The sequence below is a fragment of the Hesperophylax consimilis genome, chromosome 26, assembly GCF_061612785.1.
Source record: "Hesperophylax consimilis isolate HC1 chromosome 26, BYU_Hcon_1.0, whole genome shotgun sequence".
NCBI classification, from domain to species: domain Eukaryota; kingdom Metazoa; phylum Arthropoda; class Insecta; order Trichoptera; family Limnephilidae; genus Hesperophylax; species Hesperophylax consimilis.
Window position 1 is genome coordinate 15520100 of NC_142861.1, and position 60787 is coordinate 15580886.

The 60787-nt window shown below is 35.6% G+C and overlaps 2 protein-coding genes across 4 annotated transcripts; one reads left to right on the forward strand and one right to left on the reverse strand.

Moving 5' to 3' along the window:
* Nucleotides 1-1891: 1891 nt before the first annotated feature.
* Nucleotides 1892-21768, reverse strand: ebi (transducin beta like ebi). 3 transcript variants are annotated; one of them, XM_089647543.1, is made up of 8 exons: nt 21616-21768; nt 16482-16631; nt 15612-15928; nt 13039-13169; nt 12246-12366; nt 11822-11974; nt 11246-11437; nt 1892-9906 (listed from the first exon to the last, which is right to left on the reverse strand). In XM_089647543.1, exons 1-8 carry the CDS (start codon nt 21671-21673, stop codon nt 9406-9408), a joined length of 1623 nt encoding a protein of 540 aa, XP_089503669.1. In that variant the 5' UTR covers nt 21674-21768; the 3' UTR covers nt 1892-9405. The 3 variants fall into 3 exon arrangements, with proteins under 3 accessions (XP_089503669.1, XP_089503668.1, XP_089503667.1); XM_089647542.1 differs by having other exon boundaries at nt 15609-15928; XM_089647541.1 differs by having other exon boundaries at nt 15606-15928.
* Nucleotides 21769-30592: 8824 nt separating this feature from the next.
* botv (exostosin like glycosyltransferase 3) lies at nt 30593-59302 on the forward strand. The gene is made up of 8 exons (XM_089647200.1): nt 30593-30902; nt 34157-34282; nt 35654-35806; nt 40389-40759; nt 41373-42995; nt 47080-47353; nt 54153-54257; nt 55252-59302. Exons 1-8 carry the CDS (start codon nt 30747-30749, stop codon nt 55354-55356), a joined length of 2913 nt encoding a protein of 970 aa, XP_089503326.1. The 5' UTR covers nt 30593-30746; the 3' UTR covers nt 55357-59302.
* The last annotated feature ends 1485 nt before the right edge of the window (nt 59303-60787 follow it).

Below are 60787 nucleotides of genomic sequence, written 5' to 3' on the forward strand. Positions count from 1 at the left end.
CGTTTTAGTTAGAATATGGAGACCGTTCCCCATATTTTAGGCGGAGAAGTCAATCCCCTTGTCTTTTAGGGAACGAAGAAGGGCTGTTGTCTGTAGTTTTTCTTATGCAAGACAACAGGCAGAATTGCTGAAGGCACTGCTGATTGGGGAAGAGCGCGGTGAATTTACCTGTGTCAAAGAACCATTTGATTTATACGAGAGCGTTTGCACCTAGCTACTAGCTCGTAGCCTGATTCGTCAGAGGAAAAAGGGCAATCCTCCATCTTGACTTGATTATCCCAGCTGCGGGAGCTACCCGGTTGGGGTTGAGGGTTAAGGTTTTTGGGAGAGAAGACAACGGACTCCTCGAGGAAGGACTGAAGGGCTAAATTGACGAGGTGGTCTTTCTCCTCGGCAGTAAATTCGCGGCCCAGACGGTTAGCGATAAACATTCTTTTATATTAAAGCTTGGATACTGGGTGGCCAGCGAACGTGTTGGACTGAGGGCTAATTAGTTAATTGCCTGAAAATTCTGAGAAAGAAATTTATTCGGTGAGCTATTAATCTGGAATTCTCGATGTAACGCGGTACTGCATAAAGGCTTGACGAGCGCGTGATGGGCAGTTCTCACAAATTTCAACGCGCTATTCAATACAGTCAAATCTACCATACAATAGGGAATTTGAGTCCATTAAAACGATCGCAATCAGAGCGGTAAGAAGCGGGCGGGTGCGTGACGTCATCTATGCACTGAGCGTCCTGTGGTTAGTGGATTTCATTTGGAGATTTTTTTTATTTTTTAGTAAGGAATTCCAGTACAATTTTTTTATTAATGTTTACTGTCTAACTAAATTATGGGAATTTTTTTAATATCAAAATTTCACACTGAAATTAATTGTTAAATTTAGAATTTGTGATTCTGGCCCAAAATTTCGCCAGAAAAAGTTCGTACACTGAAGTCTACACGGTATCATCGATGTACCCACGTAGCTTTAACAATATCCGTGTGACTAGTTCATATTAATTTTACTCCGTTTTAAAGTTTTTTTTGGTTAAATCACAAAATTCAATAAGAAAACTACATTGCTTCCTGTCGTGGCATCAAATATTCAAATAATATCAAGGTGTTTTACTGTCGCACTTAGTTTAATTCAGAAAAAAATACTAAATTTATCAAAACAACATCTTGTCCGTAGTTATTAAAAATCAATCACAATGCACTGCCGCGTATTCCCTGAAGTTATTTTATCAGACGAGTCGATATTTGTGTGTTCGGTGTCTAAAGGCACATACCATCTAGCCTGCGGAGGAATAAAGGAAAGCACCTACCGTCAACTCCTTCAAGAACGTCGAGAGCAACAGAAGTGTAAGCAGTGTAAGAAGGACACACGATCGGCCGCCGCCAGCGATAACTCACCTTTAGATCCGCCCGAAAAATTAACGGCCACTAAGGATCAAGGAGCTCCATCATAATCATCATTCCCCGCTAATCTCGAAGATATTCAGGTCTTAGTCATGACCAAAACAAACAACCTGGAAAAAAAACAGAACGACATCATGGACCAAAACAACAAGATACTGGCAAGCATTCAATTTATGAACGCACAATATGAAGACTTTATGGCCAGAATCCGTTACGTCGAACACCGAAATGATGAGCTTACAGCGAAGAATTCTGCACTGGAAGCAATAATCGTTATACTGGAGAATAGTCTCGATTTCCAAGAACGGGCCTTAAAGTCAAGTAATGTAGAAATAAGAGACTTTTCACGCACTTATGTAGGTTTGTACAAACCATTATAGTATATGTTACCAGAAATGTATGATATCTAGGAATTGTATACAACTCCTAGGAAATGTATGCATTTCCGAAGCTATTTAGGAAATGTATAAAATATTGTTTTAAAAATTATTAAATACATACATATCCTGGGAAATGTATACATTTCCTAGGAATTGTATATAATTCCAATATCGTATTAGGAAATGTATAAAAAGAATGTTTTCTGTAATAAAACACGTTGTTTTATTTGTTATATTCTTATAAAGTTAATCTTTCATTTGGTAAGTAATCAGTCAGTTATTTAACCGTTTGATTGCCAATCGTCGACTTTCGTCGATTCGTGTTTTAACGAAGATTGCAGATCGTCGATTTCCGTCGATTGCGTCAGTCGTGTTCTGATTCGCGCGTACGTCGGGTGTGGTGCTGCGGCGTTGGTAAATATTATTCTAATATTATCTTAATAGTTGTAAGATCGTAGTAAACCGTAGTAAATTTCAGATTCATTTATTATTTTTTTTATTTTAGTTAAATATAACGTCGAGGGCGTCCTTTGAAATGTATGAAAGCGGGAGCGACGATTTCCACTCCTCTAATTCAAGTTCGAGTAAGAGTAGCTCTGATGAGAGTGATGTCATACCTGTGTTTCCCAACCGCAGGATGCGAATTTCCAGTAATTCTTCGGATCGTGACCAAGAAATGGAGAGTAACACCGGAAATTACTCATTTTCAAATGTACCTCCCGGAACCAATTTTTCTACCGAAAATTCTCATTTTTTCGAAACGCCTGGACTTCGGGATTCTCCTCCGCGTGATTCTAAACCAATATTTTTTAGTAAAACACCGAAAAAATCATCGAAATCCTTGAAAATTCAAAGAATTTATGGGGTTTTAAAAAAATATATAGTTTCATAAAAAATAATGTTTTTTTGGTGGCATTTTACAAGCAACTGTATGAATTTTTTGGCACTCAAACAGTTAATTATAAATGTCACAATATTAAAGTAAAAGTCTTTTGGGTTGGGTTGGGTTAGGTTAGGTTAGGTTAGTCGCCGCACTAGCGCAATCGCCTGATCAGACGATGCAATACCCTCCCCTTGCCCCGCTATCCATGCGTACCCATTGATATCTTAAATGTTTTACATTTCCGATTGATATTTAAGGAATGTATAGATTTCCTAGGAAATGTGTCTAATATAATTTATTTCACACATTTCCGGGCGATTTTAGGTACTACATACATTTCCTAGGAATTGAATACGATGACGGATTACATACATTTCCATTAACATATACATTTAACCCTCTGGAGTTCTGGAGCACAAAAATACTTGAAAAAACTCTCGACTCGAAAACTTCTCCTGTCTTAACAAACGGATTGCAATCTTTGGAGCACAGGCGTCACGTGGGAATGCTGTCCTTGTTCTACCGGTATTTCAATGGAAGATGCTCCGAGGAGCTAGTGTCATTCCTTCGGCATCAATGCATAGTCGGGAAACACGCCGAATAAAAGCAATAGGCACCCAAAGTTGAATTGGCTACAACTTTCGTTCTATGAAATTGAGAAAGAAAAGAGAAGTTCTAAGAACAGATAAGGTAAGGAATCAGCATAATAAAAACTACAGGGTACACCTAATATTACTGAAAATATAAAAATATTTTTAACACATAATAAATATTATGTATGTAGGTACCACATTCTTGAAAACGAAACAGCTTTCGACAAAACATACAAATAAAAAAATTAAAAATTTTGAAATATTTATTATTATTTTCTTTTTCACTGCAAAATCCCCCTTACATATAAGTATTATTCCAAATAATTTACTGTAGAGTCCTTTACCATAGAGCAATCGATATAGAATAACCAAGATAAGTCCACAGAGCATAAAAAAATGTCTCACGTAAGTTACTAAATAATATTTGACCACAGTATTTGCTTCGTGTCAATCTGTTTTCAATCAACATTTTGACCAACAAGAATTTTTTTAATCATGGCCACAATACCTGTCAAGTAATTTTTGCGAGGTTCATCATTTCATCAATGAAAAGAGAGATTTGCTTTTAGTTCAAATGGGCCCAAAATTAACTCAGTGGGCTTGGAATTTGAATACTCTTGGGGAACTAATCTAGTGTATTTTATATCTATGGACGACTCACAACCATACATATATATTTCAAAAATAAAATTATTTGTTTTGCAGAAATTAAAATTAATATAACATTGACGTCAAATGGCCAGTTAGCGCCATTTTGATATTTTTACATTCCAATGGTCCGATAGTGATAAATATGAATTCAAGTTTCATAGTTGCATGATCTGACGCACAAAAGAAAGACCGTTGTGCTTTACTGTTGATCGCAATTTCCTCAAAAGCTTAAACGTACCTAGAATCCGTGTTCAACGAAGACCATTCATATGTCAAAACAACCAAATGGCGCTAGTTGACAAATTTCTGCAAAACACAGCGTATTAAAAAATAAAATTCGATTGAATGTCAAATGATGTGATGTATTTTACATAATTATTAACACATAAATTATGTAATGTTCTAATTCATAACATAAACAAAAATGTATACTTGTTCAGACTTAATAATAAACGTGTTTAAAATTTTACACAAGTGATAAACTACCATTATATGGTTGTTTATCACTTGCATAAAATTGAAAACTTGTGATCTAGTAAATGATTAAAATAGATATGAAACTAAATATAAAAACACTAGACTAAAATGTGACGATAATGAACTTTTTTTTTATGTAATAATGATGTAGAATTCTTCTTCAAAATGTGATGTACAAAGAACAATTTATTCAATAAAAAATTGGTTGCTAAAATAGTTTTGAAAAGAGGGTTATGAAATATTTCAAAAATATTGTTATTTTTATGTAATACCCCTCAATGGAATGCAATACATAGCTAAATCTATTGATAAATATCATAACGTTTTAGCTTCATATCAAAAGTCGGCTATTTATCAATTATTTCTACAGGTGGGGTGACATTTTTACAATCCACTTGATTTTCCAGAATTAAAAATTAGATTTTTTTAATGTGATTACAAACTAGTCTCAATTGCCACAATTTGGAGAGTGTTGTGAAGCTGAAGGAAGTGGGGAGGAGAAGGAGAAGGGGATGAGGAAAGTTGGGAAGAATCTGACAATTCTAATCTGGTTACTAAACACAGCTATAGTCATTGGAAGCAAGGTTTCAATTCGCCTTTAGCACCAGGGTAAGAGTATAGGTTGGGAAGAACTTGTCAAATCAGATCTGGTACTACATAAAATATTTACTATTCCGCAAGATTGTTAATATGGATAATTACGAAAAAAAAAAAACAAAACTATTTTAACATAATTACTGTAAGAAAAATTAACAGAATTGGAAAAGAATGCATTAAAATAGCAATTTCGTATAATATTTGTGGCTGAATAATAAATATTTACTCAGGATTTGAACGCACAACCGCAGGGCACTGAGTCAAGGATCTTACTGCTCCGCTACGGAGGCAGTCGATATAAAGTCAATCATTCATTTTTTGATCTGGAAAATCACCAAATTTAAAGAAAAATCACTCTCCATACTACTTGTAAATAGGTAAGTATAGACAATTTTGACTATTACAATTTTTTATTGGTATGTTTATTTTGTTAACCATTTTTTCCAGCATAATATAATTTTTTGGAAATAATAATCGGTTATCGAAATGTAATTCATATTTTTATAAATTGTGATTTATTTAATATATGTACATCATACTACATACAAACTTGATTTGTTTATACATATTTGCGCTATTTCTTTTCAGATTGATTTTCTTAAAGTGTAGAATGTAACTATGTACTTTAATAATGCACTGTCCCTTATGTCATCCAAGCAGGTCAACCAAACAATATAAGCATACCCCATCAAAATCCAGTTAACTTGTGCTCATAATAATATCAGTGGCGGTTCTCTACGGAGGATAATGGGGACGATTCCCAGCACATATCCCCGAAACCTACCAAAACAAAAAAAATAATTGATGCTTTGTCTTCCACCTAAATGAAAGAATTCTTTAAGCATTAAAACAATTAACATTTGGATAAATATAGAGAAAATAGGGACACGCTTAATATGCACATTTTATTTTAAAGACACTTTGTATCGGTTAGATAATAATGAGAAGAAAGTATTTCAGTTTCCGGAAATGGAGAATAATGCATTTAAATAGCCATTTCATTAAAAAAATTGGATAATTTGTCATCTTTTCATCAAGCCATGTTTTGACATAATTATATTAAAATAGTTTTATTAGGCTGTTTTTTATGTTTTAAATTAAACCCAAATTAAGAACTTATTTTAGGATCATATATTTATCAACATTTGCAGAATATATTACAAAAAAATATTTTGAATCATTTTCAAGCGCTTTGGTAATATACCAAGGCTACAGGCGTCCGATCTGCGCTTTTCTTAGAGCTTACTGATGATTGGCGACGAGAATCAACAGTTAAACAAGTCCTTGGAAAAAATGAGTGAACAGAAATATATTTTTTACATGTTTTCAACTCATAGACAAACCACAAACCAATTCCATAGAAAAATTGAGTTGATAGAAAGAATTTTTTCATAATATACCATAAACAAGAGATTCGTTTCTTGAATACACTTTTCATTATTACAGAAAGAATTATATCATCTATGTAAATTCAATACCACACCCCTATGAGCCAAATAATTTCAAAGTACGATTTAGTGGTGCTTTCAGTTGAACATCACAAGCCGCATTGATCATTGTTTTCCCATTTTGAAATTGCCTTAGAAGACTACTTGTACTCTTGTTAAAGTCAATACAGCAAATAGACCATTTCCAGATGAGCAAGCAAGAGCGCATATATCCTTAGATACTTTTTATTCCTTCTGAACATTTTTACAAATACCTCTTCCGCGGTATACAATTTACACCGACAACATAACATGTAAAAAATAGATAATAATAATGGATTATAAAGTGTTATAGATTAACTACATTGATTGAATCGTGGATATTAGAGTAAAAAAAAAATATCATATAGTGTAAATGTTAAGATTTGTCTTTTTTTTATTTAAGTTTGTTTATCAAACGAATATGTTATTACAAATAGTGTGAATTTAAGTCTCCAGAAAATCCATATTACTTAAGGACAATAAAATGCTCATAAAGTAGTTCAGAAATTATATAGTCTTATTTTAAAAACAAATGCTATTGATTTATGCAAGAACTCAAATTAGGTACCTGATTCTGACAAATTATTTATTACTAAGTACCTACATAAAAAATATACTTTCTTGATGTGTATTGTTTAGGCCTAACTTTTGTATTGTAAGTTGATAGTCTTATATCGTCGCTGGGCTATTAAAACATCCAATGCAACAAAAATGAAATTTTTCAAGGGAGTTAAAAATTGAAAAATTCTTTTTCAGGATAGTTTTCTAATACATAACCCTTTTCCTGATATTTTAACATTGACTGATTAAAAATAGACAAAACTGTATCAAAATAAGAATGTATATCAATAATTACATTTTTGGTTTTTGGCAACCCTGTTTTACTAGACCAGCAACAATATAAAAATATATTAAAATAAGTCAAAAACATGCTTAAAGTAACATTTTACATAAAAAATCCTTCATAGAGAATAATCTCCCCATATTGCAGCCATGTTCCCTTGCAAATAATGATTAAAAACAAACCTAAAATACATATTTTTCCAAAAACCATTATTATAAATTCATTATATCATCTTTCATTCGATAAAGAAGCCTTTTCTCTACCGAGCTCTGCATGTCAATATATTAAAAGTCAAAATAAATCAGTAATAATTATCTATTATTATTTAATAATTTAAGTGATGTAGGTATAAAAAAATAAAATCTTTCTTTAAAAAAGATATCATCCATTGATTTGAAATAACTACAAAAAAATATATAATATTGTTCACTCAAGACTATTTTTTAATTTTTCTTCGACAGGGTTATGCATTATTTTTATAGAAAAATTAATGTTAAAAAATGTTAACCTTTTGGCCGCGATAACCAAAGATGCAGATTTCTTGCCATCTCAACTGTTAAGACATTCGCGGTCAAAAGGTTAATGGATTTTTGTGATGATTAATACAAACGGTTTTATCCAGAAAGAAATATACCAAAGATAACGGAAAATGCAGAAATTTAAATAAGTCATAAATTTACGACAATAATAATATACTTATATCGTAATACACTTAAGTTAAACACCAAGTCTACTGCGATCATTAGCCGCGCACACATTTCACTATTTTATCTTTCAAACGTGAGGAGATGATCCGGTTTTAGTTCAGACGTGATTGGATTTATTTTTAATGTGATAGTATGATATGACGTGACATCAAACATGACAAATCAATTGATTATTCGGTTGAAACATGACAAATCAATAGATTATCCGGTTGAGACATTACAAATCAGTTGATCATCTCGTTGAGACATGACAAATCAGCTGATTATCTCGTTGAAACATGACAAATCAATAGATTATCCGGTTGTGCCATGACAAATCATCTGATTATCTCGTTGAAACATGACAAATCAATAGATTATCCGGTTGTGCCATGACAAATCAGCTGATTATCTCGTTGAAACATGACAAATCAATAGATTATCCGGTTGTGCCATGACAAATCAGCTGATTATCTCGTTGAAACATGACAAATCAATAGATTATCCGGTTGTGCCATGACAAATCAGCTGATTATCTCGTTGAAACATGACAAATCAATAGATTATCCGGTTGTGCCATGACAAATCAGCTGATTATCTCGTTGAAACATGACAAATCAATAGATTATCCGGTTGTGCCATGACAAATCAGCTGATTATCTCGTTGAGACATGACAAATCAATTGATTATCTGGTTGATCATGACATATTAATTGCTCCAAAGATGGAAAATGATTTTCAGTTTAAACATGTTTCAAATAAAAATTGTTTGAACTCTGAAAATTTTTATGTTTCATACACAACAAATTGATTGACCATTTCTTTAAAACATATTGTTGCATACATGACAAATCAATAGATCATTAGGTTTAAACATGAGAATCAATTGATCATTCGGTTCAAACACGGCAAGTGATTATGTTTCAAATCTGACAAATCATTTGCTCATCTTGTACAAAACTTTGTAGACACTAATTTTGATTATCGTTTCAAACATAAGAAATCAATAGATCATTAGGGTAAACGGTTGCAAATCCAGTGCCATAAAATATGAAACATAATTATTAACAAAGATCTGATGGTCCAATGCATGTTGTTATGATTCAATAACAATACTTGCTAGTTTGTTTGCTACAACACAAAAATTAGCATATTAATATTGGTCAAAACAATGTGGTCATAAAAATATTACTATTTCACAGAACAGCACTGGTAAAAAACTTTTTGCTATCGCAAAGCCAGATCCATTAGGTTTCAAATGTCATTGAAGAAATCCAATATTAGTTATCAATTAATTATCGCTGCACAGCCTGTTTTAACTATCACTCGCCAATCGAAATATCTTGCTTATCTTAACACAAAGAATTTATCACGTGATCCTCTGTATGCAGCAGATGCGGCTAAAATCGCCCACGTCGCCCATTCACAACTTTCTTAGGTCGAGCACAAACACACTCCCATCGGACGCGCTTGCGCCGACCTTCGAGCCGCGAGAATTCCAGCACACCTCGAATATGCCGCCCGTGCCCTTGTAGCTGTGAACCAACTGACCGGTCTGCGTCGACCAGATGTGTACGCACTTATCGAAAGAGCCACTCGCTAAGAATTTGCCATCCGGTGAGAAAGCCACGCTGTAGACGGGTTCTGTGTGCTTTGTTAGCGTGTGTATGCACGCCCCGCGTTCCACGTCCCACAGTCTCACGGTTGAATCGAAACTGGCGCTAGCTAGGATCAAGTTCATGTTGGGGTTCTGGGTTCCCGGGCCCGTCGGAGACCATTTGATGGTGTAGATCTCTTTGGAGTGCGCTTGCAGGTCGTGGACGCATGTGTCTTGCTTCATGGACCAGATCTTTAGGGTCATGTCATCGGAGCAAGAGGCCAGGAGTTGGCCTTGTGGATCCCACTTGATGGCGTTGACTTCATTCTGAAAGATGATAGAATGTTTTATAGCATTTTGTGATCAATAATTACAGTAACATACTCTCATTGTAAGTCTCTTGAAAACTAAATAAAAAAGGACCTAATTTGGAATTCACATAATGTTATCATTAGGAAAGAGATACCGCTGTAACTGGTAAGTGTGGTAATGGAATCGTGCAGAACCACGAGACACGGACAGAAAGATGCAGAGAAAGTTTTCAATGAAATCAAGTTAATGAAATTACATAAACTCATAGGCAGTGGTGCTTACAGCTGTAAGAGACACTATGAGAATGTAATATTTTTTTTACTTATGGAGTTTTTATTCCAGTTCATTGATCCTTAATCCATAAGAGTGTTTCATTGAAATTATATTTTTGTTTGTCTCCTTTTTTTTTTTCTTTTTTACGTTGTCTTTTCAGGAGAGGAAGTTCTGGTTCAGAAGTAAAGGACATATGAATCCATCTCTGCCATTGCGGCCCAAGGCAATGGGTTAAGAGAGACCATTGGTTGAGAGAGACCATTGGTTGGGGGAGACCATTGGAGAGGTCAAATGGTCTCCTTCAATGAGTCTCTTCCGATCTGGCCACTGAACCACGCGGGGTGACCTATGGTAGAGGTGTGGGTTATACAAAAAAATGGTTCCCGGGGCATTATAGATGACCACTGATGAGACTCCTATTTAACCACTTAATGCTTTTGAACGAGCGGTGTACGCGGACGGCGCGTGTATCGTACCGCGACAACCCGAACACTGCTCGCGTCTTTTGACTTGTTTGCGTTATACAAGATAAACAAACGAACTGCGCTCGCCAGATTTTTTTTATTTTTCTATTTTAGTTAGTCTTCTTTTATTTTTTGAATATGGTTAAGTTTTTTTACATTTTTTATTGCTTCTGTTTTGTTTTTTTTTTTAACTGGTCAATTTTAAATTATGTTAACTCTTTATAAAAAATAATAAACCCTTGAGGAGTTGGAGTGTAGGTAGGTGCAAGCTTAGGTGGTGTGGAGGCCAATACTGCAGCCTTCGGCAGGAACTGCAGGCAATCGGGAGATGACATACAGTTACGGAGGTACATATTTCATACTGTTGAACAAGGTTCCTCTACTCCTCCAGGTACTGCGCTGCAAGGGGAGCTGCAATGCATTGGTCTTCCACTGCTTCTCCTGCCATATACTCTGCCAGTGACCATGAGTTTCTCCGGGTTCGAGTTCTTAGTTTGGCGAGCCGAATTATCTTAGAATATGATAACAGTTGATGACCTTTTGTAGATGCCTAGCTCTTCCAGAATAGTGTATCAGTGTGCTGAGGATAAATTATTGAAGATAGGGTGTGAACTTACAGTGTGCCCCTGGAAACTCTTGATAGGCTTGTCTACGTTCAGCTTGCAGACGTGGATGCACTGGTCAGTGGAGCAGCTGGCGAAGGAGGTGTTGGTCTGCCAGTCCACGTCCAGGGCGGGCGCCGAGTGGAAGCTGAACTGTTGCGTGCACTGGCCAGACGCTGCGTCCCAGATTATGGTAGTCTTGTCAACCTGATAATCAAATAAGCAACATTATAAGATATGGCATGAAAGCATGCTGACTGTTCTTTTGCTGTCCTCCGAGCTATGACCACACTGTAAGGACTATCAGTAAATTTGCATTACTGCGCTGTGCGCTTAATACACAAAAATTTATAAAATAACACTTGGTTTCAACTATTTATGCCGGGAGAGATTGTGTGATTTGCAGTAGTGTGGGTGAACGATTTTGTGTGCGTGCGGCTTCATACTAATAATGGATCATGGCCCTTTTCCGTTTCCCAACACCGTAGCCTTGGGCATAAAGATTTGGATGGAACAACCATGGAGGCACCAAAGACAAAGGCAACAAAGAGTTGTAGTATTGATGATGTATGTATGGATAGGATAACTCACCCCCGCACTGAGAATGAAGTTGCTCCTCTTGTTCCACTTGAGCGAGAAGATGGGCCCCTTATGCTGGCCGAGGGTTGAGGCCAAGCGACCGTCCGTTGTCCAGATTCTGGCATAACCATCGTACGAACCTGTCGCTAGCAGCTGACCATCGCACTAGAAAAATAAATTATATATATTACAGTTCAACGGGTAAACCATGCAGTTTTGATCACCATCGCTATATCCAAGGGCGGGATTTGAAATCCTCCATAAATAGTATATGCATTCTCTAAACCTCTTCCATAGTGGTAATAATTTTTGGTGCCCTGCAGATTTATCTAGAAATTTTATTTAACTGGATCTACGCAACTGTCGCATATGTGATCCTTGAAGTTTCTCTAAAAGAAAGAGTCGAGAGAATGCAACATAAAAGAGGTTGTCTTACATTCCAGTCCAGTGATGTGACGTCTTTGTTGCTGGGCACCTCGGCACCCCCTCTCTGAATGCAATGGCGGAGTACAAGCTGGTTCGGCGATGCGGAAGGATTGTCTGACATGTCCCAGATTCTAGAAACACACAATACAATATTGGGTCATTCGGAAAATAAGAAATTTTCATCAAAATATCTGTCATCAGGAATGGAGCGCGGTGCGGGAGGTGAGTGTGGCGTGGCAATCTACCAACAAACTACTAATAAATTACGCCTTTTCTGCATTCGGCAAGAGAAGTGCATCTGGGCACCTACTTTTCTATAGCTTCTTATTATTGTTGTGCCTTTCCTATGAGAGGTTGGACACCATCATGGCTATTTGTTCTATAAGCAAAGAGGTTTTACTACAACAACCCATTTCAAGATTCTTCAGCAGGGATTTCTTAATTTGACCTACAATAAACAACTCAAGATTGCTCCAGGATTAATGACTCGCTAGATATAAGATTTCGGCGGCATTTCCACAGAAAAGACGTCCAGTTAGCTGCACCAGACTAATCCACAGCCTTTCCTAGGCAGCCACAGGCAGTGCGAGGAGAGACCGTGCCTGCATTGAATTGAGGCCACTAAAGTAGACCACTGTAGTAGCGCAGACCACTGAAGTAGCGTAGGACCACTGAAGTATCACTGTAGAAGCGCAGACCACTGAAGTAGCGCAAGGCCAATAAAGTATAGCAGACGCAGCATAGGACCATTATCTCACTTTAAGTAAAGATGATTTATGAAGGAAGTAAATGTTATATTATACCTGGCGGTGCTATCTCCAGACCCGCTGGCCAGCAGATCTGTGGACGGATTCCAAGCGCAGATGAACACTTCGGATTCGTGTCCCCGCAATACTGTGGCTTTGCTGGCAGGGATTTCAATGGAGGTGTCGACCTGGTGAAAGAAGATTCATTTATAAAGCAGAAAATCTGGCATCATCAAATTGAATTGAATTTAATACTTATACTGTAAATCTTTTAAATTTGGTGATACCATTGACGTCAGAATAAATAGGTCTACCCCAAAGCCAAATCTGCGTACCTTTTCAACGGTCTGCAGGCAAACTACGTGACAACCTATTTGACACCAGCGGGGTATGCGCATTTCTTGAATAAACTACGTCATCATTCGCATTTTGGCTGGCATCTAGCGCTCATCGAAACATTTTACGGAATAATGCAGAAACTATGGTTGCCTGTGTATTCAAATTGCGTAAATATTGCATTAAATTCAACGGCTAACCGTATTTTATTTCATTTTAAGAGGAAGCTACAAGCCAAAACTGTGTATATTTTTGGTATACCTTATATTGTAGGTAATAGGCATGAAAATTGCTTAACAAACGGAGTCTAGAAACGTTCAATTTCAAGCACAAAACTGGTTTTTATTTATTTTGTAAATAATTTTATAAGAAAGCAAAAAAGTTAATCAAGTGAAACTGTCACAGATAATTTTAGCTATAATACTTTATTTTTTAAAAGTTGTTTTCTTTACACGTTCATACATTTCAATTGAAAAAATATTTATTTTTAGTAGTTAACATCTATATTTTTTATTGAGTAATTTATTTTTTAATTTGTATTCTACTCAAGCGAAATGATAGGAAAACCTTCAATTTATCTAAAGCATATTTTTTGGTATTCATAATGTAAACCAATTCGTTACAAAGATGAATCAAAATAGTGATTTAGCATTAAGCTTAATCAGAATAATTAAACAGTTTTAGCAGCACTAAATATTATCGAAATAGAGCATAGTGATGCAAAAAAAAGTGATCGTTTACTGCAGTGAATAAATTAAAAAACAATATTTGTAGAAGAGTCAAACTAAATAAATACTTTAATTAAATATTCGGTTTTTGTAAATACGAAAAAATCTTTTCACAACATCTGGGATGTGTAGTTATGACTAGAGATGGAAAAATAAAGCGAGGAATTCACGCACCATTGTAAAAAGTGCTATTATTTAGTTAAAAAATTGCTATAGGGTTATGGGCGAGAAACTCAAATTTTATGTCCAAATACACAATTTCGGCAGCGTTCTTTAACCTTTGGAACACCAGATCCTTTTTGAGGCAAATCAAAAATAGAATAAAAAATTAACCCTAAAGTGTTTCAAGTGCAAGCGATTCTGTTAAAAAAATTTATGCACTTTCTCATGGCATACGGGTTTAAATCGCTAATCAAAAAATTCTAGCTAGGACGAAATTCCATTGCCAGCAGTACGTGAACAGTCGAACGGCAGGAAAAAGTTCTCGTCACTGGTGCACGAACGGTTTTCCAGAGATTAATTCCTTGAATTCTCATCGGCAGTAAATTTCTTAGTTAATGGGAGTTTATTACTCGGTAGAAATTAGTTTCATTCGTCCAGTGAATTTCAAATGAACAAAGTTATACGACATACACATTATATTACGTATGCATTCACAAAAGGTTTTTATTTGGATAGAAAAATGAAGACGTATATGGATATGCAGAGATGTGCAAAATGGGTACCCAAAACCATTTGAAATGCAAAATGGAAATGGGTCAAAACTTTTCCATTTGAAAATGCAAAATGGTTTTTAGAAAAGCATTTCAAATGCAAAATGCAAAATACCTATTTTCAAAATGCATTGAAAATGCAAAATGGTTTCTCAGGTTAAACAATCAAAATAATTATAGAACTTTTAAACAATGTTGTCATTTAATAATGGACATTAATGTAGAACAAACATATTACATGATGGTAAATCCAAAAACACCACGACTACAGATTATGAAACCACAAAAATTTGCGCGGGACTAATGTTGCCAACGTAAAAACATAGAAACTGCTATCTAACATTTAATATTACAGCGTCATGGCCGGGGCCCCATGTTCAGTATTTGAATCAGTATTTTTTGTAATGGTATCACTCAATTGCCAGGGCTTCTACCAGGGAGCAACTTGACAAATGTAAATTATCTCTCATAGCGAGGTTGAGGACCGACTGATATTTGGGGCTTATAAAAAAAGATGAGTGGAGATGGTAGGAAGAATGTTGCAAAAAAGCATTTAAAATGGAAAATGCATTGAGAAAGGCATTTCAAATGCAAAATGGTTTTAAGAAAAGCATTTAAAATGCAAAATGGAAAATACCCATTTTGCATTTCCATTTGAAATGGATTTATTTGAAATAAAGCACATCTCTGATGATATGTAAACTTTTGCACACATTCTAATAATTGCTGTTGTATAATATATACAAAGGGGAAAAAGTCTAATATCAGAGAACTTTACTAAACAGGGCCTGGCAGCAAAGAGAGGGTTAGCTATTGATTTAATGATTGAATTGACTACGTAATGCACCACTACCTCCATGCCATCCGGAGCCGGCGTGGCCGCTTGCGCGACTCCCGCATTGGCCGTGTTGCCCCCCGCGCCCTCCTCGCCATTCTGCTCCCCTGCTCCCGGTCCGCTCGGGTTCGGCGTGGTCTGCGGGTTGTTGGAGCCCGGCGTGGCGGAACCTGAGCTTCCGGGACCCCCGGGCGTGGAACCTGAGGGCACAGAGCCCGGGTTCTCCACCTTCACGGCCTGCTTTTGCTGGTTCTGCTGATTCTGGCGGCTAGCAACTACCTCGGGCATGACGGCGTCAATCAGCGATAGCGACTCGGCGAGACGATTTTCCGTGCCTGGAGGAATAAAATGTGACAAACAATACTGTTAAAACCCAACAAAATGTAGTGGTAATTTCCACTCTTATTAGAATCCTATATTTTTACCACTCCGCAATATTATTTACGTTACTTACATCTATACCGAAACTCAGTGCTGAAAACAACATCAATTTGACTAATTAAAACACTGAAATACCGACTGTTTGGTATCACTTCTACATACATAAACACACACTGCACTACAATCTACATATGATGGACAGTGTCCAAAACGCTGGCTAAAGTATGAGGAAGCGCAACACGGCATAATACCCCAAAAACAAATCATGATAATGTTCTGTTGAACATATCCCCCATATAAAAACAGAATTAAGTGTATATTGACTTGAATACTGAAGGAAATAAGCAACCTTTTAACTGTATTAATGACGTGAAATGTGTTTTACGGAACAAAATCCCAATTGTCCAGTAACCAATGTAGTTAGAAAGCGAAACATGTATATTTCTATAACTATAATAAATTTTAAAAAAAGGTTAGTTAAGAGCTAGGATTATAGCAGGGTCTTACCGTCATCTCCGATGCTAATCTCTGCTTCCGTGTACTGCAGCCCTTTCTGCAGGATGTTCAGCAGTGCGGCCGGGGGCACCAGGGCCCCATTGATGTTGCTCTGTGAGATGTGCGACTCGATGCCAAACGTGTATGCCGAGTGCTGGAAGCCTGAAATAAAACACGGACGATTAGACGTGCGCAGAAATTAGTACTGCATATTTAATAAATCAAAACCAAAATTTCCTCTCAAATTATAAGATTTGTGAGTAGGTAAAGAAATAACTACCTTCTTAATTACAAACCATAAATATTTTACTTAACATTTTTATTTAAAATAAGTCTGAAATAAACATTAAAAATGACGAAGAAAACTAATAAAACAGAAATGAATAACTTTAGTCCAGAGATGTGCTTTATTTCAAATAAATCCATTTTAAATGCTTTTCTCAATGCATTTTCCATTTTAAATGCTTTTTTGCAACATTTTTCCTACTATCTCCACTCATATTTTTTTCATAAGCCCCAAATATCAGTCGGTCCTCAACCTCGCTATGAGAGATAATTTACATTTGTCAAGTTGCTCCCTGGTAGGAGTCCTGGCAATTGAGTGATATCATTACAAAAAATACTGATTCAAATACTGAACATGGGGCCATGACGCTGTAATATTAAATGTTAGATAGCAGTTTCTATGTTTTTACGTTGGCAACATTTGTCCCGCGCAAATTTTTTGTGGTTTCATAATCTGTAGTCGTGGTGTTTTTGGATTTACCATCATGTAATATGTTTGTTCTACATTGATGTCCATTATTAAATGACAAAATTGTTTAAAAATTCTATAATTATTTTGATTGTTTGACCTGAGAAACCATTTTGCATTTTCAATGCATTTTAAAATAGGTATTTTGCATTTGAAATGCTTTTCTAAAAACCATTTTGCATTTTGCATTTTCAAATGGAAAAGTTTTGACCCATTTCCATTTTGCATTTCAAATGGTTTTGGGGACCCATTTTGCACATCTCTGCCTATGACCATCTCGTCGTCCGCTGGACGAAAGTTTAGTTATAACAACAATTTTATTGTTAAGGTACATATATTCATATATTCTTATATTTATTGTTAATGTTGGCGAATCTTCTACAGTAGAAGCTCCGGTTCCATCTACGTCAAACGTGCGTAAAATTAGCTACCTGTATCCATCCAAGGCCCAGAGGATGACCAAACACCGTAGCACCAGATGTAGAAAGGCTATTTGTGGTCCATATAATGTTTACATGTGTGGTCCACTGTGTAGACTGCAGAGATGTGCAAAATGGGTCCCCAAAACCATTTGAAATGCAAAATGGAAATGGGTCAAAACTTTTCCATTTGAAAATGCAAAATGCAAAATAGTTTTTAGAAAAGCATTTCAAATGCAAAATGCAAAATACCTATTTTCAAAATGCATTGAAAATGCAAAATGGTTTCTCAGGTCAAACAATTAAAATAATTATAGAATTTTTAAACAATTTTTGTCATTTAACAATGGACATCAATGTAGAACATATTACATGATGGTAAATCCAAAAACACCACGACTACAGATTATGAAACCACAAAGAATTTGCACGGGACTAATGTTGCCAATGTAAAAACATAGAAACTGCTATCTAACATTTAATATTACAGTGTCATGGCCCCATATTCAGCATTTGAATCAGTATTTTTTCTAAGGGTATCACTCAATTGCCAGGGCTTCTACCAAAGAGCAATTTGACAAATGTAAATTATCTCTCATAGCGAGGTTGAGGACCGACTGATATTTGGGGCTTATGAAAAAAAGATGAGTGGAGATAGTAGGAAGAATGTTGCAAAAAAGCATTTAAAATGCAAAATGGTTTTTAGAAAAGCATTTAAAATGCAAAATGGTTTTTAGAAAAGCATTTAAAATGCAAAATGGAATATACCCATTTTGCATTTCCATTTGAAATGGATTTATTTGAAATAAAACACATCTCTGGTAGACTGATATTAATTTGTTAATTATAAACCTTACTTTTGTGCCATGTAACAAGTTCCTATCTTAATTAAATATTTATGATTTATTTCTAGTGTGTTATTGCGTAGTCCACTCGACGAAAGTGTAGTTACAATGAAACTATGAAAACAGTTTAGTTATGTAGGGTTAATGCACTTCCGGATAAAATTAAAACTGAAAAAAATTATAAAACTTGATAAACCCAACAGTAATCACAAGTTTTAATTTCATTGGATACATTTTTCACATAATTGATTATATGAGCCCATTTGTAATTTTATTTGTTGAATCATGTTATTGAATGTAAGGATAATTAATTAAAAAAATATAAACAAAATGTAATATTTAAAAAAAGGCTATATATATTTTTTTTTTCTTATCCTTGGTATGCCTTATATTGTCACGAATGTGGGTAGTTCCTCTACTAGAATATGTAGCAGATAGGGAAGTTATTTTATGAGCTTTGAAATATGCGTTTATTGTTGTTGCATTTTAATAATATAAAAATTTATTTATTTATCTAATAATAATCCATTTCATACAATATTGCCAGCTCGGTCTTTGAACAATGTACTACCAGTTCTGTACCTACCTTCTATTATTTCTTACCTAATAAGTACATTTTTATTTTTATATCTTATATTTTCTAAGTTTAATAACTATTATATTATTTAAGTTATATTTTTTAATGTTTGTAATGAACTTTCTTATTTTCTTAATTATATTGTGTTATCAAATTTACTATCTAAGTTTATAACTATATGTTAATTTTTATCTACATCAATTAATGAAAGTTTACATCTTATAAACCATAATGACGCCACTCCCCAACTCAAACACGAGAAATAATTTCTCAATTGAGTTGGGAAGTTTCGTTAAAAAAAAATCATTTTTTCGCAATCAGCCTCGAAATATCTACATTTGTAAATTATTGTAATTTATATTAAAAAAAAAAAAATAACTTTTGGAATATCAGACCCTTTTTGAGGGAATTCCAAAATGGAATCATAAATGAACTCAGTGTTTCAAGTGAAAGCGATTCTGTTAAAAAAAATTTATGCACTTTCTCATGGCATACAGGTTTAAATCGTATATCAAAAAATTCCAGCTAGAGCGAAATTCCAATGTCAGCAGCACATGAATGGTTTGTCGGCGGGAAAAAATTCTTGTCACTGGTGCACGAACAGTTTTCCAGAGGCCGTCTGTTTCAACACTTGCTACAGTAAAAGTAATTGCTAAGGTTAAATTTTAACCAAAATGCATTTTCAATCAATTTAACTGCTTGTTTTACATCACTTTTAACTTTAGCTTATATTTTCTGAAAACCGATAGTTACTCCGCCATTTTGACAGTTGGTGGAAGGTACGGAATTGCAGGCCCCAACATTACTTACTATTATTAATCATGTAACATTATAGAACATGATGATAGTGACGATGATTTCCTTAACCAATGTTACAGCAAAAAATTAAAAAATTTCGACTACCTACGCGTGAATAATATGCTATTTGGGATGATTCGGGATTTCTGATGCAATATTATATTTCGAAAGATCTCGACACTTGGTGGCGGTGGGAGAAGTGGAAAAGGCAGAAATTAATAGATTGTTTTTATGGCTAACCTGTGAGCCACATTTTTAACTATCCCATATTTTCTCTAATTATATTTCCACTATTCTGTGCTTATATACCATTTGACAATGCAATTAAAAGATCAGGTTTAGGCATGTCGTAGTTGTACTCAGTTTCGATGTAGGCCCATACACTAGTAGAGCAACATATTTCTACTTCTTGATATATTCAGCTATGTTTGGGGATATTTTTTTATCCTAGTTCTCGGTACAGCAAGAAACTAAAAACTGTGGGATATTTTGATACTAAAGTTGTTGTCTGTCACCAGAGATCAGAGATTATGAATAAATCACTCACTCAGATATCAAATAGGTACTACAAGCAATACTTATATAAAATGTGTACTAAATTTAAAAATCGAATATAGTGGAAAAAAATAGTCAAACCTAATATACACAGATAAAGAAGCAATGTACAACAATCTTTTTGTTCGGAGGACCTACTTACAATTATTCTCTGGTTAATTACTATTATTGACAACTGGTTAGAAATTAATTATTTTAAAAACCACTACCTTACAGACACAGCACACTTTTATGGAAAACAAAGATCTGAAAATCCCACTAATATCTAATAAGTATAGAGGCAGAACGCTGGAATATTGTGTACATGAAATGATTTTTAATAAATTAAAAAATAACTAACTAGCATTAAAAATGTAAGCAGGTGGAAAATAAAAGAATAATCCACGTATCCATAGAATTATTATTACATTTTTTTATTAAATAGTCTAAAACATTAGTCCATAAGTTTTACTCCGCAGATCATAGATTCTACTGATGTAATATGTATAGTTCTGCTCCCAATCATTTTAATTAAGACAAAATGATAAGGCAGAACCTAGACAAGTAGCCATGTGGCGGCTTTGATGTATCACCTTTTTTGCAAAACCTATATTATCTACTGTGTATTATTATTAAATTGGATATAAAAAAACAACATCACAGCACCCAAACCTGGTAGTACATTGAAATAGTGATTCTAACAACTAAATAAAAATAATTGAACGTGTAAAGTAGACAGGAATACATGCACTAGACATGAAGTTTAGAAACAAAAAAAATAATCTGTGAGAAAGAAACCATTTCGTTTTGTTTATAATAATAGTAAAAAAGTGGAACCAGACACTTGCTAGTGTATGCACTTTTCGGGTAGGTTAGTTTTGTTTACATTTGAAGATCAAACTTGCTTACGAAGATATTTTTGACCATGCTGTACCGTGAAAATTTTCACGGGCACATTATTGATGATTGAGTCAAAATATACAGACATAAATATTATGAATAGAAACCGTTAAAAAAAATGCAGGCATATCTGGAGGCTGATTTGGCACTTTTATGAGTCAGAATGAATGAATGATGTTGTCATGTAATATTAATTAATAGTATTTAGTAGAAAAGGTCACTAGATTAATTATAATTCGGATTTTTTAGAGAAGGAACAAATTTAGAGAAGGCTTACTACACCCAACAAAGGGAAATGTGTATATCAAAAATAACTTACCAGACTCTTGTAAATATCGGTAAACTAAAAAGTTTACTTCGTCACTTGAGAAACTCATCCTGAATGTGTTTAAATGTCCTTATTATCACGTTAAATTGGTAAACTTCTTTCTGGATAAAAACAGCGCGGCGACCTGTCAACCGCGGGCGCCCATAGACGATAACACGAGAGTGCACGAGAGAAACAGATCCGAAAGCCGAAAACCGAAAGCCGAAAGCATAGATATTCCACGAAAATTTCGTTGCAACGATATAAATCGATGTTACGAATTATGCCCGTTCAGACAGAGCGATTTTAGTTGAACGACTTTTATTGAACGACAAAAATTGAATTTTATCGTTCAGACGTTTCAATTTAAGGCGAAGCTGAATGCCAAATCACAATTTTGATTAATTTTTATAACGAATTGGCGTATATTATGAATACCAAAAAATATGCTTTAGATAAATTGAAGGTTTTCCTATCGCTTTGCTTGAGTTGAATACAAATAAAAAATAAATTACTCATTAAAAATATAAACGCAAACTACTAAAAAAAATATTTTTTCAATAGAAATGTATGAACGCATAAAGGAAGCAACTTTAAAAAAATACTGTACTGTATCCAAGATTATCTGTGACAGTTTCAGTTGATTAACTTTTTTGCTTTCTTATAAAATTATTTACAAAATAAATTTAAAAAAAACAGTTTTTTGCTTGAAATCGAACGTTTCTAGACTCGGTTTGTCAAGCGATTTTAATGCCTATTACCTACAATATAAGGTAAACCAAGAATATATACATTTTTGGCTTGTAGCTTCCTCTTAATATTGTTAATCAAGATGGGGTCAAGTGAAGTTATTGCTGCGTGCGTCCTTATGATTTCGGACCTTTTACGGAACGAACTTTAGAATATGAAAAACCGCAAAAAAAACTTCGTATGTGGGCCAGAAAATGGATTATAAGGAGAAATGAATCGGGTGCTTCTTACAATATATTGAGAGATGGCATTAGAAGATACCGAAGGCTATCGCAATCATTTGCGAATTTCGGAAGAATAATGTGATGTACTGTTGTCTAAAATTCAATAAAAAATCCAAAAACAGGACACAGTTAGTCACGCGGCCGTCCCAGCAAAAACTAAGTGACAAATTACTCTAAGATACCTGGCAACGGTGGATTTTTTTCAAGTCTGGCTTATACAGAGTTAGAAAAAATACGATATCTTTGTTTATAAAAGAAGTGTTCATTGTAATAGTTGATGAACTAAAATTCAAATCGATGGCAGTGTCACGGGCATTCTTATTTTTGTAAACTTCTTGCTTCTGATCCCAAAGACAGTGATGGCTTTGGTATACATCCATAAATCTGAACTTCATATCATCCGACCACTTAGTACATTCTTTCATTGAAGTAAATGCCATGATAGTAGGTACTAGGTACGTATTAATTAAACCACTCACTGGGAACGTCCTACTTTGACCGCAAGGAACTAAAAATCGCAACCGACTTGAAACATATGTTCACACGTTTCGATTCAGCGGGAAAATCGAACGATGACTCATACTTGAACAACAAAAGTAGACGGGCTTTCAACTTTCGTCGCTCAATTAAAAACTTGATTAACTCCATAGACATATGAATATTAGTAGACCTGCCCTAAGTGATTAAAAGCGTATTATCCCCACTCCCCATACCGGTTTCATTGGAGCCGGCTGTGCTCGCGTATGGCCTCAAGTGAAATTTGAAAACGTGACGTCATCATTCTTGTGCGAACTATGGTCGAGGCATCATCGGTTCATTTTACGAAATAACACGGCAAAATGTTGACTTGTGCTATGAAAACTTGTAAAAATAGATGTGATAAAGAGAATAAACCCAATTTTCGTATTACATTCCATATATAAGCATTATTTTACTTTATTTTAAGCATATTCACATCGTATAATATGAATCAGTTGTTACTATCACATCGAGAAACGTCTGGACGCGAAACACAAAGCTGGTTGGTTGCTGGGAAGTAAATTATGAACATTTATAAAAGTGTCTTAACTAAATACTTAAACGAAATATTCGACTCTGAAAATAGAACCGAATTTTTTTGCCGAATTTGGACTTCGCAAATTTGTTCATAACGTGGCGAGTAATTTGCGCTCCCATGTAAAAATGTCTATTCATTCAAAAACAGATTTTACTTTTAAGAAGTAAATGGTGATATTATAATGCGAGATGCCTATTTACTGTCAGATTGATTTATTGACGAATCACAGTCAGCTTCACCCCCTTCGTTCTTCAACAGTTGATTTTACCCCTCGCCATTATCTTCTCGTCTATTAATTCTATATCTGTGACTATGTCTGTGATTAACTCCGTAACTGTTGAAAGGGTGTTCACACTAGTCGATTAGCTTTTAAGTGTCATTCAACACAGACTTGATCAACTAAACTCGCCCTCTGTGAAGGGGTAATACAAATTGTATATTAGTAATTCGACTAGCGTATTTTTCATGATTGCTTACAACTGACACCATGAAAAGCGTTATAAATTACACCAATAAAATATTATAACACACAGAGAAAAACAAATTGAACGGAAAAGCATTCAAAATTATAATATATAATTGTTGAGATGCATCTCCGAAAGTTGCGGAAGTTATCGAGTTAAAAAAGAATTTAACACTTGATGGCGACGCACATGGTTCAGGAATTTAGACTGACCTTGAAAGCATTAAAAATGTATAAAATATTAGTGCCTCATAGCCATTTCGAAGTATTGCTGACTATGTGTTTTTTTTGCAAAGCTTGCGTTTTGTCTAAGAAAAGTGCAAGCTTTCAAATTTCAGAAGAGCATGAGTAAGCGAAAAATGAGTAAGGAAAACACGGGTAAAAGGTTATTACTCAATAAAATTGTTGTTATTTTTCGGCAAACAACAACACATTTTTAGCAGAAATGTTGTGCAACATAAAAGAATGATGCGGGAGGGTGCGTATTAAAAAAGTATCTCAACTCTTTATTTTTAACTCCGAAAACTGTACAAATCGAAAAAACGTCCGACGCGCAGTGTGGCAAGAGTGTTGAAAAGCGCCCCTTATTCATAGGGACGTTAAATAAAAAGGCAAGGTTTGGTTTAAAAAAAAGTATAATTTTTGTAAACTTTATTAATGCCGTGGATTAAAAACGTATTCAGTGCGGGAAGCATGACATAGCACGGGTACTTTTGCATGAAATATTTAGCCGAATCTAGTGTATACTTGATTCCAGGGCCTGTTCTTCCCTCAATTGGTGTTTGACCCCCCAAAATTATAAGACAACAATAATAATAAATGATTTGCATCAAAACAACTCCTCTAATTATTAATTTATTTGAAATATACCGCGAAATAGCAGGGCAGCGGCGAGTGAAATGACGAGCAGTGACATCTATTGTCTCTAATAGAAGTTTTCAATCACAAGTCCACACGATTCGCTTGTTCAAATACAATCGCAAGTCTAAATTTAAATGAAATTAGTTCAGTGATTGAAATGAAGTTTTCAATCACAGAACCAACACACTCCTTGCACCCAGTATCTTTGGATACTGGGGACGGGGTTTTCAAACTCTGATTTTATTTACTTTAAAGGCGGCGATACACATGCCTGTAAAATGGACCAGTAGCTTGCATGCAAGCTACTGGCATGTGCAAGCTACTGGCGCAATGAGAATACACATGCAAGTTAAACTTGCATGCCAGTTGCGTCCTTGCATGCCTGTATTTGCAAGACGTATACACATGCCAGTCACTAGACAGTACGTGTCTCAAATCACTCTGAGACTGAGTAGTCTCAAGCTTTTTGGCAATGGAAAACATTCGAAGTGAATTAAATATCATCGTATTGCAATTGGCAGTACAATGTGTGGCTAATTTAATGAGAGAAAAGGCCACGGCAAACAACAGGTCAGCTACTGGCATGCCCGTACTTGTCACGACGTTCACACATGCCGGTTTCATAGCCCCCCTCGTCCCCTCCCTCAACTTGCATGCCAGTAAATCAAATGTTGTGCAATCTACTGGCAAGGCAGGTACAGGCATGCAAGTTAGCGTATACACATGATAGTAGCTGGCATGTGCAAGGAGCTGGCATGCAAGTGTGCCAGCTACAGGCATGTGTATTCCCGGCTTAATGTTGTGCACAACTACATAAAAACGTAATCTCTTTGAAATAATTTTCCGTAAGTACATGGATTGTGTAGTTGTGATTTTGAGTCGCGGACTCATGACTTACCTACCTACAAATTGATACAGATATATGGTTATTTTTCACAATATCAAATAAAGATTAGTCACACACTTTTCCATTTCCTTCTGCAGTGAATTTAGCTGTTCTGGAATTTTTTATGTCCAGAGTTCTTCACTATCGCGAACAGTTGTCATCTTGTCATGAATAAGGTATCGGTATTCGCACCTGTATGAAATTTTTAAAAAATTAATTAACCGATCAGGTCACGTGTAGGTTGTGCTGTATTTGTCACGAAACGTCAAAAGCCTTGAGTCATATTGTGCTATATCTGTCGTCGCTCTAGTTCGTTTTTATCCAACAGACCAAAACGTAAATCGGGAGAAATGGCGCTTAAAAGTTTTTTTTACGAAAAACGAATATAAAATTTAATTATTTCAATTGTAAGCTTACTAAAATGATTTAAAGTGACAGAAATTATTATTTTTAAGTAAAATTCGTTCCAAGTGTTTAAAATTACGCAGAAAACACGTTTTTTAATTGGATGTAGGACAGAGTGACGAAATCTTATTGTGTTAAGATTGGATATTGAATAATGGAGATTGTATGTGTGACAAAAGCGCGCACTCTTGCGTGACTTCTGCTTTATCCAACGTGTTTGGTATTACAGGAAGATCGGAAAGCATTTCAAAATAATATTATTATTAAACACACTCATAATAGGTCGGTCATTGAACGTTGATACATGATTTGCATACAATAACATTGACTTATTAGTTATATTTTAGAGGTGAGACCGAACAAATTCAGGTGTGATTTTTAAATAATTTTTTTAAATGATTTATTAAAATCATAATTGAAAACTTACCTTTTCAGACAATCACGTCCAAAATATAATATATCAGGCGGCATTACATTTATCGGGCGATTAACTGCATTTGTAATTGTTGATTGACCAGCAGCAACCAGTGAATGCAATTAATGCATCAAGTAGGTCATCAATCGTTAACTAGAGCTAACTTAAGCTAAATTAAACTAACTTAAGCTATCTTAAGCTAACTTTAAGCTAACTAACTGGCCTGTGTATTAATTATTATCGTAAAACGCCTTAAATGTGATTTTATACTAAAACGGGACCATACAAACTATCCAAATTTTATTATTTTGATCATTTTATAGCATTTAAATATAAACCGGAGCTTTAAAAATGGTAAGATAATTCAAAGGATATCCAAACACAAAAGATACGTTAAAAATGTTAAAAAATACAACGAGTCCTTTTTTAAAATGATTCGACATTGGAACACATGACGTAGGATTTATATCTATTACCCAATATAGACTTACTTGTAAAAAGAGGTCATAAAACCTTCTAACGATATTTAGCTCCGTAACAAGTTTTCCAGTGTTTGAGATATCGGCGAGCAATTGAGTATTACCATTCAGTTGGGCACGGGTTACAAAAGTGGCTGAATGAAGGGATTGGAAATAGATGTAGGTAAATAAACAAAATTAAAAATATAAACATTAATTTCATTCATTCACTTCATTAATTTAAGATATGGATCCAGGTAACAATAAAAAACTAATTACAAAAACACCCTAATAAAATAGAACTTCCTTCTTCTTCTGGCGCTAGTAAAATTAGATTGTTAATGTTAATTTTAGTTTTAAGTTTCTACATATGTAAATATATAAATATGTCATTAAGATAGTAGTTATGGGCCTCAGTCGTAAGTCACTAGATGTAAGTCTTAGAGGTAAGTCAGTATTTGTACAGCGCCCTCGAGGACAGCACCCTTGAGGTGATTTCTCACGAAAACCTCGCTATATAAATTAGCCAAATATTGTTATTATTAAATGTTCGAAAAAATAACGTTTTCATAAACATTCTTTTAGCTCTGCGCAAAAAATACAGGGTTTTCCAATAAGAGGTGTTATTTTGATATTCAATCGTAAAAGATCAATGGTTTCGTTGCTTGTGTGGCACGTAGCGCCGTCTTGTTGAAAGTAAAAGTTGTCCAGATCAATACCATCCAATTTCGGCCATAAAAACACATTAATCATCTCTCGATAGCGATCCATTCACCGTAACTGTTGCTCCAGCCTAATTTTCGAAAAAGTAAGGTCCAATTACTCCGCCAGACCATAAACCGCACCAAACAGTCACACGTTGAGGATAGAAAGACTTTTTAACAGTAACTCTTGGGTTTTCCGAGCCCCAGATGCGACAATTTTGCTTGTTGACGAAGCCACCGAGGTGGAAATGGGCCTCATCAGTCAAGATGATTTGAATTTGATTCACTCAAGCGAATTTTAATAATTTCAATGCGTTGTTGAAGCGTGTATCGTTCCATTTTTATAAATGGCGTAGTTTCTACCTGTCAAACGTCAAAAAATGACAGCTTCAAAAGTAACATCTACTGAAATAGAGGGCTATTCAAAATAACGACTCTTATTGGAAAATCCTATACTTTTTAAATCACAATTCTTGAACCATAAAAAACAGCTAAGAAACAAACGAATACACTAGTAATGATAGGTACTAAATGTACAAAATAATAGAAACTTTCATTGTCATTCTATTACATTTTTGATACTGTCTTTTTTTAAACATCACAAGTACACTTTCTCATAAATAATTATTTATTGTATCATTTTAAACAAACAACAGCTTCGTCTGCTGCTATATCAAAGATCCAAATCATTTTTATTTTTTTAACTCAATAACAAACAAAAACAAAAAAAAAATCACTTCTTCAATAATTGAAAATTTATTCTGTAGCGTTTAAATTTAAATTAAATTAAATTTTAATCATTTTCATATTAAAAATAAATCATTGGTTATAATCTACCTTTACCGTTCTTTTATGTACGTGGTGAATTCAAAATTAAATTACTCATAATACGATGAATAAGATTCCCGAAATATAATGAGAATTAATTAACCATCATGTCGTTGCTCCCCTGGAGTAGGCAGAGTGGATGGATCGCCATGCAACGGTTTTGCAAATGTTTTGCCCCCCAATCCTTGCTCCATCCATTTTCGAATATCATCTCAGATACTCTTTCATTATTACAAATTTTTTAACATGATCCACAATAAGTGTTCACTTTTGCGTCATACTGATACTGCATTTGCCCAACTATCCAAGCAACCCTTTCCTTATATTTTTCATTATACTTTTGTCGGCATTGCATTCCGTCTGGAAGTCTTTGTAAATCATTTTAGCTTACATACGCCTCAGGGATCTCATTTCAAATGTATTTAGTTTAATTTCGTCCTACTCTCAGTAACATTTTTGTCAATTAATTGATTTGATTTCAATTATTTAATTGACTGTGCAATTAAAACAGCAACGACATTTTGTTATTTCAATTAGTACGATATTTTACCAAAATGTAGAACTCGGCATGTATTATAAAATATATAAAACATATATAAGTTATATATAAATCATTCAAAATACACAATGTTATTATGACCACCCTATATGGAGCTTTAACGGACGATAAGTTGGAACAATTTGCCGATAAAATAATGAAATATTATTAACCTGTTGCATTTTCCGTGTATATTTTTATCGTTTTCTATAGCGTACATCTCTAAAGATGTGCCTAAGCACTGTGTGTGTTGAAATCTCCCGGAAAACCACTAAAATAACTTTGTAAATAGCAAAATTACAAGTGAAGACATTTACTTTTGTGGCGCTGACGAAAGAATGTTTCGAATGTTTGAAATAAAAGCAATCACGTGGTCCTTCCTTAGAAACACGCTCGGAATGTCGTTTAATTTTGGTGGACTTATTTTTTTTATTCACTATCGTATGTAATAAATGTTTTCTGAGAACAACTGCATACTAAAATCAATTTCGCGAGAAAAGGTGTGTTGGACAAAAACGAACTAGAGCAACGTGTCACCAACTATCACGACTTCATTTCTCTCATAAAACTCGTTCAATATATTTTGTTTTTTTATGATGAGACATGTGACCATGCATGTGACATAAACAGTTTTAGAAAGAGATAACACAAAGTTATCTCCTTTAGTTCAAAAGTTTACCACCAATATACCTTATGTTCAATTTTTTTTATTGAATGCCAACAATGTACATAGCAAAGTAAATCTCTTATATGATAGATTTTCTAATTAACACGATATTATATTGTCTGCTTCCAAGATGTTAATATCAAAAAAATTGATGTAAAAACTTACATTCATTCATTTAATAAAAATCTTTTGTTTTTTAAATTAAAAGGACCGAATGATTTTTTTTAAACGCTTCACAATTATTTATGACGTTCAGATGGCAGCTTAAAAAAAAGGCGGCTATTTTTACCGACCGACCAATTTAAACAATATAATAATGCCCACAGGTATGATTTGAGATTTTCACAGCCAAAAGTATTATAGTGATTTGTTTTTGGGGTATTATGCCGTGTTGTGCTATCTCCTTCTTTAGCCAACGTTTCGGACAGCATTGCTAAACATGACAATGACACTAAAATTATGCCCACAAACAATTTTATCTTTTTAGCGTCCTGCACAATGTCACCCCTTCATACAATTTTTACCTCTTTACTAGGGCTCCTTAAGGTAATCAGGACAAACTTAGCACGAGCCGAACCAAAAATAATTGCTCGTGCAAATTTTGTCCTGCCTTAAAGCAAAAAAATAAAACAATTTCAGTCTATGGAAATTAAAAATAAAATGTTGTTGTCTGTGGCTAGTTCTGACACTTCTCGCTTTTATTTATCTTAAATCGGTTCATCGGTTTATTTATGCTCTGTGGCAACACACAATTCAATGTCAAAATGGTTTGATTAGTCCCTAAAATAAGTCTAATGTTTACATGATTATCGGCCTTTGTAATGGTGCCAAGTACTCAACATGACTCAAATAATTAGTTGTAGAGCCTATTTTATCTAAATTCAGCTATGTCTGCTTACGAGAATGTCGGTTCGTTCCACAATCCGGGATTTAAAGAAGCGTTGTGCCAATGGCTGGGTCACATAAAGCTATCAAGAATCATTATTCTCGTATTCGTGATATTATTCATAGTTCCCCTCGTGACTCATTATTATTTATCAAAGGTAAGTCTTTGCGTGCTTAAATTGTTATAACTTTCACAATATACGCGCATTTTAGTTTTATACTTGCCTTTGTTGTAAAACTGAGATATATTTGAAAACATCCCTATGGTCTATCCACAAAGTCAATGGAAATGAAATGCAATGAAGAAAATTAGGAGAATCGTAGATGCTTTGGTCACAAATAATGAATAGACTGAGGACGGGTTGTTTAATAGAATTTGAACAATTCATCAAATTTCAACATTAATTTGCGAGTTCTGTGATGTCCTATTCAAGTTGTTATTATTAGCCAGCTACTTGACATAATTGAAATAATAACAGAACTTGAAAAGAACTTTCACAAAACTTGAATTGTTTAAATTCTCCGAAACAACCCGTCCTAAGAAAGGAGTTTCAGGAGTATATAGTTGTGAGAAGTAAATTAATGAAGTCAGGAAAGAGCGAAGATTCTATGTGAAGAAATTAAATTTCTTTAAATATTATTTATTTTGTTATTTCTGTAAAATTTTACTTACGCCTACAATTTTCAAGAAACCGAAACTGAGAACCTAGAAACCTATTTAAAAAAAATAGCGTCTTAATTTGGGTTCTATTAAAAAAAAATAACCTAAAACCAATATTATTATTAATTATAAGTTACAGTTCTATCAACAAGACAGTTGGCGCCACACTAAAGGCGTGAAATATCAATTTTGATTTGAACGAAATATTTTCACTACACTATTTTCCTTCTCCTACAACTGAAATAGATGTTTCTTATTGTAATTAAGTTGAATCAAAGTGTTATTTAAAAAAAAATATACCTTTTAGAAATGGCAGTTGTAGATAAAATGTTACCATTCAATAATTTCAACATGAGGAACAACTGGGTGGTGACAGCAGTAGCAAACTGGTTGACAATGAATAATAATAATAATAATAATAACATAACATTTATATAGCGCAGTTTTGTGTTGTTTCACTTCAAGTGCGCTTAACTATAATAGACTTAAAATAAAATTTCCTATTGTGTTCCTTTTAAAAAAAATTAATTACATAATATGAAATAAAGAATAAACGGTTTACACAAAAGCAGAGAATAAAATTTAACAATAACAATGCTATTTTAGTAGAGGATAACAATAAAAGACAGTGACAGTGCACGAAAAATAAGAACTTTAAAATTAAAATATTATATAAAACAGGAAAACATTAAAATATTATATAATAGGTGGACATTAAACATAAAAGTACAATAAGGAGGAAACCGAAACCAAACAATTACCGGAAAACTTCAAAACCTGGCTTTTTATAGTATATTAAAAAAGAAGCTTAGATTCATGAGAATATAAATGATTTTAAATTATTAAATATGATTTTTTGAATAATTTTGTTTTTAAAACCCGTTTAAATTCAGCCAAATTTTGTATATTGGTAAGGGCTGGGGGAAGTTTATTCCAAATGAGTGGGCCAGCTACACGAAAAGAGCGATCATAGTAAACAGCTCGATTTGACCGAGAAAGTTCGATTAAACGATTGGTAACATCTAGATCTGCTGACCTCAGAGTAAGCTGTCTATCGCTTAGGTTTTGTCGGACACATAATTCCGCTATATAGGCTGGCGCCATTCCCTGCAATGCTTTGAAGGTCATTAAGCAGATCTTGAACTCTATTCTTTCAGGGCATCGAAGCCAATGAAGACGATCCCTTAGAAGCGGGGTTATACGACAATGCTTAGATTCACCAAAAATCATTCTCGCCGCAGCATTGAAAACGGACTGGATTCTGTTGAATTGTTTTTTAGGTAGGCCAGCATATGCACTATTACAATAGTCCATACGTGAGACAACGAACGAATTAATGAGTGATTTTGCTCCATCAAAGGGAAGGCATCTCCTAATTGATTTTATCTGCCTTAGATGGAAAAAGCCAGCACTTACAGTTTTTGAAATTTGCGATTCAAGAGAAAGACAATTGTCTAAAGTGAAACCTAGAAATTTTATTTCCGTAGAAGGGATTATATTTGTATTCTGAATACGGATTGGACTGGAGTCGATGAGGGCTTGTCTTCCAGGAGAAGCTATCCAAATAAATTCCGTCTTTGTCGGATTAAGTTTGAGTTTATTAACAGACATCCAACTTGACACCGTGTCAATGAAACTAACCACCTCGTTTTTAAGGACGTCTTTTTCATCCGGGGAGCAAAACTTGAAAATCAAACGATCATCCGCGTAGCCTTGTGATTCAAAGCCAGCTGAGTGAATGAGTCGTTCGAGACGATTAGTATATAGAATGAAGAGAATGGGACCCAGTACAGAACCCTGGGGAACTCCAAATTCGATGGGAGTTTCAGGTGATGTATATTTATTGAAAGTTACTGAAGCTACTCGTCCAGACAGGTACGATGACATCCATTGGAGTACATCACTTCTCTCACGATGTTACTCAAGTGTTACGATTGCAGGCATTATGTCTGATGTCATCACGTTTAACAATGCACAATGTCATTGTCATATTGCATTAAAAAATGTCTACAAAATCAAGTTATGATGAAGACGCCTTTCCTATTATTATCGCCAACGAAAGCAGAATCTTCTAAAAAGGGGATTTTTTTATTAAACCATTTATGAAATTTTTTTTCTTGCCCGGGTATTTCCAACCTCCTGAACAAATTAAATATTTTCTTGTTCGGATGTGGCGCAAATTTCTCGAAGACAGCTCTCAACTGCAGCACAGCTGCAAACTGCAACCAAAGGCGATTTTTAAATTTTTTATTATATATTACACACTTTACAAATATAAGGCAAAAAAGTCCCGATAAACTGGTTTTTAGCAGTTTGTCTAACGGGTTCTTTACATTATAAATCTTATTATATTGAATTTACAGTTACATTTTTACAATTATATGTATAAAAAATAACTTAAAAATTTTACAGAAATATAGCAAAAGAAAATTATGAAAAACATAAATAACAATTTTAAAAGTCTTTAGAATAATATATCATTGTAAGATAATACAAATTAATTCTTTCAGCAAGCCAAGTCTTCAGTAAGTTCACCAATTGTTTGTTTTGGGCACAGTTGTGAGAGACTGGTTGCGTCTGTGGTAAAAATGATATTTGAGAAGTTGCATTGTGTGCACAGATTTCTATTGAAATGCATGGTTTTTTCTAGCTGTCCCGTGTTCAAAGGGACTTGGATTTTAAAAGTTAATTTAAAGAAATAGTTAAAAAAGTTTTTCTTGTTCGGTGATTGTTATAATATTTGTGTTTTAGGTTGAATCCAATCCAGCAAATGTCGATATTCATCTCACCAGGACCAAGCTGGAGACTTTTGAAGACTTCTCCAGTTTTACCGCCGCTGATCTTAAATCAAGGATTGAGGAAATGCTCCGGATAAAGGTAACACCTTACCCCTTTTCCTTTAAATGATGTTTAGAATTTCTCAACGGCTTAGAAACAAATGTTTTACGGTTTTCCTTATTGTGTTCAAACTGTCTGTGTATTCCTTTCTTAATCTTATTCATAACTAGACATAGAATTATATGCGTGTTATCAATGCCGAAATATGCACTAACAATACCCAAATATGCAGTAACAATTGAGTCGTGTAATTTCTATACCCGCTATATCAACTTTCATTGATTTGGAGAAAACCGCAAAAAACTGTCACATATCTAGCGTACATAAGTAATTGCATTACAATTTTTTATATAATGAATTGGAGTAATAAAATTTCGAAAAGCATTTATTTTTCTATATATGTCTAGCAATAATTAAGTAATTTCGATAAATAAACTGGATAAAGCAGATTTTGATACTCACTTCGTGATATAGAGGCTTTTTAAAGTCAACTGAGCCGACATGGCGGGTTTAGAAACGTAGATCATTTTGACACACGAGCGTGGCGTCAGAGCGGCGGCCATATTGTATTTTGGCAAAATAACTGCTTGTGATTGGTTGAATCCGATATAGCGCGTTTTGATAGTAACTTTCTGTATGATATAGCGGATTTGGTTTCTTACTCGCAGTTTTAACATGGTTTTTGGTCGTGATAAGGAGGGTTTTGAAACTCAATTTTAGGCTCCTCTTGTTGCTCGCAAAAATGTGAACAAGATGTCATACTCAGATCATTTTGTCAAAAAATCGGATATAGCGGGTATAGAAATTATAGGATTCAATTCATGAATACATATTACATTTGTCTAGTATTTTGAAGAATAAATAGCATTAATGAAAAAAAAAACGGCTTGAATATGCACTAATGACCAAAAAAGGCTCAAATATGCAAGTGCAAAATCACCACTTTTCTAGAAATTTTGTTTATCGTTTTTGTGTTGCACTCTTTTTAGAATGAAAAGTATCATAACTTAACATGCTTCCTATGGGAAGGGTGGCTCTACCTTTTACGCCGGTCCTACTTGAATGGCTGTAAAGGTATTGCTGTCCGATAATTCTATATGAATATTGTATAATCAGAATTTGACTTTGGCAAATTCCTAGCTGCCTTTTTGCTTATGACACGGTATAGCTCTGTTGAAACCTCTCCATCTTTCTCATGAATGACTCATGTAACAAAAAGAATGACTACAACAAAACTCTCGGGAAAAGGATCATACATGAAACTATACGCTTACCACTAATAGCTTCCTAATAATCTCTCCCTTTTTCTCCTAAACAATTCTTATACTACAAAAATAGGGGCTACAATGGAGCTCTCAGCGGCAGGAACATGTGAACCAAATTTGTAAACAAGTTTATTTCCTACGCTAGGGCTCCGTGTCCACTGAACTCCGGGATTTGGAAGCCAAGAGGCAGCGCCTGCAGCAGGAACTGGGCTCCCAGGGTACCAGGATCGAGGTGCTGAAGCAGGAACTCCACCGGCACCAGATGGAACTGGACCGACTCAAGATCAGCGTAGAGCAGGTATATAGGATAATAGAAACAAAGGAGAAGGGCTGTGAACCATTGTTAGTATGAAACCGTGTAGCATATATATAAAAAGAAGGTTGTTGATAATAAAGTAAAAAATATAAAAGCATGATTAACAATCTATAATGAAAGGCAAGTTACGAATATCAAAATATAAATTTATTCTTTGTTTGGAAGTTAACAGTTTTAAAAATACAAACTATGCAAGATTGTATAAAGCACTATATGTATTATCAAATTGATTATTAATATCAAGGGTGTACAAAGCTCAAAGATACTTTGTTGGCTAATTACAAAATATCACCGCATTAACCCAGGTAAGAATATTCAATAATCAAAAATACACTTTTGTTAACACATTGTAGTCGGGCGCTTCAAACAATAGACTCTAGCCCATAGCGGGTGTTTTTCGCGATTAGCGCATAAATATATCGCTTTCCTAAAATTGACACAATTTCTAAACCAAATAATATTTTCAATTGAAATTTTCAAAGAAATCATATATGACATTTGATCATCAAAAATAAATTATAATTGCTTTGATTACATCATAATTTCACCACATTTCAAAGCTGAATATAAAATTGATATTAATTCGATAAATAGCATTCAATATTTGAAAATTCCAAGTAAAAGATAACATGTTTATTCATATCATATAGTTATATAATAAATAATAATATATATTTTCCATGCCCGCAATTTTACAATCGCTGGATGAGTGAAATCTGATAGCGTAAATTAAACAATGTCGCGTAAGGTCGGAGGCGCACACTTAATAACTTATATGTTTAATTGCTTCTTGTCAAAAAAGAGCCTGTTTTGGTTGCCTCGCCTAATTGAAGAGCCCATTCCACTTATGAATCATAGTATTTCACGCTGATAACAAACCCGTATAATGCCGTTTCCCGCCAAAAACCGACAGTCGACAAAAACGGCATTTGCTATGTCCCGCAGTTGACCGACAGTCCGTGAAAAACGGCAAAGGCCGTGTCCTGACGACAATGTTTTAATGAAGACAATACCATACTTGATAAAGTGAAATTTTTATTTTTGTTTTTAACAAATCCAGTAGAAATAATATCCAAAGGCAAAATGAATGTATAAGGTCGACACTGCAATTGCGGTTCTTCGTGACATGCGTGGCCACAATTCTTCAACACTGCAATTGCAGGGCTCCAGCACCTAAGGGTAAAGGATTATAAAGTGTCGTGTTCCCACAAACAGTTCTCTAACTCGTCGTGGAAGGAGATTTTAAAGAAAAGGTTATTTTATTTTTTATTTTCCTTTATTCGTAAAATATATTTGTATACAGTTTTTCACATGCTTTTCGACTACCACACTAGACACATGTCCGTATTATCTTTATTTTAAATCAGGGATTTATTCAATACTTTGCGTATTACAATAGTGACTCGATAGTCAACCTAACTAGGAGCTGGCTAAATGAGATCTGCAAACACCATGTTTGTCTGTAAGCAGCCTAACTGGCCCTGGCGACTACTGGCTACTAGCTGCCATCTTGCGGACTTCCAAGCAAGCTCTTTGCACTGCCCTCTATGAGTGCATCTGTGAAACTCTTAGCTAACTCACTTCCTAACATAAAGTATATTATAAGATGGTCAAGTAATTAATGAATTTAATAGGGTGCCAGTTTATTTAAACCTAATAATCTAGTATATTAACTAATGAATGTTACATGGTAAACGAAAAGAGGGAAAATTAAATTAAATTTTATATTCTTTACATGTTCGTAACTTCATTGCGTCGCCATCGTTGTTCTGGTTCCTCGTGTCCATACGAACTCTTTGTTGCTCTACTAGTTTGGAACTACCTAGAGAGTGAAACGCAGCTGTCAGCTTAGCTGTGATGTCTCTGGTCGATCGCCTTAATCTTCAATCGATATTTTGTAACAGGAGACGGGGCATGATTGTTCTCCCATAATAATGCAAAGTACATCTACGTACAGCATTGCCCCCGCGCCATTGTTTCCACCTACACACAAACGCTTAACATACATTGCGTAGCTGCATTGATAATCTGTGCAGTTTGGTTGTAGCTCGGTGACAGTCTGCACGCTTCCATGACATGTCTCCTTTTGTTTCTATTATTTATGGTTTTGACAAGAATTATAGATCATCAGAATGCATTTTTTAAAAGGTTTTTGACGTTTATCGAAATATCACATCGTTGTTATTACAACACCGCGTATCACAAAAAGTGCGAAATTAGTTTTTTCAGAAAATTTTTGAGAAATACATCTCAGTAAAAATCAGTGCTGAAAAAAATATATGTAACAGTTGAATGTGGTTTGAGATTTTCACAGCCAAAAGTATTACAGTGATTTATTTTTGGGGTATTATGCCGTGTTGCGCTACCTCCTTCTTTAGCCAATGTTTCGGACAGCATTACAGTGTCACATCTGCCCTGATGATGGACACTATAATGCTGTCTGAAACTTTGGCTAAATGAGGTAGCACAAATAAATCACCATGTGAAAATTACTTTCAAAAGTGGTTGAATCCACACAAAATCTCATTTTTCACTGATTCTGACAATTAATTCTTTATTGAATTATCTACGATACATTACTTTAAAAACTGGCCAGATAAAATTGAAACCCACAATATGATAGTAGCACCCCAGCCAATAGCAATCTTGTCCCTGTGAGAAGGGTACACCAGGGGGCACTGTTTTTTTAGGATTTGGAACATGTGCTCTGAGGATTAGTTGGAGTTTAATTGACTGAATGTATACCATATGGCAATCTAATAAGCCAATGTTAAAATTAAGGATGGGTAGGAATAAAGGAACTGATTGAGCGTTCCTTTTTTTCTTTTCGATTCCCGCTTCTTATTGCTTCAAGTTGTCTCTTATTGCCTCTTCATGCTTAGTGTTGTCTCTTCTTGCCTTGTCTTAGCTCTTCCGGTCTCTTTTTGGCTCTTCTGGTCTCTTCCTTCCTCTTCTGGCTTCTTCTTGGCACTTCCTGCTTCATATTCTCTCTTTATTCTTAGTGTTGTCTCTTCTTGCCTCTTCTGGTCTCTTTTTGGCTCTTCTAGTCTTTTTTTGCCTCTTCTGACTTCTTCTTGGCTCTTCGTGCTTCGTATTGTCTCTTATTGCCTCTTCATGCTTAGTGTTGTCTCTTCTTGCCTCTTCTGGTCTCTTGGCTCTTCTGGTCTCTTCTTGCCTCTTCTTGCCTCTTCTGGCTTCTTCTTGGCTCTTCGTGCTTTGTATTGTCTCTTCTTGCCTCTTCTTGGCTCTTCTGGTCTCTTCTTGCTTCTTTTGGCTTCTGCTTGCTTCTTCTTGGCTCTTCTATCCTTTTCTTATTTGCTTCTTTTTTGCCTCATCTTGCTTCTACTTGCCTCATCTTAGCTCTTTTGGCCTCTTCTTGAAGAAATTCTTGCTTCTTGTTGGCCACTTGCCTCTTTTTACTTCCCCCTGCCTCTTCTTGCTTCATCTTAGCTATTCTTAGCATTTCTTAATAATGGGCATAAAAACAACAGAATGGGATAAAATTCAACTGTATTTATGTAACCCATTAAGATTTCAGACATAAGATAACCAAAGGACAAAAAAATTCTTCTTTATTTAAAAAGGAAAAACCTTATCTTCGAGTAAGTGCTGTCTCGGGATACACAAATTTTTTTCAGTGTGTAACAATAAATCACTTCACACTAGAACTGTTATGTCGTTGTTCTTTCGGTTCATCCCAAACACGCTACGCTTTTGTGCGATTTTTTCAACAACTATATTTTGAAACATTTTATTATACAAAACTTTATAACAGAAAGAGGTAAAAATAAATCGCAACATAAAACAAATTGTACTCATTGTAACGTTTACAAGCATCACTTTTCGGGGAAATCGTTTCAAGAAAACGCCGCAAAATTTGGAATGAAACAAATACCTCAAAATACATGTTAATGATCAATGTTTTAAAAATAAGCGACAGTATGAAAAACTGCCAAAAAATAGTTTTTTTTTACAATATCTCAAAAAGTACTTTTATGGAGGTGGCCATTTTTGATACTAAACGTCACATATCTGGAAGAGTTAAGAGTTTGAAAAATTTGACATTATTGATGTTAAAATCGTTTTCAGGTTCAACAACATCAATTATGCCAAATTTTGGAATATTAGCACTCTAGTACCAAAGATATTAGAAGAACGAGATATGTTATGTTGGCCGCCGGACCGTAGCCGGAGTACTACCTAATTAGGGTACTTTGAACGGTATCGGGACGTGTACGCACAGAAATCTGTTCTATGTATTAGTGCGGATACCTTAGCGCAAGCGAAGGTGTGCAGTAGTATTGGTGAACAAAACCGGCGACACTCGGCAAAACAATTCCACTCAGTACGAACTGCGCGTAGCACATCTCGTTCTTCTAATATCTTTGTCTAATACACACCCAAAAGTCACGAGCCGCCACTAACTGTGACACAGAAGACGTGATTTATTGTCTGTATCCAGATAAATGTCCAGTAAGAAGAATAGCATTTATTCAAGGTACCTCTTCTCCCTTGTGTACCGCAGGATAATTATGTGTCTTTCAAAAATAATGTTTGTTTTCAGGCTGTGGTGGCCCACGCCGAGGCGCTCGTCCGCAACACTCCCGAGCTAGCCCCCCCTCGCGCCATCCTGTCCCTCGCCATCCCCCCCCGCCTGACCCCGCCCCACATTACCCAAGTCCCCAACTGCCGCATGTTCTCGTGCTTCGACCACTCGCGCTGCTCCCTTACCTCCGGCTTCCCTGTGTTCCTGTACGACCCGGACCGGCACACGGTCGTGAGCGACTCACACGACGTGGACGGCTTCCTGAAGACGACTATAAAGCAGACGCTCGGGTATAATGCGCACCTGACGAGGGAGCCGAAGGAGGCGTGCATCTTTGTGGTGCTGGTGGGAGAGGCGTTACCCAGTCGACCCGTTGAGAACAATATGAGGTAATTTAGAATGTTTGTTATTTATTACCACCAAACTGTAAAGACTATCCAATCGGCTTAGTCAATGCTTATTCATTTTGCTGTGCTATAAAAAAAGGCAGGGCGCCGCTTTGCATAGGTGACATTTGCAGTAGTATGGGTGAACAATGTTAGCGACACTTTTGTGCATCTCCCCATTTGCCCATCTCCTTTGTTTTCGTTATCTATAGACTCATCACCATCATACCTAACTTTGCAGGATTATGTAAAAAGGATGGAACATAACACAACTCCGTCTTTTAATTTTTTTTTTATGATTTATTAATGCGGGTCTGGGTTTATATGAAGGAGGAAAAACAGATGTCGGTAGCTTGTTTCACATGCGAGCCGACTTAACTCACTACTTCAAACTACGCCGTACTTCGACTCAAAACTTTACACCACATATCTCACTTCTACTGAATTTTAATCAAAATGTAACCAAATGACTCGCTTGTGTTTTTGTGTATTTGAACAAGAATTTGCTTTAGGGTAATGATTGATTTTGACAGATCATTCAGTGCCCATTTTCTCATTTCAAAACTCTACTACATGCCTACTCGCATTTGGTTAAAACATCAATTTTTATTTCCAGATATCAAACCCTGACATCAGACACTGAAAACGATGAAAATTCACCAAAAGAAAACACGCACGACAAGAAAAATTTTAAGCTCGAATCTCCGTTGAACATTTCCATGCTTCAAAGCCTCCCTTACTGGGGCGGTGATGGAAGGAACCACATCCTCTTGAACCTTGCCCGAAGAGACTTAAGTGTCGGATCAGGAAATATCTTCAGATCCTTAAACACGGGAAGAGCAATGGTCGTACAATCAACTTATCTACAAGACCAATTTAGACAAGGATACGATTTGATAGTTCCACCAATGTTAGGACCACCAGGAGGCGATGTATGGCATGAATGCCCACCTATTGTACCGGCAAGAAGAAGATATCTTATAAGTTTTCAAGGTGAATTAAAACCAACCGTAAAAGTTATCAAGAATGACATTGATTCTGTCGACGATTACATGCAAGATATAGCCGCGTTAGACGACTTTGTAATTGAATATCTGAAAAGAATGGCGCTGGAAAAGGTTTCATCCGACAAGTTTTATTTCCAATTTGAGTGCGTTCCTGCTACAGAGCAAAAAACAATTGCTCCAATTAAAGATTGGTCTCTCTGCGGTACCGACACGTCGAGAAGAAACGTTTTAAAAGATTCAACGTATGTGTTGATATTCGCGCCAGGTAATCCTGAATATGTAAGCACGACTCTAATGCAAGCCAGATTGTTTGAAGCTTTGAGATCTGGAGCGATTCCTGTTTTGCTAGGAGGGGATCAAATATTGTTGCCATATTCGGAAGTCATTGATTGGAAGAAGTGCGCCGTGTTTTTGCCGAAAGCGAGAATCACTGAATTGCATTTCTTCCTGCGTGCAATTTCTGATGCGGATTTATTGAGCATGCGCAGACAGGGGAGACTGATTTGGGAGCGATATCTCAGCTCTGTTCAAGCCACAGTCGATACAATTGTGTCGATCATTAGAAACAGGTTGAACATCCCTCCGAAACCGATAGAATCTGTGAAAGCCGTATCTGTGTTCAATTCTACATTTGTGCCTTTGAGGACCGATCCTGTGATTCCCGATTCCGAGCCTGAGGAATCGTTGGGACCGATCGAGGCGCCGTACGCAAGTCCGGCATATAAAAGAAATTACACATTGATGCTGACGCAAGGTTACGAAGTGTGGAATGATTGGGGTGATCCGTTCCACCTGTATCCTCAGCTTCCTTTTGATCTTGTTTTACCGTCGGACGCTAAATTCATCGGATCTCAGCATGGATTTCGTCCAATTGGTAAAGGTGCCGGAGGGGCCGGTAAAGAATTCTGCGAATCGTTGGGAGGGAATTATCCCAGAGAACAATTCACGATAGTGATGTTGACGTATGAACGTGAACAAGTATTGCTGAGCAGTCTGGCTCGTCTGTATGGCTTGCCTTACCTGAACAAGGTGATAGTTGTTTGGAATAGCCCCAAGCCCCCAACTGAGGACTTGAGATGGCCAGATATCGGTGTGCCTGTGGTGGTGGTCAAAGCATTGAGGAATTCGCTGAACAACAGATTCTTGCCGTACGATGCAATCGAGACGGAAGCTATTTTATCAGTGGATGATGATGCTCATTTGAGACATGATGAAATCATGTTTGGTTTCAGGTAAATAAACCATCTGTCATCAATGTTTTGTTTATTAACGAATTACCAATGAATCTCGTTACAAACTTTTTACATTAGACTGTGTCCTACATATATCCTATGGATGTCAGTATGATTAATTACTAATTACTTTATGTTTGTGATTACTCTTATGTTTGCTTCACTCAAATGTAAATTGTTAACCTCGATACAGGCTTAGTTCTAGTGAGGTTGATTTTTATGTGAAAAAAAATGTGCTTTATGTATAGAGAGATGCAATTAATAATTAATTGTTGTTCTTAGGTTAGGCGACAACTGCCAACATTTGACCAAGATCGATGTAAACAATGTCATTTCTGGCACATTCCAGTGAAAAAAAACCTTATTTAAAATTTCAAAATTTTTTCTCTCAATGTTGTCATACATTTAATCTAAACTTGTGTATTTATTCATTAAATTTTGCCAACCCATCATATCTTTGCCACAATATAACGAAGCAATATCGGTAGGATTATCTTTGTTGTTGACGTTTATCCATGTCCCGAGCCAATAGTCGTGATATTCTGAATAACATATTGAAACTCTATTTTCTCAAGTTCAAATCTGTTGATATCTGTGCCAAATTTTTTGGTGCAATGTTTTTTGATAATGGACATAGTGCCTTGTAAAAATTTCCCAGTATATGCGCAGTATGTATAACACAAAATTTCACAATATAACACAAGTATAACAAAAAATTTCACAATCTAGTGAACAGGCTTGCCATACTAACGATATTGTAATTGATTTAAACTGTCAAATGTAATTGTAATGCATGTGAATGTAGGCTAGTTTTTTTTTTTTTTTTTTTTTTTTTTTTTATAGTCGGAGGCGGTTTACTTACGTTCCCCGCGAGCACTTAGGCCATAGGCCCATTGTACTATCTCCCATTTTACCTCATTCCCTTGCCAGTAACCCGGTCCCTTTTATGAAGTTCACCAGGGCTGTCATTGGATATGTGGCGATGTCTTCTGGTTCCACACTGTGTCTTCCCAGGTATCTGAGCCTTATTCCCAGCAGAGCGGGGCATTGGCACCATAGGTGAATTGGAGTCTCTTCCTCCTCTTCACATTTCCTACAGATGATGGTGTTTTCCACTCCCAACAGTTGCATGTGTCTCCTGAGATGGCAGTGTCCCGTTAATAGTCCTACCAGTTCCCTCAGTGAGTTTCTGTCCATATCGAGTAGTTGCCTGGTTCGGTTAGGGTCCGGTCCGTTTATGAGTACTTTAGATTGCCTCATTCCGGGTGCCTTCTTCCATTCCTTCCAGTGTTGGGATTTGATCCACCTCTTGATATGTAGTTTGGTGTGGCAAGCTGCTACTCCTACGGCCGGCTCAGATCCCACAAGTGGTGCTTTCGCCCCTTTCCTTGCTAGTTCGTCAGCCCGCTCGTTGCCCTCAATACCTTTATGTCCCGGTACCCAGAGCAGGGTTACTTTATTGATGGTCGCCAGTTCTATTAGGATAGTCCTGCATTCCATCACCAGTCTGGAGTCGCATCGGTTACTTTCCAGTGCCATTAAGGCCGCCTGGCTATCAGAACATATGTTTATGTTCTTATTTCTGTACCCGATACTCATATTCTCCTGTGCGCAGACTAAGATGGCTTTCATCTCAGCTTGAAACACAGTGCAGTGCATTCCTAGAGGTATACTGAGTTCCCTCTTAGATCCCTGTAGACAGACCCCGGCCCCTGTTCCTTCCTCCATCTTGGACCCGTCTGTGAACCAGATTAGTTCCTGTTTGGAGTTTGGACCTGGGACCGTGTCCCATTCCTCCCTTGTGGGGTACGTCACTTTAAACAGCTGTCCGAAGAAGTATTCGGCTTGTTTGCCGTCCTGCTTCATCCCAGCCGTCGGACTAATTGCCCTCAGTCTTATTCCTATCTCCGTGTGACTGTTTCTGGGCAACTCTCCTCTCCATTGGCCATTGCAATGTAACCTGTAGGCTGCCGCCATCGCCGCCCCCTCTATTTCTATGTTTAGTGGGGGTAGGTTCAGCAGCACTCCCATGGCTAGTATTGGAGTGGTTCTCATGGCTCCTGTGATGCTTCTGCATGCAAGTCCCTGTATGTGATTGAGTGTGACCATCACTGTTTTCAGTGTTGTTCTCCTCCACCAGACCAGGGCTGCGTGCATGATCCTTGGTTTTACAACGGCTGTGTAAAGCCATTGCATCATTTTAGGTTTGAGACCCCACGTTCTGCCGCAGATTCGCCTAGTTGCCCACATCAGAGCACAGGCCTTTCTGCCTACAGTTTCCACCTGGTTTTTCCAGCTCAGTTTGGCATCTATGATGACTCCGAGGTACTTAACCGTGTCAGAGGGTTCTAATTCCTTTCCATAGAAGGTTGGATTGCTCCATCCTTCTAGTTTCCTTTTACGCGTAAAGATTACTAGTTCTGTCTTGTCTGGGTTGACTGACAGTCCTGTTTCTTCACACCATTCTTCCACTGTTGCCAGTGTTGACTGTATAAGGCCTCGGGTTGTGTCTGCATCCCAACACCTTATTATGGTTGCAATGTCATCCGCATACCCTTGCGTATATAGGCCCCTGTTGTTGAGTTTCCGGATGAGGTTGTCCACCACCAGGCTCCACAGCAAGGGTGATAAGACCCCTCCCTGTGGACACCCTCGTGTCACCAGCACTTTGATGCTTACCTCACCCCTTGTCACCGTAAGTATCCGGCCTGAGAGCATGTTCCTCAGCCACCTTCTGGTGGTTTTGTCGAGTCCATGTCTTTCTGCCGCTTCATCAATGGATTTAATAGTGGTGCAGTTAAATGCTCCCTCTATATCCAGGAATAGCCCTACCGCCAGTTCCCCAGTCGCTTGTGCCTGCTCCAGTTTGTACACCAACCTGTGCAGTGCCGCGTCGACTGACTTACCTGCTTGGTAAGCAAACTGTAACTCGTGGAGGGGCTTCTCTTTCAGTGCCCCGTCCCTTATGTGCCTGTCCATTAGCCTCTCCATTGTCTTCAGAAGAAATGAGGTGAGGCTAATTGGGCGGAATGCACCTGGTTGGTCGTAGTCAGCTCTCCCCGGTTTGGGTATGAACACTACCCTTGTCTTCCGCCATGGTATGGGGATGTATCCGAGGGCACAGCATGCCCTCAGGATCTAGGCTAGTTACCAATGTCTGTATACTTAAGGTTAAACGCAACGCTCGTTGTATTCTATGTGTTCACAGATGGCGTTAATTAATTAATTTTGTTTAAATACGCTTTTATTTATTTATAGAATACATGATAATACAATAATACATTTTCTTACATGTGATACATTAAATCACCACACTAGGCGACTGCCTGTCTTATGTCTTTGCAAGGTATTGCTTTACAATATTAAGACAAATCATTTGTTTGCACCCGTATATACGCAATATGAATATGAATCAATAGTTTTGTTCGTTTAAAGACTTAATTCTTTCGAGAAAGGCACACAAATACAATATTTTACCGATAATTCAATCCAATATTGTATTTGTATGCCTTTCTCGATAGAATTGAGTTTTTATATGGACAAAACTATTTATTCATTTTCATATTGCGTATATGACGGCGCAAACAAATATTTTTTCTTAATACTGTAAAGCAATACCTTGCAAAAGCGTATTTAAACAAAATTAATTAATTAACGCCATCTGTGAACACGTAGAATACAACAAGCGTTGCGTTTAACCTTAAAAGAATTCATAATCTGCTCTGGCTAATTTGATGGTGCTAATTTAATTTTAATTTAAAGACTTTTATAATGTCTTAGGCCATAGGCCGATTGTGCTATCTCCCATTTTACCTCATTCCTTTAACAGTTACCCGGTCCCTTTTATAAAGTTCACCAGAGTTGTCATCGGATATGTGGCTATGTCTTCTGGTTCCACAATGTGTCTTCCCAGGGCTCATCTCTCTTCTCCAATCCCCCTTGGTCCCCTGAAGGCCCCACAAGGGAAGAGAGCCTCATCTCTCCTCTCCACTCCCCTTTGGTCCCCTGAAGGCCACACAAGGGAAGAGTTCCCGAAGGTGGCTATCTAACTATCTAACCTTCACATCTTCACCCCTTGTTCCAGGGTGTGGCGGGAGCACCGTGACCGGGTGGTCGGCTTCCCTGGTCGCTACCACGCCTGGGATGCGAACCACTCGGGCTGGCTTTACAACTCTAACTACAGCTGCGAACTGAGCATGGTGCTGACGGGGGCCGCCTTCGTGCACCGCCACTATGCTTATCTTTACTGGCACTGGCTGCCCCAAGCCATCAGGGATAAGGTGGATGAGTACATGAACTGCGAGGATATCGCCATGAATTTTTTGGTGTCGCACGTCACGAGGAAGCCGCCTGTCAAGGTTTGTTAATTCCTACATATTTGTTTTATCCTTTAACAACCTACTCTCATTACCCTTCATAGAGAAGTCGCAATTGAGGTCACCTGGGCATGTGTTATGAATGCTAGAAGAATAATAAGAATAGAAGAACAAAATATACAGTAAACAAACATGAAGATGGGAATATCAACAAACATGAATTGAGGTTTATAAACATGAAGATGAGTTTTACACACATTAAGATAAGGAAATCAACAAATATTAGCACATTCTTTTCGGGAAACGAGAAAACTCGTCATACGCCTTTTTACAGTAAGACGCGGGAGACGAGTTTACTAATTATGTTGCACAAAGCTGTAAGGAGCAGGAAACTTGTAAACAAGGGGTTCTAAATGGGTGCGGGGTCATGTGTTTTCTATTGTCGGAGGTACCCTATCTATCTACCTGTCAATACAATGAGTTTGAAACACAACAACAAATAACAAGGGTAAAAATAAACAGAACATTGCAATCATTTTTATTAACTGATATACGTGATAATTTTGGGATTGCAAAAACAAAGGATTTTGTTTTTGCATTTTCGTTCGTCTCACAAGTAACTGCTTTATACCGCTTTCGTACAGACGTCTTATATTCGTGTTTCTGAGTTCATTTTGCTTTTATTACACATTTTTGGATATTAAATTTTCGTATTAAATACTTATAAATTTTTGAACTGCCTCTTGTTTCTCGAGTGATATTGTTTTTGATAAATATGATTTTTGAATGTTATACATAATTTAACTTTCCCAAAGATTATAATTTTACTTTCCCCGAAAATGAATCAAGATACATACGAGAGTGACGATGAATTGTTTGCTGACAATTTATCTAATTGTTCCTGCCAAAGTGACATATAAAGTTTATCCAATTACGATCCTTGTGAAGAAGATGTTATTCCTCTTCCATCAAAGTTTACCCGAAGAAGAATAAGTTCATCATCTCGTTCTGATTTAGACCATGGCGAAGAATGGTCATCAAGAGATACTCCACCAGTTTTGGAGGAGTTTCTAGGGCAGCCAGGAATAAATACCGAGGACGTTCCTGACAGCGTGGTGGATGCCGTAAATTTGTTTATCGACGACAATTTGTTTGCGTTCCTTGTGGAGGAATCAAACCGTTATTAACCGTTAGTCGGAACCGGCAAAAATAAAAACGTTTTACGTCGTTGTCGCGTATGTTCCACTCACAAACTACGCAGTGAAACGCGGTGCATGTGCAAGTTTTGCAATGTGCCCCTGCATAAAGGAAAGTGTTTCGAACGCTATCACACATTGAAGCACTATTAGGTTATAGTTTTTTTATTGAATATTTCTAAATAATCTATATATTATAAATAATTTTGTATGAATAAAGTTATTTCGATTGTGAAATACTGTTTTTTCTATGATTCCCAAGAAAGTAGAATGTTTTTGTTCATAAAAAAAAGGAATTACACATACATTGCTAAGTAAATAAATAAAGACATCTTTTTAAAGTAAAACACTGAAAGTTTCATCGAAAAATATCAAATAGATCATAAGATATGAATATTTTGCGGAAAGTCTAATTTTGGCACTAAAATTTAAAAAAACACCCACGCTACGCTGTGATTTGACGGGAAAATGCCCGACCATATAGTGTTAAGATGAGAAAATCAACAAACATGAAGATGAGGAAATCATAAAAAATTATGTAGTAACAATAATCGATTGTAACAATAATCGCAGTGACAGCAGTTCGTGTTTACACTTTGCTCTTGCAAAAAAACTAAAAAAAACCTCCGAATTCGTGTGCAAACAGTATTTATATGGAAAATTTAAGTGCCAAAAAAGTTTATTTGATAAAACAGTAATAAAATAATACTATTCTAGCGGATTCTAAACATTTTTATCGAAAGTTTTTAAAACAACCTAAGATTGTGTGTTTGTTCTCATTGAAATGTCCATCTCACCGATGCCTGATGAATGCTGCCATCGGCGTAAAAAAAGAATGCTAGATAAGATGACGTCCCCATCACAAAAAAAGGCCTCGGGAATGATTTCTCCAGTGGTTGAAGATGAGGAATCTGACGGAGCATCGGACTATTCCGACGTGTCTGAAAATGAGAGTGAAATCCCAGTGTCCTCAGTCCAGATACTGAACGACACTGAAGCAAGTCTAAGAGCACTCCAAGATGTCCTTGCTGAAAAGCAGTCAAGAGTCTCAAAGGATCAACAACTGCGGATAAGCGCATATGTATCCGCTGTATTCAGATCAGTTTCACAGCTGTTATTGGAACGAGAGGGCTTCAAAGCTGATCTGGCAACAGTCAATGCCAAATTAATAGTGGCAAAGGGAGAGATCGCGATTGAAAAAGCAGAAAACCAACACAGGTTAGAAAAAATATTGCAGTTGGAGTCAGATCTAGGACCAGTGATGCGTAGAGTAGCCGATGCCACGGAAGCAAGCCTATCGTTTGCCGATATTGTGAAAAATGGCCCACAGAAGATGATACCATCAATCAACCGCTCAGGACTTAACGTTGGGACCCCCAAACCTGCTGTATGCATCTTCCCAAAGCTGGATTCTACAAAAGATAGCGACGATACGAAACAGCTACTAAAAGATACATTACGACCATCAGAACTTGGAATCCGTGTGACGGGCATTAGGAGTATCAGAAACAAAGGTGTTGTAATCCATACTGCAACACAAGAAGATCAGGATAAAATACTGAAAACCCCATGTCTAGCAAACTCGGACACTCTAAGCGCTCGATTACCAACAAAACGGCTTCCAAGGGTGATTTTCTTCAACGTTCCTCGTGACCTAACGGACGAGTGCTTCCTAAAAAATGCCTTAGCAGGAGCCCAGGACAAAGCAGGCCTAGATTTCGCAGTAAAAAGTTGCAAGCTAAGTCACCTTGCTGGCGCTCGAACTGGATCAACTTGCCACCGGGTCTTCGAGGTTCCTGCCCACATTCGTCACGTGCTGGTGGAGCAGGGGAAAGTCTTTGTGGACTGGAATGTGTGCCGTGTTCGTGACTTCATTGGACTTACAGTGTGCTCCAAGTGCCAAATGATCGGACATTCCTTCAAGTTTTGCAAGGACCAGCAAAGATGTGGACACTGCGCAGGCGAAGGTCACGCCCGGATAAACTGCCCAAAAGCCGCCGCCGAGCCTGTCTGCGCCACCTGTACAAGATTTGGGAAGCCCGCTGCACATCCGACTGGAGACAAGGACTCCTGCCCGGCCTACAAGGCTGCCCTTGCCAAGGACTTTGCAACTATTGATTATGGCGTCTAATTACATTGAAGAAGATGACGAGGTAGATTACGAAAATACTCATAATTTCTGTGATTGGCTAAAGTTTCATAGCAACTACAATATGGAAAATATTAATATTGTTCAGTTGAACGTTAGATCGATTTATAAATACTGGGATACTTTGAATGTCTACTTAAATACTTGTTGGAAGCATATTCATGTGTTAATGTTATGTGAAACGGCTATAACACCGAATCTTGTCTGTCTGTATAATATTCCTGGATTTAATTGTTACAACTATTGCCGAACTAAAAAATCTGGAGGAGGTATATTGCTATATGTTCGAAATGAATTCACATTTCAACAGAAAACAATAGAAACAAATCATTTTGAATGTGTGCTTGGCTCTATGACACTTCCAAACAAGAGTATTTTAAACATCATAGCAATATACCGCCCCCCCAACTCTAGCCAACCACAATTTCTTAATGAAATATCTGCCATTCTGCATACTATAAGCCCCAAAGAAAATGTTTTACTTATAGGAGATATTAATCTAGACTTGTTAAATTGTCAAAACCCTATTATTATGGCATATGAAAATATAATGTCGGATAATTATTTAATCAAATGTATTTGTGACGTAACTAGAGAAGCAGTTTTAGCAGGAAAAGTTACTCGTACTTGTTTAGACCACATATTTGTCCGATTTAACAGTGGATGTAAACAAAGCGATTCTCTTTCCTCATGTGTATGTAATAATATTACTATAGCGGATCACTTTTTAACTGCAGTTAATATTAAATATAGTGCAAGGAAAGAAGCCCCAGAACACGGGGAAAGAATTTCGTTTTTATCGCAAAACAAAATCGACAAAAACATTCATAATTTTAAGTGGCACTCCTTGCTTGAGGAACAAGATTGCAATATACTATATAGTAAAATTAAAAACAACTTTAAGAATTTGTATGAACAGAGTAAAATCGTAATGAATTATAAACCCAAAAAAAGACCTCTGTCAATAAAACCTTGGATAACTTCTAATATCTTAGAAAACATTAAAAAAAAAGATTCATTGTACAGAAGGTGGAAGAATTTTCCTAGCAATCAATTCTTTGAATTGGAATATAAAACTTTCAGAAATAAGGTGACAAAAGAAATTATTAAATGTAAGTCTACCTTTTTTAACAATAAATTCAAAAATTATTTTGGAAATACAAAAAAAACTTGGGATGAAATAAATAAATTATTAGGACGCAAGTCCAAAAGTAGTTGTGACGAAATAATCTCGAAATATATGTTAAATACGAATAATGAAGAAACCGTAGCAGATAAGTTTGTTGAATATTTTACAAATAGTGTTAACTCTATGATACATAAATGTGATTATTTAGCATCGACCGTCAGGCCGAATGAAGTGCAACATAGTATGTACCTACCCAGAGCTACCTGCCAAGAAATCAATATTATTGTTAGCAAATTAAACAATTCAAAGTCACCAGGGATTGACAACATTCGAATGTTTGACATTAAGACACATATTAATATTTTAGGGCCTGTTATAACACACTTTATCAATTTAATTTTATCGCAAGCAGTAATACCAGATGAACTAAAAAGTAGCATCATTAGGCCAATTTACAAAGGGGGCAAACATACAGATATTCAAAATTATAGGCCAATAAGCATATTGCCAGCCCTAGAAAAAATACTTGAAAAATACATTTCCATAAAACTTAATAAATATCTAGAATCTTTCTCTTTGTTGGATCCCAACCAATATGGATTTCAAAAGAAAAAAAGTACGGAAATGCTGCTTCAGGAATTTTCAAATCACATAAATTATGAATTAAATCTAAAAAAACAAGTTTTGGTTTTATTCATAGATAACTCTAAGGCATTTGATACCATTGATACAAATAAACTATTAGAAACACTGGAGGCAATAGGAATTAGAGGAAAGCTGCTAGTTTTATTAAAAAATTTACTAACTGATCGACAAATAAGAGTAAAAATTCTTAAAAAATTTAGCAAAAGAAAATATATCTCAACAGGTGTTGCACAGGGGTCAATTCTAGGGCCAACCCTTTATATTATTTATGTCTCAATTATGAGAAAATTGTTTTCATTTGTTAAACATTTTGTATATGCAGACGATACGGCGCTCGTAATATCGCACGAAGATCTGGTTACTGCAATGAACCTTATGCAACATGATTTTATTGCCCTACTGAAATGGTCGCATGATGCAGGCCTCTTTATAAATGCCAAAAAAACTAAAATTATGCACATCAGATCTCCACACGCCAGATGTAATGTAATTCCTTCATTATATACACACACATTTGACTGCATACATAAAAATGTTGCACAGCCCTGTTCATGTGAAACCATTGATTTTGTCAAAAGTTATGTATATTTGGGTGTTACTATTGACTGCTACATGAAATGGGATGTACAAATTGCTAATGTTTGTAAACGTCTACGAGCTATTGTGGGTAGGATTTATAAAATAAAATATTTCGTGCCTATAAGTACTTTAAAGTTAATCTACTTATCTCTGGCTGAATCCACTATACGTTATGGAATTACTTCTTGGGGACATTCTTGTAAAACTAATATAAGCTATATACAAACATTACAAAACTCCATTATAAAATTGTTAATCCATAAATATGACAATCAACACAGAAGTAACATTAAATTAATATACAAGTCTCTGAATATTTTACCTGTCAGAGGATTATTGTTTTATAATATTGTAAGTCAACATGTTATATTGTCTGATTCATTGTATAGGGAAAGAGTTTGCCATAAACATAACACAAGATTCACTCAAAATGAAGGACTGGTAGTTCCGAAATGTACTAATAAATATGGTGAAAGAACTTTAAACTATATAGTACCCAAAATGTTTAACTTATTACCAATGACAATTAAAAATAATAACATGTATACTGCCAATGTTAAATATAATCTAAGGAAATGGTTATTGGATAATAATGATCTATACTGATGCCCCTGAAATGGAATTCATATTCTTAGAAAATGGAAAAACAATTATTTTGTAATACCTGACTACTTACCTCTATTTATGAAACTATTGATGTACTTGTTGATAATACTAATTTGTTCATACATTTATTTTTACTTGCTTATTTTATAAGGCTTTTATGTTTTATGTTGATAATACTAATTTGTTCATACATTTATTTTTACTTGCTTATTATATAAGGCTTTTATGCTGCTATTTAAACTTTTCTGCAATGTAACCAATTTATGTAATTATGTACCGTTCAAATTGTATCTTATGAGTGTATAAATGTTGTCTCTATGTCCCTGCTGACAAACTACACAAGTAGTTTAGCGGGTTTAAATGTGAATAAAATAAATAAAAAAAATAAACAACAACACAGCAACCTACAGTCTGCCTCGGGACAGGAATCCCTAGTTAAGAGGACTGTGCATTTTTGTGCATGTACTATGTATTTTTGACTGTCCACACTTTTAGGAAAGAGAGGGACCAGCTTAAAAACTTTTCCGTTTGTTCCAGGTGACTTCCCGCTGGACCTTTCGCTGCCCGGGATGTCCCGTCTCTCTCTCAGAGGACGAAACGCACTTTAACGAGCGACATAAGTGTATTAACTTCTTTACACAGGTAAAAATAACTTTTGTTACGTTTCAAAGTAAACAAATTAAATTATAACAAACTCATGGCTTTTTGGTTTTCATGGCAACAGAGCTTTGGAAATTTTTCTGTCATCAATGTTTGACTTTGTAGTAGCCTAATGGTCCAAAAGCTTTGCTTTCCCACCCAGACGTTGCATGCTCAATCCTCTGCTATTTTTATTTTAAAAATATTTTGAATATGAATTCCACACAAGCGTCCCAACTTCTCTTGACTGTTCGAAGCAAGTGGGACTGTGTCAATCCTAGTCGGAGTATTTTGAGGTGTCGGAAGGGGTGGGGAGGCGAAGTAGATGGGAAAGAGAAAGGTTGTGAATTACTCGACTATTGATATCTGGTCACTAAACAGGAAGATACTCTTATCATCACTCTGGCGAAAAAGCAACATTCAGAATCGAAACATTGCTTGAAATGGTTTTAGCTGTGTTAAGTACTAAACTCTACAACTAAATCCTACTCTCAGTCAAAACTCACAACAACATTATAACTTTTAAATCTCAAACAAAAAGCTGGATACGAAACATAGGGAGATCAGAAATAGAAAATATACTGACAGATACGGATAGCGACTTTATTTTATACTATTTAGAGATGATGTCATCCATGCTACAAAATTTTAATAATATGTAAATGAAATCCTCAGCACGGGAGATCCCAGAATATCAAATCTCTATTTGTTACAAAAAAGGAAGATAATAAAATATTTATTTTTATTATTAAATGATCAGATTTGAATGGGCGTGACATTCTAACCTTCCTCTTCCCATCTCCTTCCCCTCCCCACTCTCTTCTGTCTCTCAAAAAAATCTTCTTTGCTTTCAATTCTGCTCTTCAAAATTAACTATTCCACCTCCAAATCAGCAGATGTTGAAAGCTTTTATAAAGACTCCTCAAGGGTATTCTTTATATAATCTTAATTATATAATATTTTCTGATAATTTTATTAAATAATATCTTTTTTCCAGGTGTTTGGCTATATGCCACTATTAAATACTCAATACCGGGCGGACTCCATCTTGTTTAAGACTCGAATACCACACGACAAACAAAAGTGCTTCAAATTCATATAAAAAACAGTTGTGGCTTCCCTTTTATGTTACAATGAAGAACAAAACGGTCTTCGAGTCTACATTTATTATATAAGAACTTTTTATACAACAAAAGTGACTTCCGTTTCGTATAATCGGTGAACATTACATAAATTAATATATAATATAGTATTATTTAATTAAATGACATTGAAAAAAGGATAAATGTCAATATTGTGAATTATAAAGCATAAATATGTATTTAGATCAATTTTTTTAAAGTTTTTTTTTTTAATCTTATTCTATAATTCTTTAACTTGTATTTTGAATTTGTCTTATACATTACGGCATCGTTTCTCAACCTTTTTTAGTGCTGTGACCCCCTTAACCCCTCAGATTAATTGTTGTTTCTCCTTTACTGTCATGGTGAGAAATCACCATGCTTTATTTTCAAATAGACGTTAACTATAGAAAAATTAAAATGTACACCTCTATGACACCAAAAGTTTCAACCGCAAATTAATAAAAATTTATGGAACTTTGTGAATTTTAGTAATGTTCATAAAACATTTGTCTAATAAAATGTTTAGACAAATATTTTATGAACTATGAACTGTCACCTCAAAAAAATGAGGTGACAGCAATGTTCATAAAACATTTGTCTAATAAAATGTTTAGACAAATGTTTTATGAACATTATTGTCACCTCAAAAACGTGAGTCGACAGTAATGTTCACAAAACATTTGTCTAGCAAAATGTGTGTTTTTTCATCATCAATAATTTTAGTACAGTGTTTAGACGAAAAAACGTAAGGTCAGCCATTTTTAATAATAATAATGTTTGTTTATTTCATCAGAACAGAGCGGTGAGTGCCGTACGCATAAATTAATTAATTAACACATCTTTATTCATTAGTTTACTAGCTATACCCCGCCACGCGTTGCTCAGGCTCAATCTGTCTGTGCAGATAGAGAAACAATAGCGCGTTTTGCTTTTACGTCCAAAAGATCCTGTTACAGGTGACATCTATATAATATAGGTATATAAAAACACACGCGTATTCGAGTGCAACGTTGTGTAAAAATTTGAAAGCAATCGATGGATAACTTTCGGAGATTTAAGATTTTGAACAAACGAACATTTACATTTTTATTTATATAGATAGATTAAGAAGTAAGTATAGATAACATTTGATTATAACTTGAAAATCATTGTCTAATAAAATGATTTTTCATATACGTAACTTATTTGACAGATGTAACCTTTCCTATACCTGATCGCAACCCTCAGGTTGAGAAACGATTCATTATGGCAATCTTGACTGTCAAGACAATTGTTCGGCAATAGGCAATAGACAATTAGCCAGCACCTTAAACTCTGGAATACCGTTTGTGCACCAGTGACAAGAATTTTTTCCCGCCAACAAACCGTTCATGCGCTGCTGGCATTTGAATTTCGCCCTAGCTGAAATTTTTTGATGTGTGATTTAAACCTGTATGCCATGAGAAAGTGCATACAAATTTTTAACAGAATCGCTTGCACTTAAAAAACTTTCCAGTTATTTTTTGATTCCATTTTTGATTTGAAATTATAAATTTAAAAAATGAGTCTGGTGTTCTAAATGTTAAGAAAGTTCCTACCCAAATTTGGTTACAATATTTGACTTTATGACTCCTGAGGATGGTGTTGCCGTTATAAAATATCTTTGGTATTTTCTGAATTTCTTATATTTTGATATTGTTATAGAATCTAGATACATATTGTTATCTGTAATTTGTGCAATAGTAATTTATTGTGAGAAATGCCTCTGCCATGTTATTTTCTCATCACCATAATATACTCCATAGACAAACTTCCATATACATATTAGAATATAAACGTATTGACGATGAACATTAAGATATTATTCAATTAACACGGCAAGTAAGAGATTTTTTTTTGGGTCTTACTGTTGCAGGTTAAATATGCAGGGAAGTGCAAATAAAATAGAAAATAAACTCATATTTGATCAATGTTTAGATTAAAATTGTTTTTACATAATATGTAAAAAATCCAAATTATGGCTTGTATGCAATTGTAAAGAAAACTATATCTTAAAATGTAATTGAATTGTACCAAAATGTTGTAAAGAAACTGTTTGATTTTATAAATAGTAAAATGGCAAAATTTGATATCTGATATAATCACCTCAAGGTGTGCTTTATACACTTGTTACTGTTAAGAGGAATGGCTGCGCTTGCTTTTTCATAAAAAAAAACTTATTTTTTGATTTGTCGTCAAAATACTCAACAAAACTGAATGTATTTTTTTTTAATCAAAATATATTTTATACAGATGTGAATTATTTCGTTTATTTGTGTTTTGAAATGTAAAATACTAGTGGAGTCCGCAATGCTTCGCTATTGCTTATGTGTTTCTCGGGCGTCTCTGACTTCGTCCACCATTCACTACTGTATACCACAATGTTACTGTTAAAAAACTACATTACATCTACTTTAATTCGACTCTGTATATCATTCCGGTGCAGATATATTGCGTCAAATATTCCTCGGTTGTCAAACCACTCTCTAAACCAGAGGTTCCCAAACTTTTTTGCCCCGTAGACCACTTGCCAAAAAAAACATTTTCCGTAGACCCCCTGCCTGCCAAATATTGAATTTCCCTAAAACTATTAATGTCCCATGTGATAATCATTTATTTTTGCGTAAAAAGATTCCCTCCCCTTGCCTGCCCTACAACCGGGTGGCGGTATAGTTCCTCTGTCTTTACATTGTGCAGACAGGGGCACCCTTGTGAGGTATTACACCAAATGAAAATGGAGCAGGATAAGCAACGGGAATTTCTTTCTGTAGCTAGCCCCACAGAACTGCCCCTTAAGCTCTTTGTCAGTGCTTATTTCGGTCAGTTCTTCTTGTCACATGATATCCGATTCTTCAACGTTCTATTTCCACAGTAAAAATGTCCTCAAACTTAGTTTTGAAGTCTGTGTAAAGTGCATTTAAATGTTGAACGTCATTATTACCCTGGACGTTTTTCAAAAACAAGTTCGCGGCTTCCAGTGTGCAATGTTTTGCTTGAATATATTAATTCTGACGAGAAAAGGAGCGTAGACTCTATTTATATACCTCAATTAACAACTTTACGAAATATAAAAATACAAATATCAAATAAGTAATTTCTCAGTCTATTATATTTGTGTTAGGTGTATTGTGTCATTTACGGAACTCCTAAATGTTGACTTGAGGTAAATGGGGGTCAGCTCGTATGTACCCCCATTTGTATCTCGTGGACTCCCAAATTTTTTTCTCGCTGACATAGACCCCCAGCAAGCCGATATCGACCCCTGGGGGTCGATATAGACCACTTTGGGAACCTCTGCTCTAAACACTCCTGGCGTTAATAAGAACAAATTTTAAAATGATCAATAAATTTGATATATAATTCCGTAGTACATTATTTTGATATATCTCATAAGGTTTAGCCAGCGTTAGCAATGTAGTGCCCGAAAATATATTTTTACGACTTGATTATAAAACATAGACTTTTCTCTACTTTCTATAAGTATAATATGCATGTATTATATATGTAAACCTTCCAGAAGAACTTCTCTAAATGATAGTGAAAACCTTATCAAAATCCGTTGCGTAGTTTAGAAGAATTAAGCGAACAAACAGACAGACGCGGATAGTGACTTTATTTTATACTATTTATAGAAGATGATATTAAAGAATTCTATTTTTCACGATTTTAGAGGTACTTTTGCAATTATTTGTGAGTTAATAACAATTATCAAAAAAATTTCCCTGCTTCTATATAAAATGATGGAATATAACAAAAAAATGGATTAAACATAGTGTTTTGATGGGCATTTTAAATTAAAATTAATGTTTTAACACAAATTTGCTGTATGTATATAAATTAATATTTCGACCCAAAAAATACATTTTTAAAATTTTGTAACACAGTAGTGGCAAGATTTTTTTTTAATTATCAGGTACTATTAACACAAAAATAGAGAAAGTTGCCTCTAAAATAATTATAATAAATCAAATTATTTTATAATTTAAAACACAAATAAATAAAATATCTCGCATCGTTACTTGATATTCATTTGGTTTAAATTTATTTTTCATTTTCAAGTATTTTTCACCTCAAATCCAATATTAAGTTTTCTATGAAAAAGGCCGTGCAGTCGTTCCTCTGTAAAGCCTTTTCTAAAAAAGTGTATTCTTAAATTAATTTTAAAGTTTTCTAAACTAGTTTCTAGCCGCAAACTAAAAGGAAAATCATTCCAAGAATCAGAACTCAGCGTTTTGAATGCTCTCTCCCCAAACTTCGCAACATTCATATGAGAGGGTTCCACCAGTCTATTTGACACATCTTTACTACTTCCACAAAATCTACTAGGTAATTCTAAGTGTAAATATTATCTCACTGTATTACCGACTATATACATGGTGTTCGGAAACTAGTGGTATAAGCGGGGAACAGTTGAATCTATATCACATTTGAAGTCGATTTTGTCGTGTAACTTCGTCTTCGAGTAAATCGAGTCTAAAGTTGGAATTTTTTAGGTCAATTTGAAAAAACTCAGTTGCTATGGATTACTAAAAGCTGCTTATTTTTGTTTTGATTGCGTTGAAGTCATAATACAGGGTTTTCCAATAAGAGGTGTTATTTAGATATTCAATCGTAAAAGATCAATGGTTTCGTCGCTTGTGTGGCACGTAGCGCCGTCTTGTTGAAAGTAAACGTTGTCCAGGTCAATACCATCCAATTCCGGCCATAAAAAATATTTAATCAATCCTCGATAGCGCAATCCATTCACCGCAACTGTTGCTCCAGCCTCATTTTCGAAAGAGTAAGGTCCAATGACTCCGCCGGACCATAAACCGCACCAAACAGTCACACGTTGAGGATAGAGAGGCTTTTCAACAATAACTCTTGGGTTTCCCGAGCCCCAGATGTGACAATTTTGCTTGTTGATGAAGCCACCGAGGTGGAAATGGGCCTCCTCACTTAAGATGATTTGCGTTTGATTCACTCAAGTGAATTTTAACAATTTCAATGCGTTGTTGAAGCGTGTATCATTCCATTTTTATTAATGGCGTAGTTTCTACTTGTCAAATGTCAAAAAATGACAGTTTCAAAAGTAACATCTACCGAAATAGCGGGCTATTCAAAATAACACCTCTTATTGGAAAACCCTATATAAAGAAAAACAAAAGTAACTTTTAGCCCAATTTGGGCCTATATTTCCATGCAAAACTGAGTTTTACCATGATTACGAAATTCAAATTGGATGGTGTACAATTTCAAGCAAGTGTAAGAGAGACAGACCGCGTGCAAAATGATCTATAATGAAAAGGTACTTTACAAAGTCATTGGCATTGTTTCCATTGAAATTTATATGGAAGGCATTTCTAGTTTTCTTCTTTATTGTATGGTCAAAGCTTAGACCCGACTTAAAAG

Coding starts and splice junctions, on each gene's coding strand:
- ebi (XM_089647541.1), bottom strand. CDS start 21,673: ATGAGTTTCTCAAGTGACGAAGTAAACTTTTTAGTTTACCGATATTTA. Junction 16,632..21,615: donor CCGATATTTACAAGAGTCTG/GTAAGTTATTTT, acceptor GTTTTATTTCAG/GCTTCCAGCACTCGGCATAC. Junction 11,438..11,821: donor ACTTCATTCTCAGTGCGGGG/GTGAGTTATCCT, acceptor TTTGATTATCAG/GTTGACAAGACTACCATAAT.
- botv (XM_089647200.1), top strand. CDS start 30,747: ATGTCTGCTTACGAGAATGTCGGTTCGTTCCACAATCCGGGATTTAAA. Junction 30,903..34,156: donor CTCATTATTATTTATCAAAG/GTAAGTCTTTGC, acceptor TTTGTGTTTTAG/GTTGAATCCAATCCAGCAAA. Junction 54,258..55,251: donor GTATTAACTTCTTTACACAG/GTAAAAATAACT, acceptor TCTTTTTTCCAG/GTGTTTGGCTATATGCCACT.